The sequence below is a fragment of the Camellia sinensis genome, unplaced genomic scaffold (assembly GCF_055761805.1).
Source record: "Camellia sinensis isolate YWXY unplaced genomic scaffold, ASM5576180v1 Unanchor13, whole genome shotgun sequence".
In the NCBI taxonomy this organism is placed as follows: Eukaryota; Viridiplantae; Streptophyta; class Magnoliopsida; order Ericales; family Theaceae; genus Camellia; species Camellia sinensis.
Window position 1 is genome coordinate 2,140,793 of NW_028129009.1, and position 72,089 is coordinate 2,212,881.

The window sequence follows — 72,089 nt, forward strand, 5'->3', positions numbered from 1 at the left end:
AGTCACGTGACTTGGTACATAGTATTTGGTTTTCTCTGTTTTTTCATTCTAGTGACAACTCATACCTTGTTCGTATATGTGGGATTGCCATGCAGGGACATCTTTCTAAAGCTGTTCATAACCAACTATATAAATGACTAAAGGTGAAGACACAACCTTACAACTCATTTCGCCTTACGAAATTATCATTCATTTGTTTTAAAAAATTAGCATGGCTATATGGTTCATAGGAGGGAGTGGGAATCACAGAGGTGGTAGGAACCTGCAAAGGGGTGACAGTTCACGACGAGGAGGGGGAAGGGGACGTGGCAATGCTGAAGACGATTCATGGGAGGGAGTAGGAATACCTATTTTAGATTATACTTGTGGTTATCGTGTTAGGTTTGGGAAGCGATATTTTTTGATGCCCAAGTATTATCCAATTCAAGGAGGTTCATGTATGGATCCATCAGATAATCAAACAGGATATGGTTTAGCAGACGCTAGACTTCTGAAATGGCCCGCACTATTTATAAAGCGAGTGCAAATGGAAAGATTATGTCACGAAAATCGACTGAAGGTGCCAAAAACATGTTCTGTTGAGATCCAAAAGGAATATCCTGATAATGTTGATCGACTATGTGAAAGACTACAACGTGAGATTTCTCAAATGCGCTGTAGGTTGGCCCGCGATATGCAGCTATACATAGTTAAGAAGGATGCCTAGAAGAACAGAACAGAACCAAATGTTACGGCTGCGACTATCAAGGGTATCATAGAGGATCCTGAGCTTGTCTCTGACGCTGAGCTTTCGGATTATTCAGACTCTGAGCCACCTACCGATTTAAGCGTGAATTAGGTCATGCATTAATATGTAATGTCTGTGTTAGACTAAGTGTTTCCGTAATGAGTTTGTTAGATTGTCTGGCTAATATTTGTCTGTCTAACTGTTATGTTTATGTATGTATTGTGTGTTCAGTTCATGGTGTCCAGAATGTATTGTTGTCGGAGACTTATGTCTGTACTACCTATGTATTTTTGTGGGAGACTTATGTGTTTTTTCCTCAAGGTTTTCTGAATTACATTATCAACTTCTAACCCAAAACAAAGATAAAAGGAAAAAAAATTTATTTAAATGAAAACGGCTTTAGTAAAGCCAAAACAAATTTCTGAATAACACCTTCTAATCCAAAACAAAGACAAGAGAAAAAAAATAAAAAATAAAAAATTTTACATGAAAATGGCTTTAGTAAAGCGAAAAGAAATTTCTAAATTACATTATCACCTTCTAACCCAAAACAAAGACAAAAGAAAAAATATATATATTTAAATGAAAACGGCTTTATTAAAGCCCAAACAAATTACTGAATAACACCTTCTAACCCAAAACAAAGAGAAAATAAAATAAAATAAAATAAAATTTACATCAAAACGGCTTTACTAAAGCTCAAAAAATTTATGAATTACATTATCACCTTCTAACCCAAAACAAACACAAGAAAAAACAAAATAAATTTACTTTAGTAAAGCCAAAAAAAAATCTGAATCACACCTTCTAACCCAAAATAAAGACAAAAGAAAAGAAAAAAAAATTAACATGAGAACGGTTTTAGTAAAACGATTTTAACCCAAAAAATTATTCTGAAATACATTATCACCAAAACAATGACAACAGAAACAAAAAAAAAAAAAACCAAAAAAAAAAAATTTCTTCTTCAGAATTCAGTTAAATTGAAACTAAATAATTGGTGTATTTATGTAAAAAGCGTGGTTCACAAACATGCTTTCACAAGAAACTTTTTTTTGCCAAAAAGCGTGGTTCATAACCACGTTTTCAGAAGAAAAAAAATTTAAGCTAAAAGCGTGGTTCATAACCACGATTTCAGAAGAATTTTTTTTTAATTAAAAGCGCCTTTCGTAACCGCGCTTTGTTAATTAAAAGCGCGTTTTGTAACCACGCTTTTAAGACTTCTCAATTTTCACGCGGGACAGGCACACAGATGTTTATAGCATGGTTGTGAACCACGTTTTAGCCTATTTTGAGAATTCTTTCAAAACTAGGCTTAGTTTGGGAATTGAATTGATAATTTGACTTATTTAGGGAAATGACCCCTTAAATTGATTTTGAAAGTCAAATTATTTTTAATAGGTTTCTTTTTTTGGTTCTAGTTGGAATAGAAAGTCTTTAAAGTCAATATAAAGCAATCTAATGTTTCTAATTTAATATATGTTCCGTTTGGCAAGAGCTTTTTTGACTATTTTAGCCACAAAAGACAAAATAAGCTATTTTAACCACAACAAACAAAACATCACATCTAACCCATAATCATCACACTTTTCTCTCACAAAAAAAAGTCAAAAAAGTCAAAAAACCCTTCCCAAACCAAGCTTTGTAGCCCAGAGGCTAAAAGAGCCAAAAAAACTAAAAAGCCAAAAAGCCAAGCCACTTTCCAAACAGAGGCATAATTGATGTTTTAAATATTTTTAAGAGCTTTTGAAACTTTTTTATGAATTGTGTGATGCAATCAAACTCTAAGTGAGATATCTAATACGTGCAAGAGTGATTCCTAGAAACTATATTCTTCTTCTCATTTCTTTCTTAAATCTTAACACTTCCATAGCTCAAATACTGTTCACGTGTACTGTTCACAACATCCAAAACAGCCCTAAAAATCAATATTCTTATTATCTTATGCCCTTACCCTAATTCTTCCATACACTAGTAGAGGTCCTAAAATTTCCATTACTTTTTAGCTTGAAATCACAATAAAAATCTATTCAAATTCAGCTTTAAAGTTCTAACAACATTGTCCTACATCAGCTAGCTTTGAATATACAACAGTATTGGTGGTGGATGTCCTTGGAGGAAAGCCTTGTTGATGCCTAAAAACATTATGTGATGAGAGGGGGCTGAGGTGGGAGAGGAAATTGGGTTAATGATATTGGTAGCGGGAAAAGGGTTTGGGGTTTAGCATAGGGAGTTAGTGGAAGTTGGGATGAAGTTAGTAGTGAAGGGATTTGGTGAGGGAATGAGTTGTCGGTTGTAGGGAAGGGGATGCAGATGGGCAGAGAGAATTAGTAGGCAGGGAGGGGCTAGAGAGCTAAGGAACTAGTAGAGGGCGGGGATAGGGTTAGTGGTATTGAAGTTAAGTTGGATAGGGGTAAACGACAACTGAGTGTGACAGTGGTGGCAACAGAAATAAGGGTTAGTGTCAACAAATGGAGTTGCTGAAAGGTAGGCAAGGGCAGGGGTAAGAAAGGCACATATGATGGGGTTGGCAATGACAGTGTTGGATGGGAGAGGGTGGTGGTTAGCAGCTGGGAAGGATGGCAGGCATCTAAAGAATGTAGGGGAAAAAAAGAATGAAGAGAGAAATATGTGTGTGAAAGAGAGGCTAAGGAGCAAAAAATGTAAAAAATCATAGATTTTGCACATGATTTACAACTTTCCACCTCTAGTATAATTACAATTGATTCCCCACCCCTTTATAATTAATTATCCCACATTCCACTTTTGTGTAATCCTCCCTATTTTAATTCAATAATTATCCAACATTTCATTTTTCTGTAATTCTCCCTATTTTAATTCAGTAATTAGGTACTCATTCTTCCATTGAGAACTCAACATGTCCTTATCCCTCCACCACCTATTCTCATGTCTCGCGGCTAAACATCTTTCTTCCCCTTGCCACCACCTTTTCCTATGAACCCAACCCAAGCACCATAACAAATATCCTAGCCTAGAAACTCCAATCACTTGCCTTCCACCACCTCTTCTTCTTTGAATCCACTGCATTCTTCATAATTGAAATCTTAGCCTATGAACTCCAATCACATAGAAAGAAAATAAACAGTGAAGGGTTTGGTAGAGAGATAGCGAGGAACTACAGAAAAAATGAAAACCAACACTACAATGAGAAAGAGTGCTATAAAAAATACCCCATCACCTAATCATCCCCCCTTCAATGACTACTGGATGGCGGCATGAGATTGAGATCGAATAGCCTCTCACCATTGAGCTCGGGCATGAAGTTGGGAGAGTAACAAATTATGCTTCCTCCATGCCAAACTTTCCATCTTAAGTGAATATATCTATTTCAATGCTACAAAAACAGTTGGGGTAAACGTCAACTTGCTGGTGACATCTCTATTGACGGGGGTTTAAGTCACACTCTATAAATAGGTGTACAGTTGCATTCATCTTGTCCTCTCTAAAGTCTTCTTTAACGAGAACTTCATGCATTATGTAAGAATACTAACATGAGCATAAAACTTTTGGAGAGCAACATATTCAACTTCTTCCCTGCCAAACTTTCCATCTGATGCAAGTGAATACATCCATTACAATATTACAAAATATTTGGGTAAACATTGTTCACTTTTACATTTTACGTGCACTGGATTGTCTGTAGCTACTGATGTCGTCCCCATCTATCTGACAAAATATCATCTCCTCGTAATCCGACGGCATCCTCTATATGCATTCCCTGGGCTAGTTGCCATGCATTTATAAATTACTGAGTGAAATCTCCTTTGGCCTAGGGGGCTAGAAAATGAACTCCCAATTCAAGGGCAGTGAAAAATCAACTAAGCTTGTGCAATATTTTCATGTAAAATGTTTTCGCAATTTTAACACAACAAATAATAATAATAATAATAATAATAATAATAAGCAATTTAAGCACTGTCAGTATATTGATATAAATAGTCTATCAACTAGGTCATCTGCCAAAGAAAATCCTATTTACAACATCAACTGGCACAGCATAAGCAGGATCTATGGCTTTCAATCCTGGATATTCAAGAAGTGAAAGACCTGAAAATAAACCAAACAAGGAAAGTACAGTAAATTATGACATGTAAAAAATTTGAACAACTCTATGTTTACAAACTAACATAGAATTGTTTTTAAAGATTAACGAAGTTCTTTTCTTTGCCCAAAAATAAAACAGAAAACTTTCTATGCATAGAGTAAGATTCTTATCTATGGCTTCATCATAAAGCTCTACTAATGATATTTGTTAAGTGCATGTCCAACTAGATGTGTTGGACACATCCCATATAACCACATTGTCAAGAGTCTAACACAAGTACTACACAGATTCAAGTTAGATGGATTCTTCTTAGCATACCAAACCAAACCAAAGCCCACATAAATTAGATGGAACTAAAAATAGAGAAGAGAAGCCCATTAGGCTAGCTTAAGAAGCACATACACTTCTAAGGTGGAGTAGCGTGGCGTGGCAGATACTGACATGACGCAACATTTGTCCAACACTTTCTGACATGTGTCAGACACACCCTCAAACATGTCCTACTATTTGCAAAAAAAAAGAGACTTGGACCCACTTCTTTTGTTGGGCCCACTTCAAACACTTCAAAAGTACATGTCTATCACATAAACACACATAAAACGCATTACAAGTTTAATAAAATGACTTGGAATCTAATGATGAAAGAAAAATAACTTAATCATATATATATATTCTCCTCCTTTAAACTTAAAAAATTATTATCTTTAATTAAATATTCATATATATGCCATGCAATAAATATATTAAATTATATACTTTGTGCATCTACCGTTACCCTACAAGTCGTGTCTCACATTTTTTTACAAATTTTCGTGTTGTGTTGTGTGTGTGTGCGTGTGTGTGTGTGTGTGAGAGAGAGAGAGAGAGAGAGAGAGAGAGAGAGAAGCCCACCTATCTCACCAAACAATATGGGTGCATTTGGTTATCAAGGCCCAGTTTTGAAATGCAACAATATTTGGCCAAGCATGGGATTAGGTCATAAATTTGGAAGCTAAAATTACAGTAGACGGCTCAACCACATTTTGAGACAATGGGATTAGATTTTGACTAAGATTTTGGAAATTTCCTTTGATATGGGTTGAGGATCATGGTTCCAAATACCAGCTGGTTCACAGCAAACCGGACGGTTTGTATTGGAATTTTGACACACCGAGCCCGCTACAGCCCAGTAGATGAAAACCAAAATCATAGGTGAATTGGCCAGTTCACAATGCGAACCGGCCAATAACAGATAAACAAGCGGAGCAATCAGCAAACCGGTCCGGTTTGCCAAAAACAGCTGTCAAACTTCCAACTATTTAGCTGGAGATCTGGGGCTTCTTTTTTATACTTAGTGGCACACTTCCTTCTTAGTTCTCCCACCACTGTGGGATAGAAAGTTTTGCTTTTGAAAGATAGAAGGAAGCCAGTCTTTTATAGTCTGAGGAATGCTTCAAGGCTGTAATAGCCCAGCAATGTGGGATTTCAATAAAATCACCAATATTTGTTAATGGTTTTCTTGTTAATGGATGTAAAGGGGTAAAACAATTGATGTAAATGTGACCAAATAGAATTTAGAAAGTCAAAAATTATGTATCCTTGAGTTTTAGAAGGTTGTGAATGTTTTTTAAAATTTCACAACCTCAATGCCTGATTCCCAATACATAATGCTCAATACTCCCGATATCATTACACCGCAATCAATATTGATTTGTATTCCGATACCGCTATTTAGAACCATGGTTGAGATATCACTCATTAACTATGTTACATGAACATTGAACACTAATAAACGTGGGGAGTATTCGTGTCAAATTTTGTCCAACAACTCTAGTTAGACATGCACCCAACAGGCATGTTTGAAAATTTACGTTTACCATATAATTGTATATATCTTCATTAATATGTTATTTCCATGACATTTTTGCATCAAAATAGGTGAAATACCATGCTTATGCGTTGGACGAAAACATCAGCATACCTAAGGGAAGGAAGAAAGAACTGAGAACTACTATGACTTGTCGCAATGTCCATAAATTTGGGAATTTTCATTTAACGCCTAAACACACAACACCTGAAGCATATACTTGAGTACATAACATAATTTATGAGCCTATGAGCCATATGAAGTCAGTGCCAATATAGTAATATTATAGAATAAATGCCAGTGAACTGAATGGATATTTAGAAAACCAAGCAAGAGCATATTTAGTAATTAATTTCTAAAAATTAATTTAGTTATTTTAGTGTTCTAATAATACAATCAAAGTTCCTTTAAAATTATTGCATTCATGATTATTTTCATGTAACCTTAAATAACTATGTTACATCAGTTTTTAGCAAATAATCTTTAACATAACTTCATTTTTTAAGTATGTTATTCAATTTTTAACTCAATGATGCTATAAATCAAGTATTACTAAATTTTATTATTTTTTTTATATATTCAAATATCTCAGTGGTTAACTTACTTACAGTCAATTATTGGCTCAACATATGTGTAACTTTAACTTTCTTCTACATTTGAACATTGATTGATTCCTATGAGAATGAGAATGAGAATGCTACCCCTCTTTGTGGGTTGGATATCTATGAATGGGAGTCCTTTTACTAATAGTATGTGCCCAACACGAGAATCAAGCAGGATGTGAATAGGATACATTTACACCCTAAATTCCACTCAATCAAATGCACACTTTAGAGAACAAAGCGACAAAAGATAAAGATAAAGACGATGAAATTATCATCATCATCAACCTATCTGTTTAATTTTTTTGACTATCTGTTTAAATATTTTTTTATTTGTTGAACTTTTTCAACTTATCTGTTCAAAAATCTGTTAAAATTTACCGAACTTATTTTTTTTAATTTGTTGAAATTTATAGAGCATATTTCCATGATCTGTTGAAATTATCAAAAAATTTATCTGTTAAAATTTACTAAACTTAATTTTTCTTTTTTTGTTGAAATTAACAAAGAATATTCCATGATCTGTTGAAATTTTTTCAAAATTTACTAAACTTAATTTTTATTTATTTGTTGAAATTAACAAAGCATATTCCATGAGCTGTTGAAATTTTTTCCCAGATGCACTTTCTTTCTTATCTGCTGAACCAAGACTCTCCTTATGCACCAATGCATGATTTGTTGAAAATGTTAGCTAAAATGTTGAACCATTGAAGATGTTTTCACCCATTATCTTGGGGTATCTTTACACCCATTGCTTCTTGAAGTCACATTGCAACAAAAGAAGCCTCTGTTGAAGTTGTTTTCTCTCTTATTCTCTCTTCACATTTTTACAATAATAAAAAAACACACACAATGGTTCATCTCAACCCCTCCCTCCCTCTCTCTCTCTCTCTCTCTCTCCCCCCATTGAAACCCAAAGCAAAACCCTAACCCAACACTCAACAAATCTTGAAATCTGCAAAGAACAGAGAAGGGTGGTAAAGAGAAGGGTTTAATTTGAGAAGGTGGTGGTTGTAATAATTTGGGAAAGAAGGGTTTAAAAAGATCATCCAAGTCTTCAACACTACTAGTCTTTGCTTCTTCAAATGGATTTACAAAGAATCAAAATCTAGGATCATCTAGTGCTTGAAATATTGATGAAGTATGAGAATTTGAAGTGGTGGAGGAGGACGTGGGGTGTAGCATGGGGCCACCGCATGCAGATTCCAGTCATCATCCGCTGCTATGGTTTTCTAGAGAGAGAGAGAGAGAGAGAGAGGCTTCGACTCGAATCCTCCATTTCCAAAGCTCGTTCCAGTCCTCGCTTCTGTGATCTCACCCTCTTGTCGCTTCTGTGTTTGACAGAGGTGGTGGTGAGGAGATGATGGCGATGATGGAGACGGCAGCGGTGGTGATGTTGAGATCAAAGAAGTTGAGATTGCTACAGATGATGTTGGAAATTTGTGTTAATGTATATAATAAGATAGTGGCATGTCTAGAATATGATAGTGGTGTTGGTGGTAGATAGTGGCATGTCTAGAATATGATAGTGGTGTTGGTGGTAGATAGTGGCATGTATATAATATGATAGTGGTAGATAGTGGTAATATATAATATGTAAGTGGCATATAATGGGTTATAATGATGTTTGTAATATCTCCTATATAAGGAGTGTCATTTGGTCTTGTAAGATAAGAAGTTTTGAATATAACAGAAATATATTCCTTCTTCCTCATATTTTCGGAGTTCTTCTTCCTCATATTTTCTAAGTTGGTATCAGAGCAACAAAAAACACAGCAGCCCTAAAACCGTCATAGTCATGTCGGAAGTCACGTCCGAAACCACTTCAACCCCTGCCGCTGCCATTCCGGTGAAAACGTCCAACTCTCACTCTGTCCAAATCACCACCATCCGCCTAAATGGTGATAATTTTCTCCGCTGGTCACAATCTGTCCGGATGTATATCCGTGGGCAAGGAAAGATCGGTTACATTACTGGTGACAAGAAGGCTCCTGCTGTTAATGATCCGCTGTTCGACAGTTGGGACGATGAAAACTCCATGGTTATGGCATGGTTGGTCAATTCCATGGAGGAGGATATAAGCTCTAATTACATGTGCTATACTACTGCACAAGAATTGTGGGATAATGTTAGTCAGATGTATTCTGACCTAGGAAATCAATCTCAAGTTTTCGAATTAACTTTGAAGTTGGGAGAGATTCGTCAAGGAGATGATTCCGTCACCAAATATTTCAATTCGTTGAAAAGGTTGTGGCAGGATCTTGACATCTTCAACACATACGAATGGAAATCGGTTGACGACTGCAACCACCACAAGAAAACTGTGGAAGACAGCCGTATTTACAAGTTTCTTGCCGGCCTCAACATTGAGTTCGATGAAGTGCGAGGAAGAATTATTGGCAGACCTCCTCTCCCATCCATTGGCGAAGTATTTGCCGAAGTCAGAAGGGAAGAGAGCCGAAGAAGCGTCATGCTTAAGAAAAAAGGTACTGGTGAATCAATTGAAATTTCTGCTTTAATTAGCGATGCTGCGGCCAACAAGGCTGCAAATTACCAGCGCAAGTTTGATGATAAGCCACGGGTCTGGTGTGATTTTTGCAACAAGCCTCGCCATACACGCGAAACGTGTTGGAAGATCCATGGCAAACCTGTCAACTGGAAAAGCAGCAAACAAGGAGAGAAGAATCGTGGCTTTCCTACCGCTAATGAAGCCGATTCAGGTCCCTTCAACAAAGAGCAGATTGATCAACTCTTAAAGCTGATAAAATCCAACTCCTCATCCGGTACTCCTAGTGTTTTGTTGGCACAAACAGGTAGAAATCCTAAAGCCTTCTCTTGCCTAAACTTCTCTCCGTGGATCATAGATTCCGGTGCCTCCGAGCACATGACTAGTTTTTCCCATTTATTTAGTACCTATTTCCCTTGTTCTGGTCATGACAAAATCAGAATAGCCGATGGTAGTTTTTCACCTATTGCAGGAAAATGATTTATTAAACTAACTGAGAGTCCTCAACTTAGCCTGTAACCTTTTGTCTGTCAGTAAACTATCTAAGGATTCTAATTGTCGTGTTACATTTTTTGAATCCCATTGTGAATTTCAAGACCAGAACTCGGGGATGATGATTGGGCGTGCTAGGATGCTTGAAGGTCTTTACTACTTTGATGAAGTACCTGTTAGTAATAAAAAAGCTCAGAGCTTTAATAGTACTAGTTCAATCTCTGTTCGAGAAAAAATAATGCTATGACACTATAGGCTAGGACATCCTAGTTTTCTTTATCTGAAACATTTATTTCCATAATTATTTAAAGGGATTGATTGTTCTTCTTTTCATTGTGAAAGTTGCATTTTTGCAAAATTTCATCGCTCTACTTATTTGCCAAAACCTTACCAGGCTTCCAAACCTTTTTATTTGATTCATAGTGATGTTTGGGGCCCTTCTAAAATCACTACTCTTTCTGGTAAAAGATGGTTTGTTACATTTATTGATGACCATACCCGCTTATGTTGGATTTATTTGATGAATAAAAAATCTGACGTGAAAAATTTATTCACAAATTTTTACAATATGATTGAAAACCAATTTCAAACCAAAATTGGTATTTTACATTCTGATAATGGAACAGAATATTTCAATGAGCAGTTGGGTGAGTTTTTGGAAAAAAATGGGATTTTTCATCAATCTACATGTCGGGATACCCCTCAACAAAATGGCATTGCAGAACGAAAAAATAAACATCTACTTGAAGTAGCACGTGCTATAATGTTTTACATGCATGTTCCTAAATATTTATGGGGTGAAGCAATTTTAACAGCCTCTTATTTGATAAACAGGATGCCTACAAAGGTGTTAACATACAAAACACCTTTTGATTGTCTCAAAACTTTTTTTCCTGACACGAGGTTGTTTTCTGATTTACCCGCCAAAGTTTTTGGATGTACTGCCTATGTTCATGTTCCCAGTCAATTTCGTTCAAAACTTGACCCCCGTGCTATAAAATGTGTTTTTTTGGGTTATTCCTCAAACAAAAAGGGGTATAAGTGTTTCGATCCTCAAACCAAGAAATTTCATGTGAGTATGGATGTGTCATTTGTGGAAACAAAATCCTATTTCCCCAACACTTCTCTTCAGGGGGAGACAAGTGGAGTAGAAGACCGTTTTTGGGATATTTCTATCCCGCTCCCCAATGTCATTTATCCTACACAAAAACCACATCTGTCTGATAATGATCACTTAGGAGAACCAAGTTCTATGATGCCTAGTCAAGAAGATTCTTGTTTAGGGGGAGAAGTACTACAAAATGATCTAAATCCTGAGCTTCAGGTTTATACTAGGAAGCGATTTCATCTGAGGAATAATGACCCGAATGTCCATCCTAATGACCCGAATGTCCACCCGAGTTCTGGCATCGAAATTTTAGGTAATCCTATTCCTTCTATTTCCGACCTTGATGTTCCTATAGCAATTAGGAAAGGTGTCCGAAATTGCATTAAACATCCTATTGCAAATTACCTCTCCTATCAACGACTGTCTAAAAACCATAGAGCTTTCACATCTAGGATTTCACACTTGTTTGTTCCAAGGAATATACAGGAAGCATTGGATGATCCGAATTAGAAATTAGCAGTCATGGAGGAGATGAATGCTTTAAGGAGAAGTGGTACTTGGGAGATAGTTGATCTACCCAAAGACAAGAAAACAGTTGGGTGTAAATGGGTGTTTACGATAAAATGTAACGCAGATGGAAGCGTTGAGAGATACAAGGCGAGACTGGTGGCTAAAGGCTTCACTCAAACTTATGGGATTGACTATCAGGAGACGTTTGCTCCTGTTGCTAAAATAAATTCCATCAGAGTACTGTTATCTCTTGCAGTAAATTCAGATTGGCCTCTACATCAACTTGATATTAAAAATGCATTTCTCAATGGTGATCTTGAAGAGGAGGTGTTCATGAGCCTACCGCCGGGATTTGAGCAGAGACTTGGAAGCGACAGAGTATGCAGATTGAACAAGTCATTATACGGACTCAAACAATTACCAAGAGCGTGGTTTGAACGCTTTGGGAAGGCAGTTATTAGTTGTGGCTTCTCGCAGAGTCAAGCAGATCACACAATATTTTATAAACATTCAAAAGACAGTAAAATTGCAATTTTGATTGTTTATGTTGATGACATCATTTTAACTGGTAATGATGAAGCAGAGTTAGCAGCCCTCAAAGAGAAACTCGCAAAAGAATTTCACATTAAGGATCTGGGAGCCCTCAAGTATTTCCTCGGAATGGAATTTGCAAGATCCAAGGAAGGTATATTCGTTAATCAGAGAAAATATGTTCTTGATCTCCTTGGAGAAACATGTATGCTTGGTTGTAAGATGGTGGAGACTCCGATCGAGCCTAACTTGAAGTTACAAGCTGCTAAGGCTGAAGAAGTCAAAGAGAGGGAACAATATCAGCGACTTGTAGGGAAATTGATTTACTTGTCTCATACGCGGCCTGATATTGCCTTTGCAGTCAGCATGGTAAGTCAGTTCATGCACTCACCAGGGGCAGAGCACTTTGAGGCCGTTTATAAGATCTTAAGATATTTGAAAGGAACTCCAGGGAGAGGCTTACTGTTCAAGAAACATGGACATCTTCAAGTTGAAGTATACACAGATGCAGACTGGGCAGGAAGTGTTACAGACAGGAGATCAACATCCGGATACTGCTCCTTTGCAGGTGGGAACCTAGTTACATGGCGGAGTAAAAAACAGAATGTGGTAGCTAGAAGTAGTGCAGAAGCAGAGTTCAGAGCTGTTGCCCATGGAATCTGTGAAGTAATGTGGATTAAAAGAATTCTTGAAGAATTAAAGCTTTCTCACCCGACACCTATGAAGGTCTATTGTGACAACAAAGCAGCTATATCTATAGCTCATAATCCAGTTCTACATGATCACACAAAACATATAGAAGTGGATAAACATTTCATCAAGGAGAAAATCAATGCTGGCATAATCTGTATGACCTACCTTCCAACAGGTGAACAATTAGCTGATGTGCTAACGAAGGGACTACACAAGAAGCAATTTGATAAGCTGACTAGCAAGCTGGCTATGGAAGATATCTTCAAACCAGCTTGAGGGGGAGTGCTGGAAATTTGTGTTAATGTATATAATAAGATAGTGGCATGTCTAGAATACGATAGTGGTGTTGGTGGTAGATAGTGGCATGTCTAGAATATGATAGTGGTGTTGGTGGTAGTTAGTGGCATGTATATAATATGATAGTGGTAGATAGTGGTAATATATAATATGTAAGTGGCATATAATGGGTTATAATGATGTTTGTAATATCTCCTATATAAGGAGCGTCATTTGGTCTTGTAAGATAAGAAGTTTTGAATATAACAGAAATATATTCCTTCTTCCTCATATTTTCGGAGTTCTTCTTCCTCATATTTTCTAAGTGATGATTTCCCAAAGGTTGGTGGTGAGATAGGTGGAGCGCATGAGATTGAAGGCAATCTTTTTGGAGATGGCGGAGGCAAGAAAGGCAATGATCTCTTCATTGGTGTTGTAGGGACGCATTACGACGGTGGTGGTGGGATAAATCAGGAGGATAGAGGAGGGGTTTGAGAGAGAGAGAGAGGGTTCTGAGAATTGGTTTTGAACAGATAACGTGTTGTATGTTTATATGTATAGTGGGTACTTTGGTCATTTCGCGGGAGGTTGTCCTTATGGACATAATATTTTAGCGCTTGGATCTTTAGGCAAAGAAAATCTAAATTTGGATTTATTGCCCGAGTGCCATAATAATAATAATAATAATAATAATAAAAGAACATAAAAACTTAAATGGCAATTTATTCATTGATTTATGAATTGAAAATGCTAAATTCCACCCAAAATAAATGATAGAGCGCAGCACAATATGTAGTATAATATCTAAGTTTTTGTTTGAAAAAGATCTCCAATTGCAAAGTAGAGCTGTAAAACCCCCCAAACATAAGAAAGGGAACTAAGGCCAAGCTATCCATCAACACTACACTTGACCAACACATGTTCATACTTACGCCAACCAAAAATGCCCCAGTGATCTCATTTTCAGACAAATATCTACCTATAGAGGGAGCCAACCATAACAAACATCTATGTGTTGTTTGAAATACCGTGACAAATGGGTGCTCGTAGTCCTTGTCAACATAGGATTTGCCGTTAATGTCTGTCTAGTGCGAACAACTTATGCATTAGGGTTGAGACCAATAGACTTTTACGATGACAAATCAAGCTATCAAAGACTTAGATGCGAGTGGGAATGAGGCTTGCAAGGTAGCACTGGTTAACTTATTGATTGACTACGAAGCGGAGGCCAAGCGATTGAACTTTAGAAATGGTGCAAAGAGCTTTATGATTAAGGAAGGAACTTCTGTCAACTGCACCAAGCTTATTATGGATGTCATGGAAGGCTAGCACCAAAATTGTGAATTTGAGAAAAAAATTGCTTTATGGAACCTGAATCAGTTAATGAGAAAAAGTCTGATTCCACAAAGTCTATGGAGTCTATGTCAGACTCTAGTTAGTCTAGTGAGTAAACTCTGGTGTTTCGGGGGGCGGTAACCCGAACACTACTGTCTTGTATCCTTTCCTTTTGAGTTGTTTGTAGTCCCCGAGACCATAGATTTTAATGAAAATGTAGTAGATTTTGCTTATTTCCATGTGCCTCTAATTAATTGTGTGGACCATATCTATCTGGGGTTGTCACATGAGCATTGTCAAGCAGCGTTGTCAGCTCTTACTAAGGCCAGCTATCCATCGACACCACGGTCAACCAACTCGCAATGCCATCTAAGATTAAGACATGAACAAAGTTTTAAAAAGCAAATGTGTAACGCGAGGCGTTTTATCTCTCATGAGTAAAAATTCGATATCATTGTGTTACTATGTCATAATTGATACGTGGTATTACTAAGCAATAGTAGAACTACGTATGGATGGTGAACCCCACTTTTAAGATGTAACTACATTTTTCATAAAAATTTAGTAATTGCCAAATATACATTGTGGGGTTACATGGTAACACATTATTGGATGGTGGTATCATGTGTCAATGATGATATCACCATTGCATTCATTTTTTTCCCCCTCATGAGGCGAGGCATAAGCTTGAAGGCGTTAAGGTGTAAGCATTTCGAATTGTGTGTTTTTATATGTAGTACACATAAATATTTTTAAATAATTAAAATAAATAAATATATAGGTGTAAATTGTTTGTTTAGGTAAAATCAAAACTTAGTGAATGAATATCAATTCATTCCCTTTTATATTAATTAAGTAAACATAACTTACAAGGGAAGCCCTAAGGCATGAAATCAGGAAACAGATAATTACAAATATATGAATAAATATTCTAACACTCCCCCTCAAGCTGGTACGAATATATCTCTCATCCCCAGCTTGCAAAGAATATCATGAAATGGTGTATTCCCAGCCCCCTTTGTAAGGATATCAGCGAGTTGTTCACTAGACTTCACAAATGGAGTACATATTGTGCCGCTAGTGAGTTTCTCCTTGATGAAGTGACGATCAATCTCAACATGTTTTGTCCTGTCATGTTGAATTGGATTGTGAGCTATGTTGATGGCAGCTTTATTATCACAATATAGTCGCATGGAATCTGTTTGATCTATCCCTAGATCACTCAACAACAACTTGATCCACAAGAGCTCACTCACACCTTGTGCCATGGCTTTAAACTCTGCTTCTGCACTAAACCTGGCAACCACATTCTGTTTCTTACTTCTCCAAGTAACCAGATTCCCTCCAACAAAGGTACAATACTGCTGGAAATTGTGTTCATGTATAGAATATGATAGTGGTGTTGGTGGTAGATAGTGGCATGTATATAATATGATAGTGGTAGATAGTGGTAATATATAATATGTAAGTGGCATATAATGGGTTATGATGATGTTTGTAATATCTCCTATATAAGGAGTGTCATTTGGTCTTGTAAGATAAGAAGTTTTGAATATAACAGAAATATATTCCTTCTTCCTCATATTTTCGGAGTTCTTCTTCTTCATATTTTCGGAGTTCTTCTTCTTCATATTTTCTAAGTTGGTATCAGAGCAACAAAAAACACAGCAGCCCTAAAACCGTCATAGCCATGTCGGAAGTCACGTCCGGAACCACTTCAACCCCTGCCGCTGCCATTCCGGTGAAAACGTCCAACTCTCACTCTGTCCAAATCACCACCATCCGCCTAAATGGTGATAATTTTCTCCGCTGGTCACAATCTGTCCGGATGTATATCCGTGGGCAAGGAAAGATCGGTTACATCACTGGTGACAAGAAGGCTCCTGCTGTTAATGATCCGCTGTTCGACAATTGGGACGCTGAAAACTCCATGGTTATGACATGGTTGGTCAATTCCATGGAGGAGGATATAAGCTCTAATTACATGTGCTATACTACTGCACAAGAATTGTGGGATAATGTTAGTCAGATGTCTTCTGACCTAGGAAATCAATCTCAAGTTTTCGAATTAACTTTGAAGTTGGGAGAGATTCGTCAAGGAGATGATTCCGTCACCAAATATTTCAATTCGTTGAAAAGGTTGTGGCAGGATCTTGACATCTTCAACACATACGAATGGAAATCGGTTGACGACTGTAACCACCACAAGAAAACTGTGGAAGACAGCCGTATTTACAAGTTTCTTGCCGGCCTCAACATTGAGTTCGATGAAGTGCGAGGAAGAATTATTGGCAGACCTCCTCTCCCATCCATTGGCGAAGTATTTGCCGAAGTCAGAAGGGAAGAGAGCCGAAGGAGCGTCATGCTTAAGAAAAAAGGTAATGGTGAATCAATTGAAATTTCTGCTTTAATTAGCGATGCTGCGGCCAACAAGGCTGCAAATTACCAGCGCAGGTTTGATGATAAGCCACGGGTCTGGTGTGATTTTTGCAACAAGCCTCGCCATACACGCGAAACGTGTTGGAAGATTCATGGCAAACCTGTCAACTGGAAAAGCAGCAAACAAGGAGAGAAGAATCGTGGCTTTCCTGCCGCTAATGAAGCCGATTCAGGTCCCTTCAACAAAGAGCAGATTGATCAACTCTTAAAGCTGATAAAATCCAACTCCTCAACCGGTACTCCTAGTGTTTTGTTGGCACAAACAGGTAGAAATCCTAAAGCCTTCTCTTGCCTAAACTTCTCTCCGTGGATCATAGATTCCGGTGCCTCCGATCACATGACTAGTTTTTCCCATTTATTTAGTACCTATTTCCCTTGTTCTGGTCATGACAAAATCAGAATAGCCGATGGTAGTTTTTCACCTATTGCAGGAAAAGGATTTATTAAACTAACTGAGAAAATTAATCTCAATGCTGTTCTTCACGTCCCCAACTTAGCCTGTAACCTTTTGTCTGTCAGTAAACTATCTAAGGATTCTAATTGTCGTGTTACATTTTTTGAATCCCATTGTGAATTTCAGGACCAGAACTCGGGGATGATGATTGGGCGTGCTAGGATGCTTGAAGGTCTTTACTACTTTGATGAAGTACCTGTTAGTAATAAAAAAGCTCAGAGCTTTAATAGTACCAGTTCAATCTCTGTTCGAGAAAAAATAATGCTATGGCACTATAGGCTAGGACATCCTAGTTTTCTTTATCTGAAACATTTATTTCCAGAATTATTTAAAGGGATTGATTGTTCTTCTTTTCATTGTGAAAGTTGCATTTTTGCAAAATTTCATCGCTCTACTTATTTGCCAAAACCTTACCAGGCTTCAAAACCTTTTTATTTGATTCATAGTGATGTTTGGGGCTCTTCTAAAATCACTACTCTTTCTGGTAAAAGATGGTTTGTTACATTTATTGATGACCATACCCGCTTATGTTGGATTTATTTGATGAATAAAAAATCTGACGTGAAAAATTTATTCACAAATTTTTACAATATGATTGAAAACCAATTTCAAACCAAAATTGGTATTTTATATTCTGATAATGGAACAGAATATTTCAATGAGCAATTGGGTGAGTTTTTGAAAAAAAAGGGGATTTTTCATCAATCTACATGTCGGGATACCCCTCAACAAAATGGCATTGCAGAACGAAAAAATAAACATCTACTTGAAGTAGCACGTGCTATAATGTTTTACATGCATGTTCCTAAATATTTATGGGGTGAAGCAATTTTAACAGCCTCTTATTTGATAAACAGGATGCCTACAAAGGTGTTAACATACAAAACACCTTTTGATTGTCTCAAAACTTTTTTTCCTGACACGAGGTTGTTTTCTGATTTACCCGCCAAAGTTTTTGGATGTACTGCCTATGTTCATGTTCCCAGTCAATTTCGTTCAAAACTTGACCCCCGTGCTATAAAATGTGTTTTTTTGGGTTATTCCTCAAACAAAAAGGGGTATAAGTGCTTCGATCCTCAAAACAAGAAATTTCATGTGAGTATGGATGTGTCATTTGTGGAAACAAAATCCTATTTCCCCAACACTTCTCTTCAGGGGGAGACAAGTGGAGTAGAAGACCGTTTTTGGGATATTTCTATCCCGCTCCCCAATGTCATTTATCCTACACAAAAACCACATCTGTCTGATAATGATCACTTAGGAGAACCAAGTTCTATGGTGCCTAGTCAAGAAGATTCTTGTTTAGGGGGAGAAGTACTACAAAATGATCTAAATCCTGAGCTTCAGGTTTATACTAGGAAGCGATTTCATCTGAGGAATAATGACCCGAACGTCCATCCTAATGACCCGAATGTCCACCCGAGTTCTGGCATCGAAATTTTAGGTAATCCTATTCCTTCTATTTCCGACCTTGATGTACCTATAGCAATTAGGAAAGGTGTCCGAAATTGCATTAAACATCCTATTGCAAATTACCTCTCCTATCAAAGACTGTCTAAAAACCATAGAGCTTTCACATCTAGGATTTCACACTTGTTTGTTCCAAGGAATATACAGGAAGCATTGGATGATCCGAATTGGAAATTAGCAGTCATGGAGGAGATGAATGCTTTAAGGAGAAGTGGTACTTGGGAGATAGTTGATCTACCCAAAGACAAGAAAACAGTTGGGTGTAAATGGGTGTTTACGATAAAATGTAACGCAGATGGAAGCGTTGAGAGATACAAGGCGAGACTGGTAGCTAAAGGCTTCACTCAAACTTATGGGATTGACTATCAGGAGACGTTTGCTCCTGTTGCTAAAATAAATTCCATCAGAGTACTGTTATCTCTTGCAGTAAATTCAGATTGGCCTCTACATCAACTTGACATTAAAAATGCATTTCTCAATGGTGATCTTGAAGAGGAGGTGTTCATGAGCCTACCGCCGGGATTTGAGCAGAGACTTGGAAGTGACAGAGTATGCAGATTGAACAAGTCATTATACGGACTCAAACAATCACCAAGAGCGTGGTTTGAACGCTTTGGGAAGGCAGTTATCAGTTGTGGCTTCTCGCAGAGTCAAGCAGATCACACAATATTTTATAAACATTCAAAAAACCGTAAAATTGCAATTTTGATTGTTTATGTTGATGACATCATTTTAACTGGTAATGATGAAGCAGAGTTAGCAGCCCTCAAAGAGAAACTCGCAAAAGAATTTCACATTAAGGATCTGGGAGCCCTCAAGTATTTCCTCGGAATGGAATTTGCAAGATCCAAGGAAGGTATATTCGTTAATCAGAGAAAATATGTTCTTGATCTCCTTGGAGAAACAGGTATGCTTGGTTGTAAGATGGCGGAGACTCCGATCGAGCCTAACTTGAAGTTACAAGCTGCTAAGGCTGAAGAAGTCAAAGAGAGAGAACAATATCAGCGACTTGTAGGGAAATTGATTTACTTGTCTCATACACGGCCTGATATTGCCTTTGCAGTCAGCATGGTAAGTCAGTTCATGCACTCACCAGGGGCAGAGCACTTTGAGGCCGTTTATAAGATCTTAAGATATTTGAAAGGAACTCCAGGGAGAGGCTTACTATTCAAGAAACATGGACATCTTCAAGTTGAAGTATACACAGATGCAGACTGGGCAGGAAGTGTTACAGACAGGAGATCAACATCCGGATACTGCTCCTTTGTAGGTGGGAACCTAGTTACATGGCGGAGTAAAAAACAGAATGTGGTAGCTAGAAGTAGTGCAGAAGCAGAGTTCAGAGCTGTTGCCCATGGAATCTGTGAAGTAATGTGGATTAAAAGAATTCTTGAAGAATTAAAGCTTTCTCACCCGACACCTATGAAGGTCTATTGTGACAACAAAGCAGCTATATCTATAGCTCATAATCCAGTTCTACATGATCGCACAAAACATATAGAAGTGGATAAACATTTCATCAAGGAGAAAATCAATGCTGGCATAATCTGTATGACCTACCTTCCAACAGGTGAACAATTAGCTGATGTGCTAACGAAGGGACTACACAAGAAGCAATTTGATAAGCTGACTAGCAAGCTGGCTATGGAAGATATCTTCAAACCAGCTTGAGGGGGAGTGCTGGAAATTGTGTTCATGCATATAATATGATAGTGGTGTTGGTGGTAGATAGTGGCATGTATAGAATATGATAGTGGTGTTGGTGGTAGATAGTGGTATGTATAGAATATGATAGTGGTGTTGGTTGTAGATAGTGGCATGTATAGAATATGATAGTGGTGTTGGTGGTAGATAGTGGCATGTATATAATATGATAGTGGTAGATAGTGGTAATATATAATATGTAAGTGGCATATAATGGGTTATGATGATGTTTGTAATATCTCCTATATAAGGAGTGTCATTTGGTCTTGTAAGATAAGAAGTTTTGAATATAACAGAAATATATTCCTTCTTCCTCATATTTTCGGAGTTCTTCTTCTTCATATTTTCGGAGTTCTTCTTCTTCATATTTTCTAAGTAATACCCCGAAGTAGACCTCCTATCAGTTACCGATCCTGTCCAATCTGCATCCGTATAGGCTTCCACACTAAGATGATCGTGTTTGGAAAAATAAAGGCCCTTTCCAGGAGAAGATTTTAAGTATCTCAGAATCCTCATAACTGCCTTCAAGTGTATTGCATGAGGAGCATGCATGAACTGGCTAACTATACTAACTGCAATAGCGATATCAGGACAAGAATGGGATAAGTAAATGAGTTTACCCACTAACTGTTAATAACTCCCCCTATCAACAGCTGCTCCTCTAATATCATCACTCAATTTCTAGTTAGACTCTAGAGGAGTATCACATGCTTTGCCTTCAAGTATCCTTGCTTCTTTCAACATGTCAAGGACATATTTTTTCTGACATATGAAAATCCCATCCTTGGATCTGGCAACTTCAATACCCAAAAAATATTTCAGATTTTCCAAGTCTTTGATCTCAAACTCACTTGCCAAATACTTCTTTAGCAGAGGAATTTCCTCAACATCATCCCCCTGTAAGCACTATGCCATCCACATACACAATGAGAGTTGCCATCTTACCATGGGAGGAATGTTTAACAAACAGAGTATGATCAACCTGGCTTTGTTCGAAACCATACTTCACCATCGCTTGAGTAAATCTCTCAAACCAGGCCCTTGGAGACTGTTTGTGACCGTAGAGTGACTTTCGAAGTCGACATACCTTCCCCTTTGTCTAAAGATCTTCAAAACCAGGGGGAATGTCCATATACACCTCTTCTTCTAGGTCACCATGGAGGAAAGCATTCTTCACATCAAACTGGCGAAGTGGTCAATCCAAATTAGCTGTAAGAGAGGAGAGTACCCTGACAGAATTCATCTTCGGAACTGGAGCAAATGTCTCTTGATAGTCCACCCCATATGTCTGAGTAAAACCATTTGCCACAAAGTCGAGCCTTATAACGCTCAACTGAACCATCTGCCTTATGCTTTACGGTATACACCAATTTGCATCCCACGGTTCGTTTGCCCCTAGGTAACTCAGTCAATTCCCAAGTGTCATTCTTACGAAGTGCTTTCATTTCCTCAATCATGGTAAGTTTTCACTCAGAGGTAGTGAGAACATCCTGAAAATGATTAAGTATACTCACAGAAGAAATGTTGGCCACAAAGGTTTTATATGAGGACAACAAATGAGAGTATGACACAAAATTAGAGATGGGATGTTGAGTACAAGATCTCACACCATTTCTCTTGGCAATAGGAATATCAAGATCAGTAGTGTCAGGAATAACAATATCAGTAGACTCAAGAAAAACAACAGGTTCAAAGTTACCTGGACTCATATCAGAAGTAGGAGATAGCAATGGGTGAGCAGAAGTGGTCTCTTGCATCCAAGTAACTTTCTGTCTGTCTTTGTCCCTGACATAAACTTGCCCTTCCCTGTCCTTGGTGGCATTAAATTCTATAGTCTCAGCAATAGGTGGTGAAGGAAACTGATTCCACCATAGGAGCAACAGGGACAAGAGGAATCTTTTCACACCAAGGCTCCCCCTGAAGGGATGACTGGGACACCGGAGAAGACAAGTAGTAAGACTGGGAGGTGACATCCATGGACACAAACCACTTATGAGAAGGAGGATGATAACATTTATATCCCTTTTGAGTAGGGGAGCAGCCAAGAAAACACACTTGAGAAAGCGAGGGTCCAACTTACCACGAGTAGGGGAATGATTGTGAACAAAACGCACACCCAAAGATTTTAGGAGAAATGGAAAACAGAGACTCGGACCCTAAGAGAACCAGGAGACGAGCCTTTTTATGCAATACTAGGGTAGGAAGACGATTAACGAAATATGCAGCGGTGAGAACGGCCTCGCCCCAATGGGACTAAGGCACATTCATAGAAACACATACACCGAGCCATGTCAAGAAGATGACAGTTCTTACGCTCCGCGACCTCATTTTGTTGCGGGGTATCGGTGCAAGAAGTCTGATGGATAATGCCATGAGTGGAAAAATATCTCTCTAACCCTGAATCAATGTATTCACTCCCATTATCAGAACGCAAGATTTGGACAACCCCCCCAAATTGAGTACAAAGCATTTTATGAAAATTTTGAAACACAGATAAAACCTCACTCTTTTCTTTCATGATATACACCCAAGTAGTACGGGAAAAATCATTGATAAACGTGACAAACCATCTATGGCCTTTCAATGACAACACGAGATGAACCCCAAACATCAGAATGCATTAAAGAAAAAGGAACTACGCTTTTATTAATACGGGGAGCAAAAGAAGCTCGTGTTTGTTTACCGAGTTGACAAGACTCACATTGAAAGTCAAGACACATTATTTTTGGTAGAAACAAAAGGAAATAAATGTTAAAGTAGGGAAAAAGAGGGATGACCAAGACGTCGATGCCACAGCCATAAATCGTCCTTGGTGGTTGGAGACTGGATAGAATGATGAGCAACCTTGTTGGCCTGATCCAGGATATAGAGACCATGTTCTGCTCTACCACTACCAATCGTCCTCCTCGTGATAAGGTCTTGAAAAAGACAATGATCAAGGAAAAAAGTCACTACAATTCAAATCCTGAGTAATACGATTCAATGATAAAAGATTAACAGAGAAATTGGGAATATGTAAAACTGAAGAGAGAGGAAGGGTAGGAGTGTTACGAATTAAACTTTTCCCAGAGACAGAAGAAATAGTACCATCTGCAATGCGAACTTTGTCATATCCTGAAGAGGGCTTATAGTTGGAGAAAATATCAGAAGACCCAGACATATGATCTGAGGTACCAGAATCAATAATCCATGGGACAGACTTATGGGATAGGAAAGCACTGGGGAGAGAGGCTAAGTTACCTGATCGAGTAAATAAAGAAGAGGAGGCATTTGGAGAAGTGGTAGAAGACCGGCGGTCCAACAAGTGATGTAGGACATCCTTAAACTCAGAAGAAGACAGGCCAGATACCCCATCAGAGGACAGGCCAACCAGGGCTGGAGTGGAATCAAGTATGCCAATTGCACTGGACTGATGGGCCCGCGGATTAAAGCCACGTCCTCTAGACTGGCCGGACCGGCCTCCGCGAGAACCAAACCAATCACCTCAACCTCTAGATGGAGCCCCATGAAGTTTCCAATAGGTTTCACGAGTATGTCGTGGCTTGTGGTAGTAATCACAAAACAGAGTATCCTTTGTAGAAGGATTAGGAGAAGTACGGGGCAGACTGGTCCCATCCCTAGGAGGAACAGAAAGTAAGACAGAGCATTCTGGAGAAGTAGCTGACATCATAGCAGAACGACGACTCTCCTCATTTTGTACGTAAGTAAAGGCCTCCTGAAGAGAGGGAAGAGTATCCATGCTAATGACACGACTTCGAACCGGATCAAATTCCAGATTAAGACCTTCCAGAAACTTGAAGACTCTCTTGTGCAATAAACTTCATGTAGCCAACGGAATCAATAGTGCAAACCGGTTTATAGTCCTGCAGATGATCAAGACGTTTCTAGCCATTGTTAAGAAATGTGAAGTACTGAAGAACAGTCTGCTCTCCCTGCACTGAGCGCTCAATGGAACGACGCAACTCAAAGGTCTGCGAAAAATTGCCTTTGCGAGAATAGGTGACAACCACAGCTTCCCAAACATCTCGGGTAGTCTCCATAGACAAGTAGCCTTCACCAATGTTCGGAACCATAGAATGAATAAGCCACCCCATAATCAAGGAGTTAATAATCTCTCATTAGTCATAACCAGGATCATTGGAACCTAGTGGTTAAACCCTTCCATTAACATAACCCACCTTCCCCTTACTCTTCAAAAAAAACGTCAGACTCTGCGACCATGCTAGACAATTCTGACCATTAAATAGCGAGGTGGTAATTTTGAGGCTAGGATTGTAGTTTTCGGATTGAGTAGGCATAATGAGGCTCTCCACTTGAGGTGGCTGGATACGAGTGGTGGATTCACTAGTAATTTCGGCCATCTGAGTATACTACTTATCTAAACCACAACCAGCAGGAATCACAATGGGAGAAAGAGAACAACCAAACAATGACAATCACAGACCACTATGGAAGCATGAAAATCAAATTATTGGGGCCATCTATTGACCCAAAAATAAATCAAAAAATAATACTGGAACCAGAACCAAAACCAGTATTTCAGTACCAAACCTAAAATAGAAGCAAACAGCCAGTTGAACAAAGGGATTGCTGACCATTAAGAGACATGCGAGAGCCCAGAGGAACAAAAGGACTGCCAACTAGAAGCAAACAGCTAGTCGAACTGCCGAATGGTGTCGTCTGGTCCTGGGTGAACTCCGGCGGAAGGCATCTGGTCCTGGGGACCTCCGACTAGCGTCGTCTTGGCCTGGATGGCCTCCGACGACAATCGGCTAAGCCTGGAAGGCTTGTTGCTACGTGCACAAGCCCTAGCGAAAGTCGTCCGGTCCTGGGTGACCTCCGACTAGTGTCGTCTTGGCTTGGATGGCCTCAGACGGCTGTCGACTGAGCCTGGAAGACCTGCTGCCGCGTGCGTAAGCCCTAGATAGCTAAATGAGGGACCGAAAAATGATGGTGGTGGGTTGGCTGGAGATGGGTTTTGCCAAAGTGGTGATGGATGGTGGCAGAAGAAGCTGGGTTTAGGGTTTAGGCTTTGATACCATGTTTGTTTAGGTAAAATCAAAACTTAGTGAATGAATATCAATTCATTCCCTTTTACATTAATTAAGTAAACATAACTTACAAGGGAAGCCCTAAGGCATGAAATCAGAAAACAGATAATTACAAATATATGAATAAATATTCTAACATAAATACTTTCTCCTCAAGCCATTGAATGTTTCACTGCAGATAATGAAGTTTTAAATAGACATTCTTAGTTTCATTTATTGAACTTCTCACTTGAACCTTAGCTTTGTGTTTTTTCTTGGTTGGTAAGTTTGTAAACTCAATTTCTTCTATGGAATATAGTTATGAGAGAGGGGTTTTTTTTTTTAATGTTTAAACTATTTATGAGACTAAGTTTAACAAGAGCCCAAGACATGCTCTCCATATGCGTACTCCTTACATGCTTATGGGTAAAAGCATTCAAGGCGCACCTAAGGCAAAAACCTTAGTGTGGCGTGCAAGCCTCTGAAAAGTATCGCTTAAAAATCAAAGCCTCAATGCATTTTGTGTTAGCCTATTGATGTGGAATGTGAGCGCTTCCACTTCGTTTGGATTGAGGGGTTTGGTGAGAAAATAAAAGAAATGGAGAGAATGAGATTTCTCATAACTTGTTTGGATGATTAATGAGGTGAGTAATGATAAGAAAGGAAGAGAAATAGTGAAAAAAACAAATCACACCAAATTACCAAAAGTGGTGAGATTTGGTGAGAAACCAAAATTATCCCAACCAACCAACCAACCAACCAAAACCAAGCCTTAAGTTCCATCAAATGGGGTCGGCTACATGAATCCTTCTTCTCCACGCGGTCCTCTCAAAGGCCATTTCATTAGTCAAATTAAGTAGATTCATATCTCTATTTAAAACGCTAGTCAACGTTAATCTAGGCCTATCCCGTCCCCTAACACTTCCATCGACCGTTACAGTATCGCATCTCTTCACTACTGCCTCTGTTGGTCTCCGTTGAATATGACCAAACCATCTCAAACGATTCTCTCTCAACTTATCTTCTATCGATGCTACTCCTACCCATTCCCGAATACACTCATTCCTAATCCTGTCTTGTCTATTCTTACCACACATCCACCTTAGCATTCTCATCTCAGTCACACTCATTTTATCTACATGTTGTTTCTTGGTTGCCCAACACTCCGTCCCATACAACATAGCTGGTCTAATAGCCGTTCTATAAAACTTACCTTTTAGTCTAGTGGGTATTCGTTTATCGCACAATAACCCAGACGCACTTCTCCACTTACACCATCCCGCCTTAATCCGATGGGCCACATCTGCATCAATCTCTCCCGCTGTTGTGATAATCGACCCTAAATAACAAAAATGTTCATTCTTAGGCAATTCTTGGTTCTCAATCTTCACTTCTCCTCTGCTTTCATTGTTACTGTTACTGTTACTAAATTTACACTCCATGTATTCTGTCTTAGTTCTGCTTATCCGGAATCCTTTAGATTCAAGAGTTTTTTTCCAAATCTCTAACTCTGTGTTAACTCCTTCTCTAGTCTCATCCACTAGCACAATATCGTCTGCAAAAAGCATGCACCATGGCACGTCATCCTGAATATTTATCGTCAACTCGTCCATAACTAAAGCAAAAAGATAAGGACTTAAGGTAGATCCTTGGTGTAACCCTACAGTGATAGGAAATTCATTTGTCTCTCCAGCTGGCGATCTAATAGTGGTCACCACCCCTTCATACACGTCCCTAATCACGTCAATGTAACGTTTTGTCACCCATTTCTTCTCTAACACCTACCATATTATATCCCGGGGCACTCTGTCATATGTTTTCTCAAAGTCGGTAAACACCATATGAATGTCTCTTTTCTTTTCTTTATACTTTTCTATTAGTCTCCTCAAAAGATAGATCGCTTCCATTGTTGACCTACCAGGCATAAACCCAAATTGATTCTCTGACACCTTTGTTATATCTCACAATCGGCGTTCCGTCACTCTCTCCCACACTTTCATTATATGACACATTAGTTTGATTCCTCTATAGTTGTTACAATTCTGGACATTACCTTTATTCTTATAGATTGGCACTAAAATACTCTTCCTCCACTCATCTAGCATGTTCCTAGTCAACAAAATTTTGCTAAACAACCCAGTCAACCAACCAACTCCTTTTTTACCCAAACACTTTTAAGTTTCAATAGGGATATCATCGGGTCCTAAAGCCTTATTTGATTTCATCTTCTTAAGTGCAATTTCCACTTCAAAGTTCCTAATCCTGCGATAGAACCTATAGTCTTGATTTATCGTGTTACTGGCTATTTCTTCCCTTATTGTCGTACCTCCATGTTCCTCATTTAATAGTTTCTCAAAATAATTCTTCCATCTTTCCTTAATCTCATCATCCTTCACCAATACCTTAGAATCCTCACTCTTGATGCACTATACTTGATTAAAATCTCTTGTTTTCCTCTCCCATATCTTAGTAAGTTTGTATACCCTCTTCTCTCCCTCCTTACTATCTAGTCTAGTGTATAGGTCATCATATACTTTCAACTTGGTCTCTCTCACTACTTTTTTGACCTCCTTATTAGCCAATCTATAGCTCTTAAGGTTTTCCTCAGTTCTATCCTTCTGTCACTTTTTAAAGCACTCTTATTTTGCCTTAACTACCGCTTGAACCTCTTCCCTCCACCACCAAGTTTCCCTAGAGCTGGGTCCCGTTCTTTTCGACTCTCCAAGCACTTCCCATGAGATTCTCCTCATATAATTGGCCATCGAGTTCCACATAGTGTTAGCATCACCTTCTAAGTCCCAAGTACCTTCCTTATCCATTCGATTCTTAAATATTTCTAGTTTATCCCCTTTTAAGTCCCACCATCTTGTCCTACGACGCCCACCATCCTTCTTAGCTTGGTATTGCCCTCTAAAACATAAATCTAGTACCAAAATCCTATGTTGAGAGACCAGACTCTCTCCAGGAATCACCTTACAATCATTGCATTTTAGGCGGTCCACTTTTCTCACTAAGAAATAATCTATTTGACTCTTAACTAATCCACTCTTAAAGGTTATCAAATGCTCTTCCCTCTTCTTATATATAGTATTGGCCACCACCAAGTCAGAAGCCAACGCAAAATCTAAGATACACTCTCCAGCCTCATTTCTGTCACCAAAACCGTATCCACCATGCACCCTTTCATAACCTAGTTTATCTATGCCCACATGGCCATTAAAATCTCCACCTATAACCAGGTTCTCTCCTACGAGTATCTCCTGTAAGATCTCATCCATTTGCTCCAAAAAATTCCTCTTAGTCTGATCATCTAACCCTACTTGAGGGGCGTATGCGCTAATAATGTTCACTATATTCCCTCCAATAACTAGTTTAACTAGCATAATCCTATCTCCTTTCCTAGTGACCACCACTATACTTTCCACAAGACCCTTGGAAATTATGATTTCTACCCCATTCTTGCGTCTATCCTTACTACTATAATATAGTTTAAAACCGGTATTCTCAATTTCCCTAGCTTTCTCTCCCGTCCACTTAGTTTCTTGTATGCAAGCTATACTAACTCTCCTCCTAATCATAACATCTACCAATTCCATTGTCTTACCAGTTAAGGTTCCTATGTTCCAAGTGGCTACCCTAAACCTATAGTCTTGGACTAGCTTCTTTACCCGCGCTCGTCCAGAAAAGCGCGGAAACCTTTGCCCATTTTTCACCACAACCAGGCGTCGATGCGGCGCCCCTCTAAATACAAAACACATAAAATAAAAAGACATATGTATAATTAGTGATTGTCCATCCAAATAAGAATGTGAGAAACCACAATAATTTCTTTTCTTTTCTTTTCTTTTCTCACCAAGGTGAGAAGCTCTAATCATTTACTTTCTTTTCTGATCTCATGATCCAAACAGAGTGTTAATGTTGGCTTTGAGATTTTATTTATTTTCTAATTTTATGTTTTCATATTATATTTATTTAGGATATTAGCAATATTTAATTTCTTATTTTATTAGGATTAAGTTTTCAAATATTAATAGAATTCGATTTCCCATTTGATTAGGTTTTCTTTGACTTATAAATAATAAGGTTTGCATGGTATTATTCTGTATAGGGACTATTGATATTGAGTTTAAGGTTGTGACCGTTTGTGTTAGGGTTGTGGCCCTCTCCTCCTATCTTTTCTTTCTCTATAGCGTTCTACATCATTTTGGTATTAGAGCCTAAGATCTTATTACCATTCTCTTCTCTTTCTAAAAGCACTCATTTTTTTAGATTTGTCATTCACAAGCTTCCCCGCATTGCGGCTGCCAACTACCACCATCTCAAGCAGCGACCTAATATAGTCCCATCAATGCTAAAATCAAAGTTAGCATATCCATCGCCCTATTTCGACAATGTTCCTTGAATCATTATCATTGCAGTCTTCTCATCGACCGTAGGTTATTCCACAATCATCGTCATTCACTCCATCCATTTCACCGCTGCAAAAGAGTCAACGCTGTAGGGATTTGGTGATTCCAGATCTAGTTAGAGCCTCGATCTCTTCACAAACCTCCATTGCCGTCGACCCTCACCATTGATCATTGTTGCGTCTAGCCTCCTTGCCATCATCGTCGATCATTGGTGAGTTTTCTCCCCGATCTCCCTGATCAATCAATTAAGAAGATGACTAGGACAACAAGTCACTCTTAACTCTTAAACGTGACCTGAAAACACTCCCACTCCAGGTTTTAAAAAGCGGCCGCAACCGTTAGACACTGTTACACCCTAGGTTTCAAAATGCGGCGTTACGTAACGGTTGGGGCAGTAGGCACCACACGTTCCTCCCGCTTTTGCGGTGTGATTGAAATTCACAGGTGTGTCGTTCGTACAGGTTGCCATAGCAGCTATAATGGTTCCGTAACCGTTACGTAATAGTTACGAACTGCTTCTTTCAAGAAAAGAAAAAAAGCTGAAAATTGGGGAAAAGAGATATAGAGAGAAGAGGAAAGATGGAGTAGGAGATAGAGAGAGAGAGAAGAGGGAAGATGAAGAATCTGTTATTAATTTGTTGAAGTTGTAAAACCTATGCTATTCTATTTGGCTGCTATTACTGAACCATTTTATTTTTGTGTATCTATATATTGTTTAATAATAATAGTAATAAGTATGGTCATTATCTATTTGGCTTGATTAAAATAAATATATATATATATATATATATTAAGGATCTTATTTATTCTTTTACTTTTGTCATTCTTTATTTTATATATAATAGTTAGTGATTGAATTTTTTATAAAATATCTAAAAAACGTAACGCCTATAATTATATATTAATACATATTTTATACATGTTAATTTTTTTTGATTAGTTTATTTTATTTTTATTTACAGATTATCCAACAAGAGAATGAATATCCAAGTGATCCAAGCCAACAAAAAAAAAAAAAAAATTCTTTATAATTTATTTTTTATACGATTACATTAGCATGTATAATTTATTTTTTAAAACTATTCAAGTTAAAATTTACATATGCTTTCAAAGTATAATAATTAAAAAAATAATTTTATACATCTAAGTCCAATTAATTTTTTTTTTCCACAAGCGTAATATGAATTTATGACATATAAAGTCATTAATTATTAAAATAAAATGTAAAAAACTCGGTTTATAGTGATTTAAAAATATAAAATAAATTGGATCATATTTAAAAATTTACAAAAATCGATCAACATTTATTTTAAAACCCAATAAATATGATTATGGAAAAAAAATATGCGTATCGGTAAGTTTTTTTTCAAATTGTGCAAAAAATAAAAAAATTCACAGTTCCGATTACCGCAACCGTTACGCTATGACCTTTACACCCCGCAATTGCAACCGTGCCACCACCACCGTTATGGCGACCGCAATCGCTTTTCAAAACCTTGCTAGCCCATCTTATAATGGAACCCAAACTATTAAAATCCAACTTTAGCCCAAAACCCAACTAGCCCTTTATTACTCAAGCCCAATGCTAGCAGCTAAACACCCCACAAATCCAAACAGCTACCCATACACCCCAACCCACGCCCAATAAAAAAATCAGCCCAATTCCCCAAACTGGCCAATTGATTTAGCCAATGAGCCCAAACACCCAGTTCAGACCAACCCCACTTATTCCTTTATTTAAGCCCAATCACATACTACTCCCTCAGGCCCAACCAACCCAGCCTAGACCCAACCTAAAATACAAACCAGTTCAGCCCACAAAAAAAAAAAAACAAAAAAGGAGGTCCAGCAGCCTTGAAAAAAAATTAGTCAAAAATAAAACTAGCCCAATACTTGATGTAGCACACGCAGGTTTGAAGCAAGTTTTAAGCTAACCTAGGGTTAGGTTTAGTGAAATAAAGCTAGGGGTGGTTAAGGTTTAGTTATGAATGGTTTGGGCTGAAGGAAACAAGAGTTTGTGACAGAAAAAAGACTGTTTATGGGCCGGAAGCAGTAATCTGTGAACAGAGGCAATAGGAAAAGAGAAAAAGATGAAGAAAACTAGGAATCACTCTTAGAATTTCTTAGGCATCACACCTAGGGTTGGGTTGCATCACACAAACCCTAAAGAGGCTCATACCCTAAAAATTATATAAATTATGATTGTTATTTTATTAGAAGCAATAGATTGCTGTATATAGGACTAGAAGACTTCCTTAGCCAACTAGGACCAAAAGTTAAAAAGTCAAAAAGTACATACTATTTGGGGGAAGCTTGTAGGGGAAGTCTAGAGGTCAAAATTATTATTTTGCCCTTTAAATTCAACTACCAATTTTGGGAAGCGTCAAATACAACCAATTTTGAATAAATTGTTGGCCCATGTTTTAGGAAATATTTCAAACAGTCCTCGAAGTGCTTGTGAAGTTCATGTGGAAATTGTTGATCAAGCCATTCCAACCTGAGGACAGTGAAATTCTTTCGGAAGAAAATTCAGATGTTTAAGAAGTCGCTTTCACACAGACAACGCTCCTACCAAAAGAAGAGTTTTGAACCTCAAGTTGCACTCAAACTTCTTGTTAAATTTGATGTATAGAGAAATAGAGAGAATTGTATTATTGATTGATTGATTGATTTATATTACAATGATTCATGATTCCTATATATAGAAGAGGGTGAGTGTGTAGTAGGTAAGGAGTAGGTGAAGTGGAGGTGGTAGTGGTGTAGTGGGTTAGGTTTAGTGGAGTAGGTGAGGTGGTAGTGGTGTAGTGGGTTAGGTTTAGTGGAGTAGGTTTAAGTGGGTGAAGTAGGTGAGGTGGTAGTGGTGTAGTGGGTTAGGTTTAGTGGAGTAGGTTTAAGTGGGTGAAGTAGGTGGAGAGTAGGTGGATTTTAACAGCCCCCCGCAAACTCAAGGGGGATAGGAACTAACCAACTTGAGTTTGGAGAGAGTAACAAAACAAGAAAATACATAAAAATAAAAGAGGATAAGAGACACTGTATGGTCGTGTCAGACCATTGGTGAAGACACTGGATGGTGGTGTCATAACGTTGTAGAGGACACTGTATGGGGGTGTCATAACCATGTAGAGGACACTGTATGGTGGTGTCATAACGGTGTAGAGGACACTGGATGGCGGTGTCAGACCGATGTAGAAGACAGTTTATGGGGTCATGTCGGACCATTGTAGCAGACAGTTTACGGGGTCATGTCGGACCGTTGTAACAGACACTGTTGTGACAGTTGTTGTGACAGTTTACGGAGTCTTGCCGGACCCTTGTAGAAACTAACCGGAATCAATGTCGGGACAGTTTACAAAGTCTTGTCGGACCCTTTGAAGGAGCGAACCGGAATCAATGTCGGGACAGTTTACTGAGTCTTGTCGGACCCTTGAAGGAGCTAACCGGAATCAATGTCGGGACAATTTACAGAGTCTTGTCGGACCCTTAAAAAGTCGCACCCTCAAAAGGTGTGCCCAATCTTTCAAAAGGCGTGCCATCAAAAGGCGTGCCCAATCCATAAAAAGGCGTGCCATCAAAAGGCGTGCCCAATCCATAAAAAGACGTGCCATCAAAAGGCGCGCCCAAGTTGTCGGCAAGCGCCGAGCGGCGCATGATGCGCGTGTCTGCCTCTTCGTCAGGGTCTTTATAAACTGAAGCGGAGGCTGAGGCTTTGAAGCAGAGACAAAAAACCTGCTAGAAAAACTCTGAAAAACTCTTCGTTTTCTGAGAGAGATTTCTGAGAGAGATACTCTGTAACACTCTGTTTTCTGAGAGAGATTCCTGAGAGAGACACTCTGTAACACTCTGTTGTCCAGAAAATGGCTTCGTCTTCCCGTGGTCTGCTCACTCTCTTTCCAGACCTTAACGAGGCAACAAGAGAGATAACGGGTGCGGGGGCCAGTGAACCTCAACCAAGCGCCCCAGGGTTTGCTCCGTTGAACTTTCCTATGCGGTCGGTGGAGCAAAAAATGGCAGTGCAAACTGACATTGAAGCCAATCAGTATACTTTGAAGTCCTGTGTGGAGACGATGACGGCAGTCACAAACTTGTCGCACCGGCTGCAGAGTAGAACAAATGAGGTGCAGCATTTAAACGCCCAACTGGCTCTGCTCCAACGCATGTATAAGGATGCGCGAGCAGAGATAAGTGTGCTAAAGGCGGAAAACAAGGAGCTGAAGCGGAAGGCCACTGTGATGTTCCGATTTGGAGGTCCGCCATATGCTGCAGTGGAGGAGTATGGGGGAGTGATCGTGCCTAGTGGAGTGGGAAACACGGAGGCAACACCGTCAAGGACCGCCCAGGACGGAGGCAAAAAGAAGAGACCGGCGGCAGAGTAGGTCGGTGGGTGGCCGTCTGCAGAAAAGAAAACAAATCTGTTGTTGTGGTGATGGTAATCTTGTGTGGTTTTTGTTTTTGTTTTTGTTTTGTTTTGTTTTTTTTTGTTTTTTTTTTTTTTTTTTTTTTTGTGGTTGTGGTGTAAAATGTGGATCGGGGTGAACCCCTGAGATGAATAAAATATGGTTTGTTGTGCAAATTGGTAAATGGTTTTGGGTTTTTTTTTTTTTTTTTGTGGAATATAAAAAATAATAATAAGATAATGGAAAAATGGTGATGCTCACTAACGAGTGGTATAATAATGAAATATTGGTGGAAAAAGAAAGATAGAAAAAATAAAATAAAATAAAATAAAAGGAGGGATAGGAGAAATATATTATAATAAAAATATAGATATATATATCTTAAAATAAAAGAAAAGTGTGAAATAAAAGAAGAGTGGTGTTTGGTCAGACATGGGGGTGATCAAAGAGAATAAGAAAATAGAGGGTGAGGAACATGAGGATATAGGAGAAAGACGAGAAAAAGTAAAAAATAAATAAAGAAAAGAAAAAGTAGATCGGCTTAGAATTCATTACTGAATTCAAAGAGAATAAAAAAAATAAAGGGTTTGAAAGTGGAAAATAAAGAAAAGAAAAGAAAGGGGATCATGTGGTGTACTGCCCAGAAACTTTTTATCATGAGAAAATGCAAGACGCTCGATAGGATATTCTGAATGCTCCGCAATTGGCTGTATTATTCTGTTGGGTAATATGCCTACCAGGCTAATGAGCCCATTCTCAGATCCAGTAATAACTCTATCTTCATCAAGCTTTAACAAAGCATCAATAGAGTTTGGGGATAGATCGACAAAGCGGTCACTGCAGTCCTTGAAAAAACCCCATGAATATAATAGAAGAGTTCCAGTTTGCGTCCCACATATAACTTTTCGACCATTCTTCATGATTAACACAGAAAGCAGCTCGTCTTCAGAAAATTCAGAGCGAGTTTGAACCTTGTTGCTCCGAAGATTGCAAACAGAGAGAGTCCCGTCTCCACTTGTTCCCAATAGTCTTATGGAATCAGATGCCAAAGTCATATCTGAAATGTATTCTTCATGAACATCAAAAGAGTTGCAGCAAGTACGCTGCCTGGTATCCCAAACCTTAATACACCCTTCATCATCTCCAAATGCAATGGTTGACTCCGTCAAGCTGATTATTCAATTTGACAGCAGCCCCATGAGAGCTTTCAAGACGAGCAATTGCAGATCCTGTTTCAACATCCGTCGAAAGAATGGAGCAATCCGGAGACCCCGTGACAATTGCACGACCCTCGTTGATGAATCGAAGGGTCCTACAAGATTCACTATGGGCATGAACTTCCAAAAGCCTTTGAGGCGGAGGAGGAGATCGGAGTTCCGGTGGATGCTACCACCGAGGGAGTTCTCGATTGGTGACGAGATCTAGGGTTTGGTGGCCGTTAACGGCGGTGATGTTGTCGGCGTGCCGCTCTTCACGGTGGTGTCTTGCTGCTGCGACACCACCTTGCTCGCTAAAATGGCGCACGAGCTCTGCCAGTCGGTAGTCAACAGTGAGGGAGTGGTGTCGGCGGCGAACCTTGATGGAGTGGTGTTGGCAGCGAACAGTGAGGGAGTGAGAGAGAGTGCGAAAGTCACGAAGAAGATTCGTGGAAGGAAATGATGGAGCGAAGCTTCTCTTCTTGCAGAGGTACGGCTGTGGAAGGTATGTGTAGAAAATTTTAGCAGACTAGGTTGAGGTCCGGCGGGCAGCTAAGGTGAGGTTGCCGCCCGCCGGGGAAGTGAAAATATTAGGTTCTAAACCTGCTCTGATACCATGTTAAATTTGATGTATAGAGAAATAGAGAGAATTGTATTATTGATTGATTGATTGATTTATATTACAATGATTCATGATTCCTATATATAGAAGAGGGTGAGTGTGTAGTAGGTAAGGAGTAGGTGAAGTGGAGGTGGTAGTGGTGTAGTGGGTTAGGTTTAGTGGAGTAGGTGAGGTGGTAGTGGTGTAGTGGGTTAGGTTTAGTGGAGTAGGTTTAAGTGGGTGAAGTAGGTGGAGAGTAGGTGGATTTTAACACTTCTTAAATCCTATTCATACACCACCAATTGATTACTTGTTCAAGTTCGAAAGAATTGATTTTATTGGTGTTGAAGATTTCCTCCATGCATTCAGTTCATGTTTGGTGAACCTCCTCAACAGCTTAATCATAGGGATTCATTGCGCTGAAACAAAGATCAGGCAATTGGCATTGTCCAAGTACTTGATTCGCTGGTATGGAAGAGTTCAATGTTTCAGAGCGAACTCGAGGCCAAATTCTTATTCGTCATTTTGTGTTTTAATATTTATATTTATAGTTAATTAAGATATTAGCAATATTTAATTTCTTATTTTATTAGGATTAAGTTTGCAAATAATAATAGGATTTAACTTCCTATTTTGATTAGTTTTCCTTAGACTTATTATTTCCAGGGTTTGCATTGTATTATTCAATTTTTGGGATCATTGACATTAAGTATAAGATTATTGCTTGATTCAAATTATTTACATCATCTGAGCCTTTAAAATTGGGTTAGACCTTGTGTCTCGGGTTTCAAATACTTCAATTGAAGGTTAATTTCATCTCACAAGCCTGAATGACCTACACACATACAAATTCATTACAACTATCAAGTAACAATAATTCAGGGACTAACAAATGTATTTTAGGGGCCCTGAATGGGTACATTTCGGCACCTATCAGTTATAACCTTTTGTATTAAGGTTGTGGTCCTCTTCTCTTTTCTCTTTATATATAGCGTTCTACATCACTTTGTCTCAACAAGAGCCACAATAACACCTTTTCAAACTTTGGACATTAATTTCTATTATAACTACAACAGAATTTCATCATGTACAACATACTTGAGAATAGGACTGTTCAAATACCTGAATCACCCGCCCAAACCGACCGATCTGAACCCAAAAAAACATAAACGGATGGTTTCAAAGAAGCCAATGGTCAGCTGATTCGGTCAATTTTGAATCTTATTTTGGTCGAATGCGGGTAACCAAATCTTCCACCGGATATAGTCGGTTCGGGTGACGGGTTAACTATGAACCTGAACTGACTCGACCCATGAACAACCCTACTTGTGAGAACGAGAATACCCTCCCTCCACCCCCCCCCCCCCAAAAAAAACCATATAATATTATAATGGAATAAAATACAAAAGAAAGAGACCCAAATGTTACATACCAGCAACTCCAAAATATGTATGAAAGACATCAACAGCATCATCTGGCCTATCCGAAATACCTCCCTTCTCCTTATCCTGCATTTTTCAACATACGATCTAAAGGTAAAACCACAAATGATATGGAATTATGACATGAGAAGAAATTGACTGGTCATCATTGTGGAATTTTCCAGACTAAGTGGAATATTAGATTCTAACCTGACAGTCCAAGATATATTTAACAAGCTTTTCCTTGTCAATCCAATGAACTCTGTCAATGATGATCAAGCTAGAAAGGATCCACCATGAGTAGCAGACCTACAGTGAAGTAGAAGCTTTAGTAATAAAAATTACAGAAATATTCAAAGAAAAATCTTCAGTTCAAAAAGAATAACCTACATCAGGAAGCTTCTCAGGACGCCCATTAAGACCTCCAGATTTAACTTGTCGCTCACATAACCACCACCCAAGGAGGTTCTTATCAATATGATGTAGAGAACCGGTTATTGCAAGAGCACCCACACAACAAAAAACTGCAGTTACAATGGCCATACCACCAGTGTAATTTTTTAGTCTAATTTCAGAATTCAAACATTTATACAAACCATAAGATATATCAATTACTATTAGCTCAATAACATCTTAAAGAGTTGTTTACTCTTCATAGAGAATTTTCCAATACACTTAATAGACTGATTGCATAATCACTCAAAAGATCATGTCTTATTGGAATCGTTTTTATCTACTGTCCATTTGTTTCACTCAAAAGATCATGTCTTATTGGAATCGTTTTTTTCTACTGTCCATTTGTTTCTTATATTTACTTATTTTTATCTGATATCCATTTGCTCTTTAGATCATTGCCTCATTCTGCAACAAACATGAAAATTCAACGATATAATCTCTTGGGCAGCCTAAGCATAAGCACACAAATCATAAGTTTCAACAAACCCACTGACAAGTATTGCAGACTCTAACTCATGTAGCATGTTGGTAACATTACATGCTCATCATGTTGGCCAACTCTTGTCAGAATATTTGAGCTTCCTTCAGAATTTCCAATTTCTTGAATGATTGCCAACTGGTTTTTCCAATAAAAGAGCTTTCTATTTTAGCTTTATTGCAGATTATGGCTGATGCAACCAGAGCGGTTCATGCAAGACTTGTAGCTTTTCAAGAGGGAAAAATTGGTCTCATAGGTCCTCTAGGCATATATTTTTGGTGAAGGGTGGCTCCCAGTGAGGATTGTTTACATGTCTCACTATTTCTTGTAAGAGTGGCCAAAGGAAGTAAACACCAACAGCGCAACCATGAAAAAGTAAAAATTAAAAGTAATCTGAGAATTGTTCAACATGTAAATGATTTCATGTTGAGATTGCTAAAGTAGGCAATTCACAGAGAAGTATTTTCAGGTGCACTACAAAGGATAAAAAAGAAATGCCTTTTTGACAATTTACTCCACTAATGGTGCTCTTTGGTTTAGCCTCCCAAACAAAAAATCCAATTCTTGCAGCACTAAAGATAAAAAAGCAAGTGAACTGCAATAAAAGCAAGCTATAGGAAATAAATAAGGGAGTGCAATAGAAGCAAGTTCAGAGGAAATGGCTTCCACCATCATTAGCCAAAGGATCTTTTCCTAAGAACTCTCTTTCCTTTGAGAGTCCCACACAGGAGACTTTAGTTTTAATTACAGATTATATTGAGAGAGAATCACATTTCTAACTTAGTTCATAGTAATAAGTTTTTGTCCCTCAGAATTCTTATTGGAAGAATCTTAGTAGCAGGAATCGCACAAACAAGTGACATTTCTTTCTAAGAAACACAATTCTGCGCTTTTTAGAGAGAAACGTGTTGCGATTCTATTGAGAGAGAATCACATTTCTATTGAGAGAGAAGCGAGGAAAAGAAAAACCTGATCTGGTCTTGCGATTAGGGCTACAAAAGTGGAGCTTCTTCCATGTATTTGCTTCGCAAGCTCTTTGATCTTCATCTTCTTCGATTGTTGAAAGCAAAATCCCCTCCCTCTCTCTCTCAATCACTGCCAGACTCCCTCTCTGTCTCTCTACTCTTCTCTCTCTCTCTCTCTCTCTCTCTCTCTCTCTCTCACACACAGCCTTTTCTTCAATCGTAATAAGAGACTGAAAAGTCTAAAACTTAAATTTATTAATTTTCCTTTGTATAATATATATTATATATTATAAATTAATATCTTTTCATTTAAGTTGTGCCTTAATACCATATTTTACAGAATGACTTTTCAATTAACTTTTCTCTTTTTACAATTAATGAAATCTGTCTTGCTGGATGTCCACTGCACAAATACATATAAATTCCACCTAACTAATTTATTTACAGATTATATTATATTTCCATTACTTTTAAATTCCACCTAACTAATTATTTTTTTTTAATATTTAAAAAGAATGTTTATTTGCTATTCATTTTTAAAAAATATTTTTTATGTTGTATTTAATTAATTAAATATTATAAAAAAAATTAAAACTCATTTATAACATATATAATATATATATGTCAATTAAAAAAATTTAAACCAAACCAAAGCCTTTGCTAAAGTTGTGCTATCTAGTAGGCAGAGTATTTTCCAGACTGTAGGTACCTTTGTGGCTCCCGAGTTAGCTATAAATACTGAGTACAGAAGGTGTTCTCAAGTGCAATTTGCTTTAAGCCAGCAAAAAGTATGACAAAAATCACATAATTACTTGTGTTCCGACTATTCTACTCTTTTCAGTTCAATCCCACAACCCTTACTTTAATGCTAACATACGACAATAAACGAACTGTCAAACAAACAAGATAAAATTACAAATGTAAAATCAGTTTGAAAAATAATCAAGAACTTGCACTTATAAAATCGAAGAACATTCTAACCTCAATAGGTTTATAAATGAGACAAACTCACAGTCGGGATGATTCACCAGCTTGATTAACTCAGTAGTAATCAAAAACAAGAATCATATATTAAAACACACAGCATAATATGCACGGCATACTTTGTCCTGCATGAGATTCTGCACCAGGTGTGCATCCAAATCCACCATCCAGATTCTTGCAACTGACAATGTACTTTACAGCTTTGTCCACATTAATTTTATCCAAATGATGCAACAGGGCAAGAGAGCAAATTGCAATATAAGAGAACCTATAGAAAGAATAGTTCTGGCTATAATGTTTCCACATGAATAACTAACAACTTCAAGATAAACAGAGGATGCAGAAAATACAAGTGAGTTGGGGAAATTTAATACCGTGTATCAACTTCACCCCACATGTCACCTGAAAAGGACCCATCTTCATTCTGCAGCCCAGCGATATCTGATTAAAGATCAAGTATAACAAAAAAAAAAAAATTCTAGAAATGGTCTTTTTACCATCAATTACATTTTTTAATAATCAGTCCAGTCAATGTTGGAACATTTACGGAGTAGCCTTTTTATTTTCAGTTACCCTTCCATATCTGAACTACTAAGGTAGTATTTGTAACGACTATATTATTTGGTAATACCTGCTGTATTGTATTTATAATGTTATGTTTATTGTGTTGGGAATTGTCAAATTGATTTAAATTTCTGATTCAGGGGCAGCAAGTTGAGAATTTCTAGGCAGGCAAGTCAACTGGGCAGATGTCCGGCCACACTTCAGGTCGCGCTTTCACTTCTTTAAACGCTGCATTTTTCTTAGTTATTGCTTTATAACTTTATCAGACTTCCTCTTTTTCTCATTTATGATTTACAACACCCTCTCTTACTCCCATGTCTCTCTACATTCACTCCTTGATTCGAAGCCCTTGGAGGGGGATTTTGCCAAGAGTCCAAGAACCAAAGTTTCTCTACTCATCAAGCGCTTTCTAGTCATCTAATTGGTGTTGGTTTTCACTCATTTTCCTCAAGCTAAGGTTTGGTTTCTCTTCACTTTTGTGATAGTTTGTTTATACAAAATGATAACCATTTTCTCAGGCATGCATCTAACAAGTTAGGGTTTCTAAATGATGGCTGAGAATAATTGATGTTTTCCTCCTTCTCGTTGCATTATTTTGAGAATATATCATTGTACATTGTGTTAAATTGAAAGCCCCAATTACTTCACCCAAAAGAAAAGCCCCAATTATTTCAAAACCCTAATTTATCATTTCAGCAGTATTTGATGAAATTGTGGTTTATCACCATCATGTTATAAATTGCAGAATCTTCTCATAATAACACCCGTTTCGCGCCTCTTGGATCATGATATATATCCTCATGAAAATTTTATAAGTCATAAAATGTCAAGAATTGTTTCGAAAGCTTGAAATATTTGGACTTGGTTGAATTGAAAATTGAGAATTAGAACTTGGAATTGTATTCTTGGAAATGAATTGGTTTTGAGAACCGTGGATTGAACTTTCTGAAAAAAAAATGGATTTGAGAATGAAATGGATTTCTAGATAATGGTGAATTCGAGGTAGTGTATAGAGATTGATGAGATTGTTAAGTTGGGTTGAGACTCCAAAGTGAAAGACAAGAAATCCGTGCGGAGTAGGTGCTAATTTCCTTCCAGCAAGCAACCGATAAAGTGAAGGTGTTTAGGTAGATCTTGTGATAGACCACTAGCAGATCCACAATGTAGGAATTCATCTTAATTAACTGGACGTGTTTTGCGAATTGGAAACTTGCATTTCATATGGAACTTGTGAAAGTATAAATGACTGTTTTGAAATGAAATTAGGTTTCAAATATTGTTATGTATAATGTACAACATCATGATCATATGCATTGTGAATTCATATAGTGGAAGCATTCTTTTCTGGACTATATGTTCATCCCTTGTTGTTTAACTCTTTTCAAGTGTTTACCACGACCATGAGTTCGTGTAGAACTTTGGATGTGGCTATTAGCTCTCTTGTTGATGGCCTAAGGCCTTGTTTTGTATGGCTGGGCGACTTATTTAAGGGCTAGACCCTATTTTTCTGTAGTAGCCTATGGGCCATTTAAACACAGTGAATGATTATTTTCGCGGCATGTTGTATATTCAAAAGACTCATATAGCTTTGAATATAGAATGCATGTTAGTTATTGAATCATTGAATGTACGTATTAGAATGGAGTGTGATTATGGGTTCCATTTGTTCTAATGTATTATTTCTTCTTTCAATTCCATTTGTTCCTTTAAATTCCTTTATGATTCAGCTATCCCATTGATTATCCAGTTTATTCTACTTCTTTATTCACGGGCTTGGATCCTGTGAATCCGAAGTGTGACGGTAGCTGTATGAACTGAAAGAATAATATTTGACACACAGTCTTGGAATCTGGATGAAAGCAAACTTGGATATCTCATAGCAAAGTAGTCAAAAAAATAGATCGACATGCCACAAAATTTCGAAGCCTTCCAAACCACATGCTGAAGGATACAGTTTGACACCTTATCAATGTCAAGTATATTTGTCTTGTCAAAAAGTGCTAAAACTTGAATGGCACTGAGGGTATACAGTAGATGTGGGTCATGTCCAATATTACCACCAAATCCACCTATATGAACAAATATATCATCATATGCTCTAAAGCAACATATATCTTGAAGATAAGTTCCAATTGTTAAGTAATTAGAATTCGATTTTCAAACATCAAACTGTATGGGGTACATCACAATTCACACCGTGTCCATATTTAACCGATAAAAAATGGAAGTAATTCACATTTGAAATGAGATAAACTATGGTATCATTATCACATACCAGATTCATGTTGGCACATCATGACCCATGAAACAACCTCCTCAGAGTTCACTTCATCAATTTTTCCCAAAAGATCCAGAGTGCTCAGCCCCCAATATGCTCCATTGATTCGTAGATGTTCCATCACCACAGATTCAAAATCATCCTTCTTCTGAAAGAAAATTTTCCAAAATTTGAATGGATAAGAGGAAACAAGTCAGCTACAAATCTGTTCTTTTCGAAAAAAGAAAACATCAAAATTAAAGAAAAATTGCAGTAAGCACACCTTTTCTACTGATAAAATATAGTTAGCATGCTTTTCAACTTCTAGCTCCCCCATGCTGCAATCAACATAACACATAAAAATCAACGTTATTAAAATCATAGAGACAGACAGTAAAACAAGTTTGTTGTTTTCTGTTTTGTAGAAACTTTAGCTTCAATGTAAGTAACTGCAGCAGAATATTCTGATGCACTGGTTTAAATCCACTGCTATGATTTAACACGCAAAATTATTAGACTCATGTGCAAGGATAAGTAACTATACTAAAGGAGTTGCCTCCAACAACTTTCTCCATGAATATTAAATTTAAAAGAATCAAAAGAATGCATATGAACTATATCTTGATACAAAAAGATGGCGAGGATCATAAATTCAATTGAACATCAGCAAAGAAATCACATGTGAAGTTGTGTGTGTGTTGTGTGTTAAGAAAGAGAGAGCGAGAGAGCGAGAGAGAGAGACAGAGAGAGAGAGAGAGAGAGAGAGAGAGAGAGAAAGCAAATCTTCAATTCATATGCATAGTCCAAGAAAATTAACAACAATACCCTGCTTCACATTTTATCTATATATATACTTGTACGTGTACCTATGTACACAGATATATACAGTCAAGATACTGTTAGGGGAAAAAAATAAACCTAAATAAAACCTGTTAAAATATACAATAAGCAAACAAAGTAACCCACACTTAATATATTTGATGTAATTAAATATCATACCCAGTGCACAAGGTAGCGATACCCCACTTTTTTATGTAAATGAGATTATGAGATGGCAGTAGTGAAATATTTTAAAGAACACTACCTTAGGCCTCCTAGCTCCATTTCAGATTATCTAACTACAGCCTAGGCAATTCCAACAATGAATATGTATTTATCCCATGGAGGTCCAGAAAATCAGAGTTCAATGAGGGAAAAACTGGAACCCGGATTACCTAACTAGAACCTGAACAATGATGAGATGAAGTCCAACATGGGATATGTGCTTAGTCCACCATGGAATCCAAACTAATCGCATTAAAAGTGACACTGGCAAAGAATCACCAATTTCGTCGAATAATTATTGTAGGTAGGTAGAGCTTGAGTAAGAATCCAGATTCATAATAGAAGAGGACTGTGTATACTTTTGAAGCTTAGCACAGCACACAACAGCTGTTTAGCAACATCGACTAATTAAGTAAGAAGAAAAATTGGTCAAACTGTCAAACAAAAAAATTGCTAAAAAGCTAATATTAGAAACAATAGGAGAGAAATGGGCGCAATTTACCACTAGGCATAGACTTAGTTCTTATTCATCAAAGTTTGATTTAGTAGCTAATGATATTTCCATAACTCACCGCAACAACACCAAAAAAGAATCAAAATACATAACCCTATGGATGATTTTCCTTTAGCATACACATAAAAGAAAGAAAGAGTAAACAAATTGCACACCTTCAACACCCTGCTGCCACCCCAAGCCCCTCCTCCACCCTCCACCTCCACCTGCACCTCCACCCCACCCCTTGCCACCTCTACACTACTACCACCAGCCCTTCTTCCCCTCCTCCTCCCACACCTATATCTACCACCCTTGGAAACATGGATATGGATACGGATACAGATATGGATACAGTTACAATACGGGTACAATACAATATGATACGATACGATACGATACTGATACGGTGATACGACCAAATCTAAAAATATAATATACAAGTACGGTTAGGATACGTTTGTAAAACAAAAATTTGAAAATTTATTAGTAGTGAAATATACACTCAAGATTTTGAAAAGCTCCACTATAATTTTATGATGCAAAATACTAACTTGTAAGAATTAGGTATTAATTTAAGTTTTTCAATAGGTCTTGCAAATATTTCATTTTAATATCAAGTCTAATATATTTATATTACAATCATAGAATAATCCACAACTTGCCACTGTGCTTTTCCCTTTGGCACTAGTAAAAATGTCATATTCAAGTTTCCTTATTTATTCATTGATATTTAATTTACTATTGTTATATTCTTTTGCAAATCCTTATGTAGTTATAGGGAACATGCATGAAACAATAAGGAGACATCAATTTGACAAATTCTATTACTTCAACTCACTATGCTATGCAAGAAATGTTACAATTCAAATTTTGTAAAAGTAGTAACATGTGACTTGGATCGTCTAAAATGTACCGACTGTAAGGTAATTCCCGGAGAGAGTCTGACGTCTTAACATAGGATTTTGGTACTGGATTTATACTTTAAAGGGCAACACCAAGCTAGGAAGGATAGTGGGCACCGTAAGACAACATGATGGGACCTAAAAGGGGATAAATTAGAAATATTTAAGAATAGAATGGTTGAAGAAGGTATTTGGGACTTGGAAGATGATGCTAACACTATGTGGAACTTGATGGCTAATCGTATGAGGAGAATCTCAAAGGAAGTCCTTGGAGAGTCAAAAGGAAGAGACCCACCTCTAAGAAAACTTGGTGGTGGAGGGATGGGGTCCAAGTGGTAGTAAAAACGAAAAAAGAGTGCTTTAAAAAATGGCAGAAAGATAGAACCAAGGAAAACCGTAAGTGTTATAGATTGACTAATAAGGAGGTCAAAAGAGTAGTGGAAGAGACTAAGTTGAAAGCCTATAATGACCTACACACTAGACTAGATAGTAAGGAGGGAGATAAGAGAATATATAAGCTTGCGAAGATAAGAGAGAGGAAAACAAGAGATTTTAATTAAGTTAAGTACATCAAGAGAGAAGACTCTAAGGTGTTGGTGAAGGATGAAGAGATTAAGGAGAGATGGAAGAACTGTTTCGAGAAGTTGTTAAATGAGGAATATGTAGAAAGGTTAAAAGGGGAGGAAATAGCCAGTAATAAGAAAAACCAAGACTACAAATTTTATCGCAGGATTAAGAACTTTGAAGTGAAGATTACGCTTAAGAAGATGAAATCCAATAAGGCTTTAGGACCTGATGATATCCCTATTGAAACTTGGAAATGTTTAGGTAAGAAGAGGGTTGCTTGGTTGACTAGGTTATTTAACAAGAGTTTGTTGACTATGAAAATGCCAGAGGAGTGGAGAAAGAGTACTTTAGTGCCAATCTATAAAAATAAAATAAATGTCTAGAATTGTAACAACTATAGAGGAATCAAGTTGGTGTGTCATATAATGAAAGTGTGGGAGCGAGAATGATGGAACGTCGATTGTGAGATATGACAGAGATGTTAGAGAATCAATTTGAATTTATGCCCGGTAGGTCAACAATGGAAACGATCTATCTTTTGAGAAGAGTAATAGAAAAGTGGAGAGAAAAAATAATTCATATGGTTTTTATTGATCTTGAGAAAGCATATGATAGAGTGCATCGGGATATAATCTGATGGGTGTTAGAGAAGAAATGGGTAACAAAAGGCTATATTGATGTGATTAGAGACATGTATGAAGGTGTGGCGACCACTATTAGCTTGCCGGCTGGAGAAACAAGTGAATTTTTAATTACTGTGAGGTTACACTAAGGATCAACCTTAAGTCTATATTTTTTTGCTTTAGTTATGGATGAGTTATGAGAAATATTTAAGATGATATGCCATGGTGTATGTTTTTTTGCAAATGATATTGTCTTAGTGGATGAGACTAGAGAAGGAGTTAACACTAAGTTGGAGACTTGGAGAGAAACACTTAAATCTAAAGGATTTAGGATAAGCAGAACAAAGACAGAGTATATGGAGCGTAATTTTAGTAATAATAACAATGGAAATAGAGGAAAATTTAAGATTGAGAACTAAGAACTACTTAAGAGTGAACTTTTTTAGTATTTAGGATCGATTATCACAACGACTGGGGAGATTGGAGCAGCTATGGTCCATAGAATTAAAGCGGGGTGGCTTAAGTGGAAGAATGCGTTTGGGGTATTGTGCGATAAACAAGTACCCACTAGATTAAAAGGAAAGTTTTATAGAATGGTTATTAGATCAGCAATGTTGTATGGGATGAAATGTTAGGCAACTAAGAAACAACATGTAGATAACATGAGTGTTGCTGGGATGAGGATGATAAGGTGGATGTGTGGCAAGACTCGAAAAGACAGAGTTAGGAATGAGCAAATTCGTAAATGGGTAGGAATAGTACCAATAGAAGATAAGTTGAGAGATAATAGATTGAGATGGTTTGGTTATATACAACGGAAACCAACAGAGGCAATAGTGAAGAGATATGATACAGTGAGTGTAGAGAGAAATGTTAGGGGAAGGGGCAGACTTAGATTGACGTGGAATAGTGTAGTAAATAGAGATATGAATCTCCTTAATTTGACTAACCATATGGCCTTTGATAAATTGAGTGGGGAAGAATGATTCATGTAGCCAACCCTATTTGATGGGACTTAAACCTGGTTTGGTTTAGAGTAATATGTGACGGAGTATCCGATACTTCAAAATTAAGTATCAGATATTTTGAAATTAATGAAAAATTAATAAAGAAGTTTCTGATACTTTTACGAAGTATCCAATACGTATCTGCGAGTATCTGAGGAGTATCGGTATTCGATACAGATACGATAGGGATACGTTTCTCTTTTTGAAGTGTCTGTGCTTCATCACTGCCATCCTTTTCCCCTTCTCCCACCCCCTCTACCACCATTCTCCCCTGCTACATTGAAACCCACCACTCTCATCAACATACCCCACTTCCTTTGCCACCATCCTCTCCCTTCCTTACCTCTCAATTGCCACCACTAGCCCCTCTGGTACCCTACTCCCCTCCCATACCCATACCCGCCACACTTATCGCCCTACCCAACCCCTCTACCACCATCATAAACCATCAGTAACAAAGATTCTTGCCTTCCCTTCCTATTCCCAATGGAGTTGGCAACAATGGCAACTTTGAATGTGTTGACAAGTGGTGGTTGTTGCCAACGGAGAACTAAGAGAGCCATAGAATAAGAGAGTGAAACAAGCAAGAAAACTAGACCATTAAGCAAACTAGAAAATAGAGGGAGGGGGGGAGGACCTACGAGTGAAGTTGGCAACAATGGCAACTTTGAATGTGTTCACAAGTGGTGGTTGTTCGTGCTAGTTGTTGCCAATAGAGAACTAAGAGTCCTAGAATAAGAGAGTGAAAGAGGCAAGAAAAACATAACGGACAATGAGAAATGTGGAGTCAACCGGAAATCAAATCGTGATCAAACCATGATGTCATAATTAGATTAAAAATTATAAATAAATAAAAAAATAGATATTTTCTCTTATATTAACTGTACAACGAAACAAAGCATAGTCTAAGGCTTTAATAAAACGTTTGGATTCTCTAAATTTTTTTCCTCTGCAATACTCTTGAAGTAGTCTAAAACAACGTTGTTTTGGTTAGTAAAATGATGTCGTTTTAGTCAATAAATATAAATAATAATAAAAAACAAAAATAAACAAAAAATGGATGCTTCTTGGAGGTGAACCCAACGCATCGAAGAGAGTGAGAAGACCATGTTACACATCGAAAAGAGAGAACAAGGAGAACGGAGAGAGAGATAGAGACAAGACCGTTGGGAGAGATGAAGGCCAAATGGACTCGACAAAGAAGAATGTTCCCGTTGGCAACTTTCTCAGCAAACAAACAACTAGCTAACTGTCTCTGTTATTACAAGTACAACATTTTGGTCTCACAGAGGTGAAATTAGTTCTCTCCTACTAGCCCCGTAACGAAATAAGAGTCAAATCTCATAACAAGTTATTCTTTTGTCAAACAATGGACAATGAGAACCACATGTTTCTTGTTTTAACCTCATATTGTGACTAACAAACTTTTGATGTTCATCTTATTATGAGGAAATTTTATTTTACCCTAAACTATATCTCGATGATCAATTTAACCAATGTACTTCTTATAATTTCAATTTTACACTTAAAAGTATTTAATTTTGGATCAATTGTACCCCTGCTATTAATTGTCATTTATAATCAAATGGAAGTTGCTAATGTGACACCAAAATATCGCTTGAAATTTTATTTTGCCCCCCAAACTATTTCAAAAATATCAATTAGACCCCCAATCTTCATATTGTCTAGGGGTCTAATTGATATTTTGGGAATAGTTTGGGGATAAAATGAAATCTCAAATGAAGACGGTAACAAGTGTTGTCTAATTATAGACGGCAGTTGACGGCAGGGTTGAAATTAATCCAAAATTAAATAGTTTAGGTGTAAAATTGAAATTGTAAGAAGTACATGGGTTAAATTGATCATCATGGTATAGTTTGGAGGGCAAAATGAAATTTTCTCTCTTATTATTGGAGGTGGAAAAAAAAAACAGAAAAAAACAAAGAGAGAAAGAGGAAAAGGATTAACATATTTGCAATCAATTTAAGTACTTCAATACAATCATTGACACTCTTCAAGACCCAAAAAACAAAAATGCCTCACAAAACGACTAATAAGTTTATCACTTCAAAATTCATTGCCTCAGGTGAGCGAGAAAAAAGATGACGAGAAAAGAACCAAAAATGATGTTGGAAACCGGTAATGAGAAGGCCACTCCAACATCCAGTGACGAAATCGGAGCAATAGCGCTATCCTATGCAGAGACGGTGACGGCAGCCATGGAGAAGACCACAACGGCGAAGGCCAGCATGTACGAAAGAGGAAGTGTTGGCCTACGACAAGGGCCAGTAGCAGAGAGGGTAAAGGATAGGTGGCCATAGTAGGGAAGGTGGGGAGGGAGGTGGAATAAGAGAAGGAAGAGAGATCTTTTTTCAATTTTTGGGCTTGGTCAAAACAAGATTTATTACAAAATGACATTGTTTTGCATTACTATAGATGGAGTAATCCTAAGGATCCAAACTCTTCAATCAAAATAAAATATAACAGCATCTGACATGACATCATATAAACCAAGTTCTATAACACCGAATTAGGGTTCAGAATATTGAGTCAAATAAAAATTCTCTCTACATTTGTGTTAACAAAAATATAAGAAGAAAAATAAGTTTCACAGTAAACCGAAAACTCATGTCTTAAAAGGAACTAACTTCTTTGCAATGCTTCGTATTATATCCAATATATTATAACTTCAAAAGAAAGGCAACTAAAGATATATGTACATAAATGAAGCCCCAAAAAACAAAAATATATTTGACCAAAAAAAAAAAAATCACATAAAATTACAAAGAAACTATTTCCATCCTCAGCAACAAACAAACAAACAACTGAGGTAATGGACAACAAAGAAAAACCAAAAATGGAACTCATAAATGTTGTATGAACTCACACCCTATAAACTGAATAAACAAAACCGATGAGAATGAATAATATAAATTTTGTCAAATACAAATTACATAAAGCCTTAGTTTATGTATGAGTTCGCTTCCGATTTAATTTCAAAAGGGATGAAACTTCAATTCAAATAACAAAGGATGCACAATTATAAAATAAGAGGAACAATTATGATCGTATGTCATTAGATGATAAAACGGGCGGGGGAAGAAGAAGAGAGGAATGGCTACCTAGATTGTGGCTTGTGGAGGTCATGGGCAAGTTTTGCCGAGTGTCGAGTTACGCTGCCAATTGGAAGAGAACAAGTTGTCTATGGTTGTCGCTCAGTTGGAGTGAACATAGATGAGAGATCTCCAAGAGAGAGAATCGCAAATGATTTGAGCCCTAATTTAAAAGGGGAAATTCTTTGTGTACTATATGGCGGCTATTATATTTGTGGTATTGATTATGATTAATTGTAATGTTACTTATAAGTTGTGACTCCATTATGATTTCAGGTGATTTTTATTTTAAGGATAAATTACACTTTAAACCCCTACACTTTGCACAACCCTGCACTTTTGGTCAAGTGTCAATGTCCCCCTTTGTTACTCCACATCATATAAGTCTTTAACAGAAGTCAGTCATGTGACAAACATATGACTATGAAATAAGGGCAATGGAGAAAAATCACCGTCATTTTTTGCCTATACACCCTCATTTACATCCTAATTTGATGTTAATTTTGGAACGAAGTGTGTATTGGCAGGAAATGGGAATGATTTTCCCCTTTTGTCCCCATTTCATAGTCACATAACTACCACATGATTGGCTAACATAAAGAGGATATTGACACATGACCAGAAGTGCAGGGGGTTGACTACCACGATTTCATGCGTATGAACTAAAGTGGGACAACCATAGACAACTTGTTCTCTTGCACTTGGCAGCATAACTTGACACTCGGTAGAACCCCAACCACGACCTCCACGAGCCACAATCCAAGTAGCCACTCTTCTCTTCTTCCTCTCCCCCCACCCATTATATCATTTGATGAGATACTATCATAATTGTCCCTCTTATTTTATGATTGTGCATCCTTTGTTATTTGAACTGAGGTTTGAAGGTTTCATTCCCACTGAAAATTAATCGAAAGAGAACTCATATACAAACTAAGGCTTTATGGGAGTGTTTGGCAAAGGATTTTTTTTAACTTTTTGGACTAAAATCCACAAAAAGATAAAATATTCTTAAATAGTCAATAAGATAAAATATCACATCAAATCCATAATCATTTCATTTTTTCTTTCATAAACATCACATCCAATTACAAAAAAAATTCAACTCTCTTCCCAAACACAAATATTTTAGTCTATTAAAATAGACTACTAAAATAACTAACTTTCCAAATGAGGCCTGTGTAGTTCGTATGTGGTAAAATTTATGTGATCCATTCTCATATGTTTCGTTTATTCATTTTATAAGGTGTGAGTTAGTAATGCATTTACTAGTTCCATTATAGTTTTTCTTTGTTGTCCATTAATAGGTTACGGTTGGTCAAACTAATATCAATGTTATTAATCCGGCACACAATTTTAACTAAACAACTCCACAATTATTCCTCAATCCACCATCAAAATATCACTAATAAATGAGTGCACCCAACTAATAATTAAAATATCTATTACATCAACCAAGTTCACTATCAATTTTTTGTTATCCGAATATCCCATAAGTCGTACGCTTTAAATTATCCTAATTTTTCATATGCTAACTTGTCACTCTTAAATTTAATGAATTAATACAACTAAATCTTTAAAGTACAAATTAGTCAATCACTTCATAGACCAAGTTCAAACAACTGATTTTAATTACTACCGAGTCCAAAATCTAAATGACATAATTCTCCTCATGATTTGTTTTGCACTATATATGTTATCCCCCTAGGAAATTACTCGGCCAATAGGGGAAACAGAGGAGAAGGTCTCTTAGTAGAACATCATACTCCAATGAGGAATTGTCATCATGTCCTACCTAGTAGATCCCACTCACCAGATAAAATAAAACCACAACCACAACACTAAATACAAATGTTGTACATCTACATAAGCAACTAGCTTCTACCATTCTTCTACTTATCAAACATCAATAATCCAGGTTCAACAATTTACCAAAATCTCACTGATGAGCAAGCTCCCAAATCAAAGATATACCGGGTCGTTGCTTAAAAACCAAATCATGTTGCCCAAATATTTTCTTTGTATCAATATCCCTATATAATGCAAACACATAATATATATGACCATAACCTCAAAATCAAATATAACTCAACCATAACCCCTAAACACCCGCAAGTGTCAATTCATGGGAAAACTGAGAACAGAAGAACAAAAAAACAGAGCGATTGTCAATTTAGGGGAAGCAAATCAGCGACAGATTTGCATAGATTGACAATATTTTGAATCAAAATATTCGAATCGTTACAAACAAGATCTAAGCTCTACATTTTCATACACATGCACCGAGAAAGGGGAACAAAATATCAAAAAAATGTCAGAATATATTAGATTAGACATACAGAGATACCTGTGAAAAGTACGGTGGTGAATGAGGGAGCCGGTGGTGGTTCAGATTGATGGCAGTGACGGATCGGCCCGCGCTGGTGGATGACGACAGCTGTGACGGCGGTGTACATAGACAGAGGAGGGGATACCAGTGAGAGCTACGGTGGTGGACGGCGTTGGTGGTGCTGGTTGACGGCGGTGGGAATGGGCTAGCCGTAGAGGATGAATTCAGTCATAACGGCGGTGTACGGGAGGACGGCTGTGAGTCGAGGAGGAGGAGGAGGAGGAGGAGCGTTTTTATTTTAGGTAAAATAAGCGTGAATTTGGTTGGTGGAGATTTCAAAACGGTTTGGGTGTTGTATTTGATTAAAATTTTTAAAAATTTATTTCTAAGATTACGTTTTGCTATTGATCCTCCAAATTTTACGTAATACTGAGCCTGTTTCGTTTTTGGCTTTGCATTGCTTATTCATTTCATTCAAGAATCGTATGGTCATACATAGTGCATCATTATGGATCCTTTATAAAATTAAATTTTTATGAACTTGTCAAATTTCACGCGATTCGGAGCCTGGTCTATTTTTGGCTTTTGCATGGTCATGCATACTGCATCATCACGATTCCTAAAATCATGTCTTCTACTCACTTGTCAAATTTTACATGATTTTGAGCCCGGCTCATTTTTGGCTTTCGCATTGCTTATCCATTTGATCCAAAAATTGTATGGCCATGTATGCTGCATCATCGTGGATCCTATCTAAAATCACATTTTCTACTGACCTATCAAATTTCACACGATTCCGAGTCCGATCCATTTTTGGCTATCGCATTGCCTGTCCATTTGATACAAAAATCGTATGGTCATCTATGCTGTATCATCATGCATCCTTCCTAAAATCACGTTTTCTATTGACCCGCCAAATTTCTTGCGATTCGTTCCTGGACCATTTTTGGCTTTTGTATTGCCTATCCATTTGATCCAAGGATCATATGGCCATGCATACTACATTATTACGGATCCTTCTTAAAACCACGTTTTTGACTGACCCGTCAAATTTCACACGATTCAGAGCCTGACCCATTTTTGGCTTTCGCATTGCCTGTTCATTTGATCCAAGAAACGTATGGCCATGTATGCTGCATCATCATGGATCCTTTCTAAAATCACATTTTCTACTGACCAGCCAAATTTCATGCGATTCCGAGCTCAGCCCGTTTTTGGCTTTCGCATTACTTGTCCATTCAATCCAAGAATCGTATGGCCATGCATGCTGTATCATCATGGATCCTTCAAAAAATAACGTTTTCTATTGAGCCGCCAAATTTCACTAGATTCTGAGCCCAGCCCGTTTTTAGCTTTCACATTGCTTGTCCATTTGATCCAAGAATCGTATGGCCGTGCATGTTGCATCATCATGGATCCTTCCTAAAATCACATTTTTTATTAACTCCACATTTCGCGTGATTCCGAGCCCAACTCGTTTTTGGCTCTAGAATTGCATAGTCATTTGATGTAAGAATCGTATGGCCATGCATGCTGCATCATCATGGATCTTTCTTAAAATCACGTTTTCTACTAACCCGCCAAATTTCACGCGATTCCAAGCCTAGCCCGATTTTGGCTTTTGAATTGCCTGTCCATTTGATCCAAGAATATCGTATGGCCATGTATGCTGTATCATCATGGATCCTTTCTAGAATCACGTTTTCTACTAACCCGCCAAATTTCAAGGGATTCCGAGCCCAGCCTATTTTTGGCTTTCGCATTGCCTGTCTATTTGATCCAAGAATTAAATAGCCATGCATGCTGCATTATCATGGATCCTTACGTAATTCGCATTTTCTACAAACTCGCCAAAATTTCACGTGATTTCGAGCCCAGCCCGTTTTTGGTTTTGCATTGCCTGTCAATTTGATCCAAGAATCGTATGGCCATGCATGCTGCATCATCATGGATCCTTCCTAAAATCGCGTTTTATACTGACCCGCCAAATTTCACGCGATACCGAGCCTGACCCATTTTTGGTTTCGCATTGCCTAACCATTTGATCCAAGAATCATTTGGCCATGCATGCTACATCATCATGGATCATTCCAAAAATCATGTTTTCTACTGACCCGCCAAATTTCATGCGATTCCGAGCTTGGCCTGTTTTTGACTTTTGCATTGCCTATCTATTTGATCCAAGAATTGTATGGCCATGCGTGCTGCATCATCACAGATCTTTCCTAAAATCACGTTTTGTATTGACCCGCCAAACTTCACGCGATTCAGATCCCAGTCCGTTTTTGGCTTTCACATTGTTTGTCCATTTGATCCAAGATTCGTATAGCCATGCATGCCGTATCATCATGGATCCTTCCTACAATCACATTTTCTACTGACTTGCCAAATTTTAGGTGATTCGGAGCCCGGCTCATTTTTGGCTTTCGCATTGCCTGTCCATTTGATCCAAGAATTGTATGGCAATGCATGCTGCATCATCATGGATCCTTCATAATATCACGTTTTCTACCGGCTCGCCAAATTTCAAGCAATTTTGAGCTGGGCCCATTTTTGGCTTTCACTTTGCCTGTCTATTTGATCCAAGAATCGTACAGCCATGCACGTTGCATCATCATGGATCCTTTCTAAAATCACGTTTTCTTCTGACCAGCCAAATTTCATGTGATTCCGAGCCTGGCCCAATTTTGGCTTTCGCAATGCCTATCTATTTGATCCAAGAATCGTATGGTCATGCATACTGCATCATCACAGATCCTTCCTAAAATAAGGTTTTGTACTGACTCACCAAATTTCACGCGATTTCGAGCCCAACTTGTTTTTGGCTTTCGCATTGCATGTCCATTTGATCCAAGAACCGTATGGCCATGCATGTTGCATCATCATGGATCCTTCCTAAAACATGTGTTCTACTAACCCGCCAAATTTCATGTTGTACAGAGCCCGGCTAGTTTTTGGCTTTCGAATTGCCTGTCCATTTGATCCAAGAATCATATGGCCACGCATGCTGCATCATCCTGGATTCTTCCTAACATCACATTTTCTATTGACTTGCCAAATTTCACGCGATTTCGAGCTTGGCCCAATTTTGGCTTTCGTATTGCCTGTCCATTTGATCCAAGAATCGTATGGCCATGTATACTGCATTATCATGGATCCTTTCTAAAATCACGTTATCTACTAACTTGCCAAATTTCACCCAATTCCGAGCCCGACCCATTTTTGTCTTTTGCATTGCCCGTCTATTTGATCAAAGAATCGTATAGCCATGCATGTTGCATCATCATGGTTCTTTCATAAAATCACGTTTTCTACTGACTTGCCAAATTTCACGCGATTCGGAACCCGACCTATTTTTGGCTCTCGCATTGCCTTTTGATTTGATCCAAGAACCAAATGGCCATGCATGCTGTATCATCATGGATCTTTCTTAAAATCACATTTTCTATTGATCCGCCAAGTTTCACGTGATTCCGAGCTCTTCCCGTTTTTGGCTTTCACATTGCATGCCTTTCTTTTTGAAAAATCGCGTTTATGCCAGAAAAAGCGTGTTTATACCGAAACAAAGTGAAGTACGGCTCAACGAAAAAAACACGTTTATGCTAAAATCTTAGAAATTTACCTTTCCATGCCGTCCAAGGTGGCTATCCAATCTTTGAGCTTCTCAGCAAGAAATATCTCCATTTTTAGGGGAAACAACAACAAAGATGAGGTTTTGTCAAAGAAATAGTGAAGGAAGACCTTTTGTAGAGGATAAGGTTGTGTGAGTAGATGCTAGCTTTCAGCCAGCTGATGAGCCACCACACTTGGCCAGCCGGCCACTCCTCCTGGCTGGCGGTCCCTTTTAGTGGCCAGTCGTCCCCTTTTGTTGGCCTAGCAGTTCAGTAGTCTGGTTTTGTTCCAGTCTTTGTGCTTTGAGGTCTTGTTTTGAATCTTTTGTTTTTAGCAAGTATAATAGCTGTGTTTAGGTTGTTTTTACTTTGTTTTCCGCTTATCGAGTTGTATTTTGTATTTTGGTCGTTAGTCGGCTCATTATTCGATTAAGAACATCATTCCAATACAAGAATTTTCAGTTTTAAATACCATTCTATTTCCATTCTATGCAAGTGTGGTGCTCATGATACAAAACAAAGCTCTTTTTATAAAATTACAGGGTTTTCCCCCGATCATAATTTTTACAAAAGAGGGAATACAAGTGTTTCCAAAAACAAAAAGTAAAGACCTATCTGAAGCTATACAAGTGCTAAGCTACCAAAACAAAATAAAATAAGTAAAAGAGTTCAAAAATCTGCGCCAATCGTATCAAGCTCGAGAGGCCCTCTTCGTCCTCTTCCTCGAAGGAGACTCAAGGGCACTGTCTCCGTCGGCGCCGCTATCATCAGAAGAGTGGGACACCGAGCCAGAGTTAGTATCGCCATCTCCACTCCGTGACTTAGAGCCAGTCCCGGCATCCTCCTCGCTTCCTGACCTTGGGTCAGAATCATCATCCTCGCTTTCAGACGACTTAGAGTGTCAGCTCACTATCTCCTTGGTGCTGCTGGTCTCAACATCATCTCCACTCAAAATCGGTTCCGAGGAGGAGGAGGTCTCCTTTGTCTGGGACACGCTGCTTCTACCCTGAGCACCTCTACCTCAACGCTTATCTCAGCTACGTACTGGGGCCTACCTACCTTTTCTCCTTGCCGCTAGAGGAGGTGCTGCTGCTGCTGCTGCTGCTGCTGCTGTTGCGGGTGCTGTTGATGCCCTCGGTGCAGGTGGGATCTAAAAAACAAGCATTACAGTATCAAATGTAGTATGAGTATGATACAGAAGATAGATTCAGCATAAGTATAGTGTGTCAGTGCAGTGTATCAATGCAGGGTAAGGCAATATTAGAATGCATGTCAGTATACAGTGTATCAGTATACACAAGTCGCAGCATGTTGGCCAAGGCTGTGGTCTGTGCTGTTGTATGCTGGCTAAGGTTGTGGCTTATGCTCCAGCATGGTGGCCAAGGCTGCGGCCTGTGCAGCTGGCAAAGGCTGCGGCCTGTGTTGCTGGCCAAGGCTGTGGCTTGTGCTGCAGCACACTGGCCAAGGTTGCGGCATGCTAGGCAAGGCTATGGTCTGCGCTATAGCATTCTAAACAAGGCTGTGGCATGCTGGCCAAGGTTGCGGCTTGTGCATCAGTATTCTGGCCAAGGTCGCAGCCTGTGCGGTAGTATGCTAGCCAAGGCTGTGGCCTCTGTTGCGGCCGGTGCTGCTAGCCAAGGTTGTGGCCTGTGCTGCAGCATGTTGGCCAAGGTTGCGGCCTGTGCTGTTGGCCAAGGTTGCGACATACAGGGCAAGGCTACGGCCTATGCTACAGCATGTTGACCAAGGCTGCAGCATGCTGAGCAAGGCTGCGACTTGTGCTGCCGACAAAGGCTGCGGCTTGTGCTGCAACATGCTGGCCAAGGCTGCACCTTGTGCTGTTGCCTGCTGGCCAAGGCTGTAGCCTGTGCTGCTGGCCAAGGCTGCAGCCTGTGCTGCAACATACTGGGCAAGGCTACGGCTTGTGTTGCTGGCAAGACTATAGCTCGTGCTGCAGCATGCTGGCCAAGGCTGCGCCCTGTGCTACTGTCTGCTGGCCAAGGTTGCGGCCTGTGCTGCTAGCCAATGTTGCGCCCCATGTTGCAGCATGCTGGCTAAGACTGGAGCATACTGGCCAAGGTTGCGGCCTGTGCTATTAGCCAAGGTAGTGGCCTGTGCTGCAGTATGCTGGCCAAGGCAGTAGCCTGTGCAGCTGGCAAAGGCTACGGCCTGTGCTGCTGGCGAAGGTAGCAGCATGTGCAGCTGGCCAAGGCTACGGCCTGTGCTGCTAGCCAAGGCTACAGTATGCTGGCTAAGGCTGCAGTTTGTGCTGTTGGCTAAGGCTACACCCTGTGCTCCAGTATGCTGGCCAAGGCTGCAGCCTGTGCAGCTAGCCAAGGTTGCGGCTTGTACTGCAGCATGCTGGCTAAGGCTGCGGCCTATGCTGCAGCATGCTGGCTAAGGCTACGGCCTATGCTGCTGGGCAAGGCTGCGGCCTGTGCTGCAGCATGATTGCCAAGGCTGTGGCCTGTGCTGTGACCTACTGGCCAAGGTAGCGGCTTGTGTTGCAGCATGCTGGCCAAGGCTACGGCATGCTGGGTAAAGCTACGGCCTATGCTGCAACATACTAGCCAAGGTTGCGGCATGCTGGCTAAGGCTGCGGCCTGTGTTGCAGTATGCTGGCCAAGGCTGGGGCATGTTGGCCAAGGCTAGGGCCTGTGCTGTAGCATACTAAGGATGTCCTCCTCACACCTCCAGAATCTTACCTCCAGAACTCTATTATTGAGGAAACAGTCCTCTATAATAATACAGAAGATATCCAATGGATGAATGATCCATGGGAAATCAAAAGACGGTATCTCACCACTCAACATGCTCCACCGTATTTTGATCAATACTAATATATTTTTGAGAAAATCCTTACAGAAACTACTTCAGTGGAATTTAAGCATACGTTGGCTGAACCTAACCGTACTGCTAGCCCTATTAATTACAGCAAAGCGACTATCTAGAAAATTTTGCCCATGCAGGCTTGGGGTATGCATCCCGATGTTACCAGATCCTCGGAGATTCGCAATAAAAAATCTCGTTACAGTTATTGGGATTATATTGATGCTTTTTCCCAAGCATTTTATTATATGAATCCCTCACGGAACCATTCATGGTTCATTCGTGTTATTCCTGACGTCCTCAAAAACGATCTCCCAAACTAGTTTCTCATTTGGTGGGATAAGTTTGGTTTACAGATTGATGCTATTCCAGAACCTATTCGTCTTGCCTTTAACGAATGACAAGTTGCTTACAGTCATATTCCAATATATAAGGATATTTCAATGTCCAAGTCTACAGCTCATTTTGTCATACGATTTGGAATTCCATGGATTTGGAAATTGGATTTCCAGTGTGACTTCCAGAATAAAATTCTACATTTAAAAAGAGCTTTCTTTACCAAATGGTGGTCTAAGGGACTCGACACTCCCCAACAGCAGAAGGACATTTTATAGAAAATTAGAGCCCACACTTAGGCTTGCTGGGATGCCTCTCCAAAATTACTCCCAGCCACTCCAGTTCAGAATCCTTTTGTCCAAATTCAAAATGAATTAAGACAAAAATATCCAGACCTATCAGAGCAAGAATTAATCATTAAAAGTATGGATTTTATGAATGAACAATTCTTGCAATCCCTTTCCAGAGATGACACCAGCATGAAGTCTGGTTCCAGTAGTCATGGTGGTCCAGAAGATGAGCATTTTGATCCTCTTTTGGATGAAAATGAATTTATAGTATTAGCGGGAGAATCCCAAGAACCAGAAGAGCCAAACATGGGTGATTTTTGGGATTCTTTGACTGGCTTAATTGCTGAAAAGATGAGCCAGGAAAAGGAAAAAGAAAAGAAGAATGATTTGATTCTTTGTCCTCCACTCCAGCAAACTTTTCAGCAGCATAAGACGACAAATTTACTTTCAGCAAAAGCTTAATCCTTTGTCTGTCACCTTTATAGCTGGCCAACTAGCTGTCTCTTACCGACACTTGAAGATAAGGAGAATCTCGAGGAGATAAGGACGATCTACTCCAAACCAACCAGGGCACGCCACTTGTCTTCCTCATCCTTATCTAATTACCTTTTATTATCTATATAAGGGATGTCTCACTCTTGTTGAAGGCACGACTTGTAAGAATCATATTTTCAGTTTAAAAGTGTGCGTTATACTCTCTCTCTCTCTCTCTCTCTCTCTCTCTCTCTCTCATTTTGTACTCCTCATCTCATTTTGAAGTATAATAAAAGTTTGAAGTACTGATTGTAAGTATTTTCTTTCGTCTTTTTCAATGTATGAGTTCTGTTGATACACTTATTATTTTGCATGAAATTTTAGATTTTCATATTCAAAGAAAAAATAATTATCTAAATTTTCGTACTACTTTCCCTAATGACCCTTGGGGTCTCCAACATTAGAATACAGTAATAAACAGATTGAAAAAATCCAATCTTAGGTACAGGAACAGATAGTTGCGTGGGCTGCTGCCGGAAGACATCCACCTTCTCTACAGTAAAATCATGAGACCATATATGGCATGATTAAGATAAAATAAAATAAAATAAAACTATGGTAAGTAGTATTCTTGGGTTTGTGCTGTTTAAGGGTAAAATAGTGTGAGGTTAAATGGGACGTCACCCAAGTCGCGTAGAGTCAGACCACTAGCAGTGATTGCAGTTAGGTCATTTGATCTCGTAAGTCGTTGACAGATGTGCTTAGCTGAACCCAGTGTCAAACACCTTAATATGGTATCGAAGCCAAGTTTAATATTGAGCATAGTTTGTTTTATTTAATTTTAATTATACATATATGGTCACATACATCCATACATGAGTACTATACCTTCAGAAGAAGTAGCCAATACAGTATCAAATACAGTAGCCAATACAGTAGCTTCTACATCGGAAGCCAGAGAGCTTGTAGCTTACCAAGATGTTAAGGAAGCCCTTGATAAGTGGACTATTCCTAAGGTCAAACCAGATACTATCTACAAGATAGGAACGTTTGATTTTTCCAATAGAAAAATAATCAAAACTTTTGAACATGCAGTATCTATCTAGAGTGATGATGAGATCATGTATCTCCTCCATATTCAGGATCTTTATCCTTTTCTACAGAGATACAAGTATGTCCATATAGGACTTGTCCAGATAGCTTTCAAACCTTTGACTCTCTTCGGTCAAAATACCAGCATCCATTGTATCCTTCTAGATGGTAGATGCGTCGATTGGAGAGCATCACTTATGGGAGCTATAGAAACTAGCCTCTCACATGGTCCAGTATATTTCAATATATATCCTAACCTGAGCATAGCACTTACAGATGCTAATTTGTCTAAAGTCTTAGCACTCAGAGTGTTATCCAATGGTTATGAGTATTTTCCTGGATCACCACCTTTTACGGTAATTTCCAGAATTTATCTGAAGGTTTTAACAACCCTTAATCCATAAACAAAGTGATCTAAGACATACTGTCCTGATAGATACCAACCTATTCAGTAGTCAGGTTGCAGTGCCAAAAATGATACCTTGGCAAGAAATTAAGTTTCCAGATAGATGGTAGATAAATCAAGCTATTCCAGCCAAGCCACTCATCCAACAAACATTGGATGAAGTTATCCAGACACAAGGAGGAAATGTTTACCTTACCTTCAAGAGACCACAAAGATCTCTATCCCGAAGTATGTCTAGTACCAGTTACAGAACTGCTCCATCCTATAGAGTAGATCTGTTTGAGTCGTCCAGACAGTCTTTATCTGAACCAACTGAATCGGTTTACAAGGAATGTCTTCAAGACCAACTTCCAGACCTCCTAGTGATACACAACCTGAACCTACAGATCCTATAGTTCAAGGAGTTCAATTTTCAGAAAACCAAATACCACATGGTATTTATGAATCCAGAAGGCCTTTTAGCCCTACAGCCAGTGATATGAATTTTGAAATTTAATGGATTTTACACCAGGAAGTAAACTCAGAAAAGCCTTAAATGAGGATCTACAGAAAGAAAAATACAGAACATTTAGAGAATGGCATTTTAGTTCTCACACCTCTTTCCGGTTAGAACAATACAAAACCTAGTATTATGTTCATTTAGAACAACATCAGAAAATACAGTCTTTTCCTTGGTGGTATGTTGAAAATATCACACCTACAGAAGCTCAAATCAATGTCATTGAAAATATACAGAAGACATGGGTAACAACCGATGGTCAAAGTATCATTTCTGTCCATCCACCAACCCAACCTCTGGAGTTACAACCATTAAGTAATAGCACTAAACCTTTAGCGATTGCTGCTTACATGGAAATTCCCCACAAATCACAGAATAGGGATCCTATTCTTATCCAAGATATGGTACCCATATTCAAACAACATAATTATACAAATCTGTTTTGCCAAACAGCTGGCAAACAACTCATTAGAATTGAAGAAACTGTCAATCATATTAGAAACAGTTGTCACTTACAGCCAAAATCTGAAGTCAAAACTGAGGTTATTCCAGCAACAATTAAACCTCCTTTAGAAGTAACTAAATTCAAGTTATCTTCTACTAAGAAAGATACAGAATTTATGGATACTCTTGTTGATAAGATTAAACGTCTTAAAATAGGAGAATCCTCTTCAATTAATATGTTATCCAGACAACAAAATCCAAATGAAGAAAAATTAACACTTTCTCAAATTACATAAATTGAAAATAATTTCCAGAACAACCCAACCTCCATAAATAAAGTTCATTATGGAGAAACTTCCAGGAATTCCAATAAGGTTGCTCCTACACGACATTATTATCCTAGAAGCACCCCTATGGATATTCTTTATGAAGAAGATTTTTTATAGACACAGAAATCATACCATGGAAAAACCATTTATGAATGGAATATAGATGGTCTTTCTAAATACCAGATATTTGAATTGTTACATCAAATGATAATGTATTCAACAATTTGCAAACAGAATGAGAATGATGATCATGAAATCGCACGATTCTTGGTCAATGGTTTTACCGGCATCCTCAAAGGATGGTGGGATAACATCATTACAAAAACCCAACAAACAGAAATTTTAATAGCTTTTAAAAGAATTACAGATCCTCTAACAGGTACTGTCCAATCTGAACAGGACGCCGTTTATACTCTTATCAATACGATTCTACACCATTTTGTAGGAGCTTCTCTTGATGGTTTAGAAGATAGGAGTAGAGAACTTTTACAGAATTTAAGATGTCCTTCTTTATCCCATTTTAGATGGTATAAAGATGTGTTTATGATGCAAGTTGTCAGAAGATTTGATGCTAACAGTGAACATTGGAAAGCCAAGTTCATTGATGGCCTTCCCACTCTCTTTGCCGAGAGAATCAGGAAAAAATTAAGGGATAAGCATAGCAAAATGTCTATTCCTTATTCAGAATATACTTACGGTCAACTCATAAGAATTGTTACAGAAGAAGGTCTTGCTCTTTGCAATGATCTGAAATTACAGAATCAAATGAAAAAACAAAGTCATAATGAATTAGGTGAATTTTGTGAGTAATTTGCCTATGAAACCAAAGTCTAGTATCCATCCAAACCTAAACATAAAAAACATAAATTTGGAAAATCATCAAAATATTATTCCAAAAAATCCAGAAAAAATAAGTATCATAAACAGACTGTTCAACAACCCCAGACTTCTAGATCTAAGGGCAAACAGAGAAAATCTTATCCACAGAAGGATAAATCTACAGTCAAATATTACAAGTGTGGCCAAACAGGTCATTGTGCTAATCGTTGCAAAGCTAAAATTCAACAAAAATTAAATGAATTAGCTTTAGATGATGAAATACATCAACAAATTCTTTAGATGCTTTCTGAAGACTCTAATTCAGACTCTACATCAGATGATGGAATTGCCGTATTATATTCCTCATCTTCTGATATTGACTCTGAATCCCCTCCAAAAATTTGTTCCTATAAGCCTCAAATAAATCAAATTACAGAAGAAGCCAACTATTGGAAGGCAATAGTTGAAATGAATGGACTTGATATTAGTAGTCCTAGTATCAATGTTCTTACTAATGATGAATAACAAATGTTAAACATTGTTGATCAAATTATAGATCCAGAAATGAAATTAAAATTTCTTGAATTATGCTATCAACAGCATAAAAAAGAAGAAGTTTTACCTCCAAAACATTACAGTATGAAATAAGTGTATAAAAGAATCCAAAATACTTCTTAAGCAAAACCCATAACAATCCAGGATCTTAAGATGGAAGTAAATGTTTTAAAAGTTGAAATAAAACATTTACAAACAACAAATATCGCCATCAATACAGACATCAAGAAACTCAAAGAACAAGTTAATTCTAAAAATAAAGAAAATTTGGAAGCAACTGAATCCAGTAAAACTCAAGAAGAATCTTTAGCGTACTTGAACCTTATTAACAAGGTTACATTCCAAAAATGATATATCAGAATCACTTTTATTATAAAACTCGGTTTCATAATAAAAGACGCCATTGCTCTTGTAAACAGTGGTGCTGATATGAACTGTATTCATGAAGGATTAATTCCTACCAAATACTTCCAGAAAACAACTCAATCACTTACCAGTGCAAGTGGTAATTCTTTGTACATTAGGTACAAACTTCCTGAAGTGCTCATTTGCAATCAAGGATTGTGTTTACCAACATCCTTTGTGTTGATAAAAAATATGTCTCAGGCCATAATCTTAGGGACACCATTCCTGTGTTTATTAATGCCAATCACTAAAATTAACTCCATTGGCATTCATACAACTCTAAATGATCACCCGATTATTTTTGAGTTTATTACAAAACCTTACACCAAAGAACTAGATCAAATTAAAGATCTAGTTGATTTCAAGGAAAAACAAATTAATTTCTTACAGAAAGAAATTAGTTTTCTAACTACAGAACAAAGATTACAGCAATCTTCTTTCCAGCAAAAGATTAAATCACTTGAACAAGAATTCCAAAATGAAATCTATAGTGATATTTCGAATGCTTTTTGGGACAGGAAGAAACACATAGTTTCTCTTCCTTATGAACTAGGATATGATGAGCGTAAAATTCCAACCAGAGCTCGTCCCAGTCAAATGAAAAAAGAGTATTTAGAACTTTGTAAAACAGAGATTAGTACTCTTCTCCAGAAAAAGCTTATTAGATCCAGTAAATCCCCTTGGAGTTGTACAACATTTTATGTTAACAAAAATGCAGAAATTGAAAGAAGTGTGCCAAGATTGGTAATCAATTACAAACCTCTAAATGATGCCTTACAATGGGTTAGGTATCTAGTTCCAAATAAAAAAGATCTTTTAGATCGCCTACAGGATGCTATCATATTTTCAAAATTTGATATGAAATTAGGATATTGGTAGGTACAAGTTGCTGATAAGGACAGGTATAAAACTGCTTTTACAGTACCCTTTGGGCATTTTGAATGGAATGTTATGCCATTTGGATTGAAAAATGCTCCATCAGAATTCCAGCATATTATGAATGATATTTTCAATCCTTATACAGAAATTGCAATTTGCTATATTGATGATGTTCTGATTTTTTCATCATCTATTGACCAGCATATGAAACATCTTAATATATTTAAGCATGTTATTATCAGAAATGGATTGGTAGTTTCTACATCAAAAATGAAACTTTTCCAAACTACAGTCAGATTTTTGGGCCATAATATTCATGATGGTACCATTATTCCAATTAACAGAAGCATAGAGTTTGCATCTAAATTTCCAGATGAAATTAAAGATAAAACTCTATCTTGCCTCTTTTTGCCAAATCCAGAATGGAAAAAAATTGTTGAAACTGATGCCTTTAACCTTGGTTGTGGTGGCATACTTAAACAATTTAATCCCAACAGTAAAAAAGAAGAACTTTTATGGTTTACTTCTGGAATATGGCATCAAGCTGCTAAAAATTATCCGACTGTTAAACAAGAATGTTTAGACATCATTAAATGTGTCTTAAAATTCCAGGATGATTTATTAAATCAACATTTTTTAGTAAGGGTTGATTGTTCTGCAGCTAAACAAATCTTTAAAAAAGATGTCCAAAATCTAGCTCAAAAATAAATTTTTGAGTCATGGCAAGGCCAACTTTCAGTATTTGATTTTGATATTGAATATATCAAAGGTGAGAATAATTCTCTTCCCGATTTTCTAACCCGTGAATATCTGCAGGGTCTACACAATGTCCAGTAGAGGCCGAGGCCCAGGCAGAAGGGACCGCAGAAGGGGTAATCCCCATATTAAGGTGCTTGACACAGGGTTCAGCTGCGGCCTGTGCTGCAGTATGCTGGCCAAGGTTGTAGCCTGTGCTGTGGCCTATGCTGTGGCCTGTGCTGTGGCCTATGCTGTTGGCTAAGGTTGCGGCCTGTGTTGCAGCATGCTGGCCAAGGCTGCAGCTTGTGCTACAGCATATTGGCCAAGGCTGTGGCATGTTGTGGCCTGTGCTGCCAGCAAAGGCTGTGGCCTGTGCTGCAGCATACTGGCTAAGAATGTGGCATCCTAGCTAAGGCTTCACCCTGTTCTGCTGCCTGCTGGCCGAGGCTGCAGCCTATGCTACTGGCCAAAGCGGCGACATGCTGGCCAAGGCTGCGGCCTGTGCTGCAGCTTGTTGGCCAAGGTTGTGGCATGCTGGCTGTGGGAGCCGGATATTATGGGGGAAATAAAGCCGAATAATGGTATGAGGACAGTCAATGATGAAATTTGTACTTGGCTTCATCCTGGATGATCCCAAAGCTGAATATATTAATCGGCCGTGGAACCAGTCGAACTGAGGCCGAATACATAAGCGTGCAATGGATTAAGGGTTGGCCCGATCTTGAGGCCCAAAAGAAAAGTATAAATAAAGGAGCATCAGCCAAAAAAAGGCATGTGAGAACAAGTAAGATTAACTTAAGATAGAAGCAATCAAGAGAGTATATACTGACTTATCCGTCGGAGTGCTAATTTCGGCACCCTTGACCGGAGTGTTCATTCCTTTTCAGGCGACTTGCTAAGGATCAAAAGCGTCCTACAGGATCTAGAGAGTATTTCCAAACCACTTCTCCACAATTGGCGCCGTCTGTGGGAATACTCCAGCACATCCTTGCTGGGCGTGACGGAAGATCCTCCGGTAGTCACTGACGACCTTACGCCACGAAATGATACCACTCCAAGCAACATGCTTGTAACAGAGAACATTTCCGCACGAAGAGCCTTGAACTTCGACTCGCCCTCGACATCAGCACATGAGACAATGCAAGTGATTATGGATCAGGCGAAGCAAAATGAACAGAGGTTGGAAAACATGATGGCTGAAAACGAAGGTTTTCGACAAGATTTGGCCTTAGAGGTGGCAAAATCCCAACAGGCCGCGCTCCAAGACCTGGGACGACCTTTGAGAAAAGATGATCGACGACCTCGAATTCGGAGACATGATAGTGGCAGTGATTCTGACTCATCATCCCCAGAATCTAAAAAGAAGGGACGAGTCGAAGTCTCTAGTTTTTTCGAAGGAAGTCCGCGTGCACGGAATAAGAGAAGAAGAAATGATTCAGACAAAGAGGATTAATATGACCTTTTTGTGTGACGCATCGCAAGGGCAGTGCTACCCCAAAAGTTCAAAGCTCCATCGTTCACTCTATACGATGGAAAATCAGACCGGTTGCTTGATGCTAGGGCACTTCGTGAAGTGACCTATCCTACATGGTTGTTGAATACCGTGGTTGTAAAGAAGAAAAATGGAACTTGGCGTGTTTGTGTGGATTTCATGGACTTAAACAAAGCTTGTCCCAAGGATTGCTTTCCCCTCCCCAGAATAGATCAACTCATAGATGCAACGGCACATCATCAACGTATGAGCTTCCTGGATGCCTATAGAGGCTACCATCAAATTGCTATGCATCTGGAGGGCCAAGACAAAACTGCATTCCTCACCCCAAGAGGGACCTACTGTTATAAGGTCATGCCTTCTGGGCTGAAAAATGCGGGGGCAACCTACCAAAGACTAGTCACTGCCATCTTCAAGGAGCAACTCGGCTGTACTATGGAAGTGTACATTGACGATACGGTGGTCAAGTCCAAAGAAGAGCAAACTCATCTAACCGATCTGGAAGAGACATTAGGCATTCTTCACAAATAGAAAATGAAGCTGAACGCTTCCAAATGTGCATTTGGCACCAGATCCGACAAATTCCTTGGCTACATTGTTAACCACCGCGGAATCGAAGCCAACCCGAGGCAAATCACAGCAATTCTGGAACTCGGCTCTCCTCAGTCGGTCAAAGAGGCTCAAAAGCTTATGGGGATGGCCGCCACACTCAACAGGTTCATCAGTTGTTCCACAGATCATTGCCGACAATTCTTTCACACCCTTCGGTAGGGTAAAGCCTTTGAATAGACCCCCGAGTGCGAAGCTTCTTTGGACGGTTTAAAGACTTACCTCTGATTAGTTCCACTCTTGACAACACCTTCAGCAGGTGATCCCCTCATTTTATATCTGGCAGTTTCCGACCGGGCCGTCAACGCCGTACTGTTAAAGGAAGAACTGGGTGAGCAGTGGCCAGTTTATTATGTGAGCAAAGTAATGGTTGATGCCGAAACACGTTACCTTCCATTGGAAAAACTCGTCCTTACTCTCGTTATACAGCAAGAAAGCTGATGCATTACTTTCAGGGATATGCCATTAGGGTACTAACGGATTACCCCTTCTGGTCAGTACTCCGTAGTGCAGCAGCATCAGGGCGCGTTTAAAAATGGGCTCTCAAACTCGGCTAGTACGATATTCCAATTCTGCCTAGAACTTCAATCATGGGGCAAGTGCTCGCCGACTTTCTGGCCGAATTCACCGGATGCCTCGCTAACTTTAAGTTTGATCAAATTCAACCTAAGCCGAACTGGAGAATTTATGTTAGGGACATTTGGCAGATGTATTGTGACGGATCATCCAACCAACGTGGCAGTAGGGCGGGCGTAGAGATCATGGCTCCAGATGGGGCAATAATCGAGCAGGCTGTCAAACTGGGCTTCGATGCATCAAATAATGAGGCCGAATACAAAGCATTGTTAACTGGCTTACAGAATGCACATCTGCGATTCAAAGCTAGTCATCAACCAATTGAAGGGGGAATACACAGCCAAAAATGACCGTATGGCAGCTTACATGAAAATGGCAAATTCTTTGCTGGCAAAATTCGACCATCATGAACAAAATCAAATAACCCGGGATCAGAACACGCATGCAGATGCCCTGGCTTGCCTAGCCTCTGCCATCAACTCAGAAATTAAATGGACAATTGAAGTAGGATTCATCCCTGAGCCTAGTATTGCCCCCTCAGAGTCAATTCAAATCAATATCATAGAATCAGGTCCAAGTTGGATGGACCCTATCACTGCATTCCTATCTTTTAAGCAGCTTCCGACGGATAAGAAAGAAGTGCACAAACTGCGAAACAAAGCCCTGCGATATTACTTAGACCCGCAAGGAAAGCTCTACAAAAAATCCCTTTCTGGTCCATACCTAGAATGCGTCAATTCGGATAAAGTCGAGGAACTCCTAACTGAAATACATGAAGGTAGTTGTGGTGCCCATGCTGGCGGGCGCTCTTTGGCTCATCGAGCTGTGACATAGGGGCATTATTGGTCGACAATGAGAGCTGATACCGAGTGTTACGTCAAGAAATGTGAACAGTGCCAGAAGTTTTCCCCTTTAACCTATTTACCTGCTGAAGAGTTAAGCTCTATCACCAGTCCTTGGCCGTTCGCCCAATGGGGACTAGACATCATTGGACCATTGCCTCATGCCTCGGGCAACAAGCGATTTTTGATTGTCACGATAGATTACTTCACAAAATGGGTTAAAGCGGAGGCACTAATGCATATTCGAGATACCGATGTTAAGCGTTTTGTATGGAGAAATATCATAACACGATTCGGCATTCCAAGAACACTTATTTCAGACAACGGTACCCAGTTTGATTGCGCGTCTACCGAGAATTGTCCAACACATATGGTATTCGGCCTTATTTCTCTACCTCGGCTTATCCATAGAGCAATGGTCAAGCTGAAGCCTCCAACAAAGCCATTTTGGACGGTGTCAAGAAACGGTTGGAGAAAGCTAAAGGAAGGTGGGTTGAAGAGCTCCTTAGTGTGTTGTGGGCTCATCGCACTACACTAAGGCGGTTCACTGGAGAAACGCCGTTCGCCCTTTGTTTTGGAACTCAGGCAATTATCCCCCTGGAGATTGGCTTACCCACTCTGAAAACAAAGGTCTTCGACTTGGGCTGAAATGACATGATGTTAGCTTTGGATCTAACTCTGATTGAAGAACGCCGAGACCAAGCCCTCACGTCTATGGCGCGGTATCAGCAGCAGCTTGCTAAATCATATAATCAACGTGTGCAGCTGCGACGTTAAATACCCGGAGAATTGATCCTGAAGAAAGTTCTTCCCGCTACTAGGAGCCCTGCCAACGAAAAACTAGGTCCTAACTGGGATCGCCGGCAAAAGGGCATATCAGCTCAAAGACATGTCTGGGAGAAGTCTACCACGTCCTCAGAATTCCACGCATTTGTGTAAATTTTGTCATAAACCCAACTTGTGGGGCATGATACTTATTTTGAATGTTCACCGTGTACAAATTTCACTTTTTCAATGCAAGGTTTCTTATTTCGTCACTATCAGAAATTTAGTTCATTAAATTAAAAGCCTCCGAATTCGGAGCCCCATCCGTACAAGACACGTTTGGGCTGAATAAGCCTTCAGATTTGAAGCGCCCTTCGTGGATAACACGATTGGCCAAGATAAAAGCCTCCGAATTCGAAGCCCCATCCGTGAATGACACGTTTGGGCCGAATAAGCCTCCGGATTCGGAGCGCCCTTCGTGGATATCACGATTGGCAAAGATAAAAG

At 38.6% G+C, this 72,089-nt stretch overlaps 2 protein-coding genes and 1 pseudogene across 4 annotated transcripts; 1 reads left to right on the plus strand and 2 right to left on the minus strand.

The window, feature by feature from the left end:
• Positions 1-4,252: 4,252 nt before the first annotated feature.
• LOC114318134 (geranylgeranyl transferase type-2 subunit beta 1) lies at positions 4,253-54,079 on the minus strand. 3 transcript variants are annotated; one of them, XM_082911799.1, is made up of 10 exons: positions 53,611-54,079; positions 43,798-43,852; positions 43,533-43,683; positions 43,210-43,326; positions 41,068-41,134; positions 40,813-40,961; positions 38,201-38,334; positions 38,021-38,119; positions 37,822-37,897; positions 4,253-4,795 (listed from the first exon to the last, which is right to left on the minus strand). In XM_082911799.1, the coding sequence occupies exons 2-10, from the start codon at positions 43,849-43,851 to the stop codon at positions 4,701-4,703; spliced, it is 942 nt and encodes a 313-aa protein (XP_082767925.1). In that variant the 5' UTR covers position 43,852; positions 53,611-54,079; the 3' UTR covers positions 4,253-4,700. The 3 variants fall into 3 exon arrangements, with proteins under 3 accessions (XP_082767925.1, XP_082767927.1, XP_082767926.1); XM_082911801.1 differs by lacking the exon at positions 4,253-4,795 and adding an exon at positions 4,926-5,370 and having other exon boundaries at positions 53,611-54,059; XM_082911800.1 differs by lacking the exon at positions 4,253-4,795 and adding an exon at positions 37,429-37,689 and having other exon boundaries at positions 53,611-54,059.
• Positions 35,080-36,750, minus strand: LOC114271426 (WD repeat-containing protein 55 pseudogene; annotated as a pseudogene).
• On the plus strand, positions 46,131-48,132 carry LOC145814847 (uncharacterized). The gene is made up of 4 exons (XM_082911839.1): positions 46,131-46,197; positions 47,405-47,509; positions 47,600-47,688; positions 47,782-48,132. The coding sequence occupies exons 1-4, from the start codon at positions 46,131-46,133 to the stop codon at positions 48,130-48,132; spliced, it is 612 nt and encodes a 203-aa protein (XP_082767965.1).
• Positions 54,080-72,089: the final 18,010 nt, after the last annotated feature.

Coding starts and splice junctions, on each gene's coding strand:
- LOC114318134 (XM_082911799.1), bottom strand. CDS start 43,851: ATGGGGGAGCTAGAAGTTGAAAAGCATGCTAACTATATTTTATCAGTA. Junction 43,327..43,532: donor GATGTGCCAACATGAATCTG/GTATGTGATAAT, acceptor TTGTTCATATAG/GTGGATTTGGTGGTAATATT. Junction 40,962..41,067: donor TGGGGTGAAGTTGATACACG/GTATTAAATTTC, acceptor TTCTTTCTATAG/GTTCTCTTATATTGCAATTT.
- LOC145814847 (XM_082911839.1), top strand. CDS start 46,131: ATGGTTGAAGAAGGTATTTGGGACTTGGAAGATGATGCTAACACTATG. Junction 46,198..47,404: donor GTGGAACTTGATGGCTAATC/GTATGAGGAGAA, acceptor ATATTGTCTTAG/TGGATGAGACTAGAGAAGGA. Junction 47,510..47,599: donor AAAGACAGAGTATATGGAGC/GTAATTTTAGTA, acceptor TTTAGTATTTAG/GATCGATTATCACAACGACT.